This window comes from Oncorhynchus nerka, linkage group LG24 (assembly GCF_034236695.1).
Source record: "Oncorhynchus nerka isolate Pitt River linkage group LG24, Oner_Uvic_2.0, whole genome shotgun sequence".
Lineage (NCBI taxonomy): Eukaryota > Metazoa > Chordata > Actinopteri > Salmoniformes > Salmonidae > Oncorhynchus > Oncorhynchus nerka.
The window spans coordinates 42,698,811-42,750,514 of NC_088419.1; the positions used below are offsets into that span (position 1 = coordinate 42,698,811).

A 51,704-nucleotide genomic window follows, 5' to 3' on the forward strand; every position below is an offset into this window, starting at 1 on the left:
AGTCTGGTATGAACCGTGAGCACTATTGTATTATGCCCAGTAGACTGCAAACATCCAAGGAATTTGGAGGTGCTGGCAGATTCTGTATGGCTTTGATTTTCTTTGGATCTGCCGAAAAGCACATTTTTCTTTGTTCAGTGTGAGATTTTTCTCTCTCAATCTCTGAAACACCGCTTTGAGACCCACCCGTAGACTAGGATGTCATCGCTCATTTTTCTCACATTAGGAATGCCTTGCAGTACTTTCTGCATTGCATTTTGAAACACCTCGGCAGCTGAATTTAGGCCAAAGTTCAGTCTGGTGTACCTCAATTGGCCAGTATGTGTAGTGAAGTTTGTTATATACCTTGAGTCTGGATGTAACTCAAGCTGGGGGTATCCAGCATTAAGATATTTTATTTAAAAATATATATTTTTCACCTTTATTTAACCAGGTAGGCTAGTTGAGAACAAGTTCTCATTTACAACTGCGACCTGGCCAAGATAAAGCATAGCAGTGTGAACAGACAACAACACAGAGTTACACATGGAGTAAACAATAAACAAGTCAATAACACAGTAAAAAAAAGAAAGAGTCTATATACATTGTCTGCAAAAGGCATGAGGAGGTAGGTGAATAATTACAATTTAGCAGATTAACACTGGAGTGATAAATGATCAGATGGTCATGTGCAGGTAGAGATACTGGTGTGCAAAAGAGCAGAAAAGTAAATAAATAAAAACAGCATGGGTATGAGGTAGGTAAATTGGGTGGGCTATTTACCGATGGACTATGTACAGCTGCAGCGATCGGTTAGCTGCTCAGATAGCAGATGTTTAAAGTTGGTGAGGGAGATAAAAGTCTCCAACTTCAGCGATTTTTGCAATTCGTTCCAGTCACAGGCAGCAGAGAACTGGAAGGAAAGGCGGCCAAATGAGGTGTTGGCTTTAGGGATGATCAGTGAGATACACCTGCTGAAGGGAGTGCTACGGGTGGGAGTTGCCATCGTGACCAGTGAACTGAGATACAGGTCGCAGTGGTGGGTGGTATAAGGTGCTTTAGTAACAAAACGGATGGCACTGTGATAAACTGCATCCAGTTTGCTGAGTAGAGTATTGGAAGCTATTTTGTAGATGACATGGCCGAAGTCGAGGATCGGTAGGATAGTCAGTTTTACTAGGGTAAGTTTGGCGGTGTGAGTGAAGGAGGCTTTGTTGCGAAATAGAAAGCCGACTAGATTTGATTTTAGATTGGAGATGTTTGATATGAGTCTGGAAGGAGAGTTTACAGTCTAGCCAGACACCTAGGTACTTATAGATGTCCACATATTCTAGGTCGGAACCATCCAGGGTGGTGATGCTAGTCGGGCGTGCGGGTGCAGGCAGCGAACGGTTGAAAAGCATGCATTTGGTTTTACTAGCGTTTAAGAGCAGTTGGAGGCCACGGAAGGAGTGTTGTATGACATTGAAGCTCGTTTGGAGGTTAGATAGCACAGTGTCCAAGGAAGGGCCAGAAGTATACAGAATGGTGTCGTCTGCGTAGAGGTGGATCAGGGAATCGCCTGCAGCAAGAGCAACATCATTGATATATACAGAGAAAAGAGTCGGCCCGAGAATTGAACCCTGTGGCACCCCCATAGAGACTGCCAGAGGACCGGACAACATGCCCTCCGATTTGACACACTGAACTCTGTCTGCAAAGTAGTTGGTGAACCAAGCAAGGCAGTCATTAGAAAAACCGAGGCTACTGAGTCTGCCGATAAGAATATGATGATTGACAGAGTCGAAAGCTTTGGCCAGGTCGATGAAGACGGCAGCACAGTACTGTCTTTTATCAATGGCGGTTATGATGTCGTTTAGTACCTTGAGGGTGGCTGAGGTGCATCCGTGACCGGCTCGGAAACCAGATTGCACAGCGGAGAAGGTACGGTGGGATTCGAGATGGTCAGTGATCTGTTTGTTGACTACCTTAGATAGGCAGGGCAGGATGGATATAGGTCTGTAACATTTTGGGTCCAGGGTGTCTCCCCTTTGAAGAGGGGGATGACCGCGTCAGCTTTCCAATCCTTCGGGATCTCAGACAATACGAAAGAGAGGTTGAACAGGCTGGTAATAGGGGTTGCGACAATGGCGGCTGATAGTTTCAGAAATAGAGCGTCCAGATTGTCAAGCCCAGCTGATTTGTATGGGTCCAGGTTTTGCAGCTCTTTCAGAACATCTGCTATCTGGATTTGGGTGGGGGGGGGGGGGGTGGAGCTGTTGGTCGAGGTTTGAGTAGCCAGGAGGAAGGCATGGCCAGCCATTGAGAAATGCTTGTTGAAGTTTTCGATTATCATGGATTTATCAGTGGTGACCGTGTTACCTAGCCTCAGTGCAGTGGGCAGCTGGGAGGAGGTGCTCTTGTTCTCCATGTACTTTACAGTGTCCCAGAACTTTTTGGAGTTAGAGCTACAGGATGCAAATTTCTGCTTGAAAAAGCTGGCCTTTGCTTTCCTGACTGACTGTGTGTATTGGTTCCTGACTTCCCTGAACAGTTGCATATCACGGGGACTATTCAATGCTATTGCAGTCTGCCACAGGATGTTTTTGTGCTGATCGAAGGCAGTCAGGTCTGGAGTGAACCAAGGGCTATATCTGTTCTTAGTTCTGAATTTTTTGAATGGAGCATGCTTATCTAAGATGGTGAGGAAGTTCCTTTTAAAGAATGACCAGGAATCCTCAACTGGCGGGATGAGGTCAATATCCTTCCAGGATACCCGGGCCAGGTAGATTAGAAAGGCCTGCTCGCAGAAGTGTTTTAGGGAGCGTTTGACAGTGATGAGGGGTCGTCGTTTGACCGCGGACCTGCAGCGGATACAGGCAATGAGGCAGTGATCCCTGAGATCCTGATTGAAGACAGCAGAGGTGTATTCGGAGGGCCAGTTGGTCAGGATAATGTCTATGAGGGTGCCCATGTTTAGAGATTTAGGGTTCTCCCTGGTGGGTTCCTTGATGATTTGTGTGAGATTGAGGGCATCTAGCTTAGATTGTAGGACTGCCGGGGTGTTAAGCATATCCCAGTTTAGGTCACCTAACAGAACAAACTCTGAAGCTAGATGGGGGGCGATCAATTCACAAATGGTGTCCAGGGCACAGCTGAGGGGGGTCGGTAGCAGGCGGCAACAGTGAGAGACTTATTTCTGGAGAGATTCATTTTTAAAATTAGAAGTTCAAACTTTTGGTATGTACCTGGAAAGTATGACATTACTTTGCAGGCTATCTCTGCAGTAGACTGCAACTCCTCCCCCTTTGGCAGTTCTATCTTGACGGAAAATGTTATAGTTGGGTATAGAAATCTCAGAATTTTTGGTGGCCTTCCTGAGCCAGGATTCAGACACGGCAAGGATATCAGGGTTGGCAGAGTGTGCTAAAGCAGTGAGTAAAACAAACTTAGGGCGGGAGGAGGCTTCTGATGTTGACATGCATGAAACCAAGGCTTTTTCGATCACAGAAGTCAACAAATGAGGGTGCCTGGGGACATGCAGGCCTGGATTTACCTCCACATCACCCGCGGAACAGAGGAGGAGTAGGATGAGGGTGCGGCTAAAGACTATCAAAACTGGTTGCCTAGAGCGTTGGGGACAAAGAATAAAAGGAGCAGATTTCTGGTCGTGGTGGAATATATTCAGGGCATAATGCGCAGACAGGGGTATGGTGGGGTGCGGGTACAGCGGAGGTAAGCCCATGCACTGGGTGATGATAAGAGAGGTTGTATCTCTGGACATGCTGGTTGTCATGGGTGAGGTCACCGCATGTGTGGGAGGTGGGACAAAGGAGGTATTAGAGGTATGAAGAGTGGAACTAGGGGCTCCATTGTAAACTAAAACAATGATAACTAACCTGAACAACAGTATACAAGGCATATTGACATTTGAGAGAGACATACAGCGAGGCATAAAGTAATCGCAGGTGTTGATTGGGAGAGCTAGCTAAAATAACAGGTGAGACAACAACAGCTAATCACCTAACACAACAACAGCAGGTAAAATGGCGATGACTAGGCAGAGAGGGTCGGATTAACTACCCACAGAGCCTGAGTTCGTGGCTGGGGCCGACAGATAAAAAAAATAAATAAACAGAATGGAGTACCGTAATTAATGGACAGTCCAGCAGGCATCAGCTATGTAGTCAAGTGATCATAGTGTCCAGGGGGCAGCAGTAGATGGAACAGGGAAGCCACCACTACGCTAGCACGCGGGTAACACGGCGTTTAAAGTTAGTAGCCCGGTGCTAGTAGGAGCGTCTGCTCCGACGGAGGCCGGTTGAAGGCACAGCGGATGGAGTATTCGTCGGCAGACCAGTCGTGGTGGTGCGGCGTGGCGCAGTGTCGACAGAGAATCCAAGCCAGATGGCGAAAGAGGTATTGTAGAATTTAGTTTTCTAGCCGGGAGATGCGCCTGGCTCATGGCTAACTGGTGCTAGCTTCATGGCAGTGGCGTTAGCCAAGGTCCAGAATTTACAGCAAGGATCCGGTGATTTTCTTTTTCTCATTTTGTCTGTCATAGTTGAAGTGTACCTATGATGAAAATTACAGGCCTCTCTCATCTTTTTAAGTGGGAGAACTTGCACAATTGGTGGCTGACTAAATACTTTTTTGCCCCACTGTAAATTGCAGAAGAATTATACTTTTATGGAAATTTCAAAGTATTGTTTCTCTTTATTCAACCCGCTGGTTATGAGTCAACCTGCGCATCACTAGACTTCCGAGCACTGGGATTGAACCCATAATCCTCAGAGCCTTAGCTCGTGGTTTACTTCCTTGTAGGCTCGGGCCCTAGCAAGCGTGAGCCTACGAGATGGTAATAGGGGCTCACGTTGTATTGAAGGCATCTTCCAACGTCCTGGGGACCTGTACAAACTTCGGATACTGAAGTGTGACCTGGCTGGTTATTTTATAGGAATTCATGCATTCCCCTGGGCGACTTAATGTTTCACTGCTCTTGTACTGTCTTAAAGAATCAGCCAGAAGTATTGATACTGTAGGAAGTGTTGATGAGGGCTTGGTTTGCTAAAATTCAAGAGATTCTGCATTCCCTTTGGCAATTGATCCAATTATAATTGATTAATTGATCCCATATTACAGTATCATTCATTTTTTATTTCACCTTTATTTAACCAGGTAGGCCAGTTGAGAACAAGTTCTCATTTGCAACTGCGACCTGGCCAAGGTAAAGCAAAGCAGTTCGACACATACAACAACACAGAGTTACACATGGAATAAACAAACATACAGTCAATAATACAGTAGAAAAAGTCTATGTACAGCATGTGCAAATGAGGTAGGATAAGGGAGGTAAAGGAAATAAATAGGCCATGGTGGCGAACTAACTACAATATAGCAATTAAACACTGGAATGGTAGATGTGCAGAAGATTAATGTGCAAGTAGAGATACTGGGGTGCAAAGGAGCAAGATAAATAAATACAGTATGGGGATGAGGTAGTTGGATGGGCTATTTACAGATGGGCAATGTACAGGTGCAGTGATCTGTGAGCTGCTCTGACAGCTGGTGCTTAAAGCTAGCGAGGGAGATATGTGTCTCCAGCTTCAGGGATTTTTGCAATCAGTCATAGAGTTCATTCACTTGGTTTCCCAGATCTCCCTGGGTCCAATGGCCCCAGAATAAAAGTCATTTCACAGATGGTATTCCACTGAAGTCCAGTGAACTGTGGTCCAGCGGCCAGTGACTCAAGGGCTAGGGATTTACTGAGTGTGACTGAAACAGGATCAACTAGTTGAATTTGTTACAGGAACACAATACAGGATTATCTCAATCTGAAAATCACCAGACAGGTCACACCACTAACACATCACACCCTGATTGTGATCATTTAAACCACATAATGGAAAAAATGATATCAACTTCAGGTAAGCACAGAATCTAACATCTGCTCCTGCAGTATTTCTAAAGTGTACTTCAATGTATAAATGCTTTAACAGCAGTATTGGAAAGGTTAAAGGATGATCTCTCTTCCTTCCTTCCCTCTCTTACTCTTTCTCTCCCTCCTTCTCCCTTTACCTCTGTCTAGCTCTCCCTCTCTCCATCCCAGACTTGCATCATCTAATGTCATTACCATCCCAAGTCCAATATTCTGCATGTTGCTGGTGAAGCAGTATTGGTTGGGAAAATCAGACACATAGACAGATAAAATAGCTTGCTCTCCTGCATATATTTGGCACTTGAGTGTAGACATCTTGGGGCCACAGTAGCATTTACCATTCCCAACACACACACCCACACACAAGCACACTGTGCTCTTTTGGACAATATTTACCAAGTGAACCACCGTGACATTCACCCCCAGCTGATGTATGAGCTAGTACACTTGAACAAACAGGGTGTCAAGGTGTTCTCTAGGAAACTGAAAGAAACTGCTCTGGGACAAAGCAAAAACTAAAATAAGAGAAACTCTGCCATATATCTTTCAAGATCACGACCACCAGCCCCTACCCAGAGAGGCCAGCTCCACCCTGTACCATCGTGTCCCCTCCAGAGAGGTCAGCTCCACCCTGCACCACAGGGCCACATCCAGAGAAGCCAGCTCCACCCTACACCACAGGGCCACATCCAGAGGCCAGCTCCACCCTACATCAGCAAGCCACATCCAGAGAGACCAGCTCCACCCTACACCACAGGGCCACATCCAGAGAGGCCAGCTCGACTCTACACCACAGGGCCACATCCAGAGAGACCAGCTCCACCCTACACCACAGGGCCACATCCAGAGAGGCCAGCTCGACCCTAAACAACCAGGCCCCATCCAGACATGACGCAGAAAATGGAGCGATTTCTCCTGCACAAATAATCTTTCAGGAAAAACTGAACATTTGCTATCTAACTGAGAGTCTCCTCATTGAAAACATCCGAAGTTCTTCAAAGGTAAATGATTTTATTTGAATGCTTTTCTGGTTTTTGTGAAAATGTTGCCTGCTGAATGCTAACGCTAAATGCTACGCTAGCCTGCAATAGCTATCAATACTGTTACACAAATGCTTGTTTTGCTATGGTTGAGAAGCATATTTTTGAAAATCTGAGATGACAGTGTTGTTAACAAAAGGCGAAGCTTGAGAGCTAGCATATTGATTTCATTTCATTTGCGATTTTCATGAATAGTTAACGTTGTGTTATGCTAATGAGTTTGCGGATAGATTTACACAATCCTGGATACAGGTTTTTTTCGTAGCTAAACGTGATGCAGAAAACGGAGCGATTTGTCCTGCACAAATAATCTTTCAGGAAAAACTGAACATTTGCTATCTACTGAGAGTCTCCTCATTGAAAACATCCGAAGTTCTTCAAAGGTGAATGATTTTATTTGAATGCTTTTCTGTTTTTTGTGAAAATGTTGCCTGCTGAATGTAACGCTAAATGCTACGCTAGCTATCAATACTGTTACACAAATGCTTGTTTTGCTATGGTTGAGAAGCATATTTTGAAAATCTGAGATGACAGTGTTGTTAACAAAAATCTAAGCTTGAGAGCTAGCATATTGATTTCATTTAATTTGCGATTTTCATGAATAGTTAACGTTGCGTTATGGTAATGAGCTTGAGGCTGTATTCACGATCCCGGATCCGGGATGGCTCGTCGCAACAGGTTAATGTGTTAAATTTACTAACATTTCATAGTTAGTAAATGCTTTGCCATCTCTAAATCGATGAATCATTTAACATCTTTACCAGCTGTCTCATTTAATTAATTGATATGTGTTGAGAGTATACATAATATCGCTAAGGGAAGCAAAGTTATCCAAATGTGAGCATTATTTCAACTTTATTCTTACAAATATATGGGGTGATCACATCAGAGCCAAAGCAAAGTAGCAGTTACTGAAATAAAGTTACTGGATTATATTTTTCAACAGAAGTAAAGCATGGAAAATATACAACACATGACATAATACATTTTATTTTATTCATACCAACAGACATAACTGTAACTCTTGTTATTGCCATATCAACAGTTGATTGGAATTTGTTTTAGTGCAGCTCACAAACAAAAACCTAGGGCCATAAAAACAGTAGCACAAAAAAAACATACAAAACATCCATCAAATAATGAATATTTGATGATCGAGGGCCTCTGTACATACTAGTGACAAGTGCTAACCAGAAGAGTATTGTCCTCACTGAAGTGCCAGTGAGAGGAAGCTACTAGACTACTGAGACATGGCCATTGTCTCCTCAAGGTGAGGAGGTGTTGAAGGTGCCCTCCAGGGGTCGGCAGGAGGCAAAGGGAAGAAGTCCTTGCGGGCGAACATGAAGATTTCGCACAGTTTTTCGTAGCAACAGGAAATGCAAGAAGTCGGCCATCATGGGGTGGAGCTCTGGGTGCTGCCACAGGGAGGGGGGGTGTCAATGTAAATTGTCCGGTGGCGATTTAATTAATTGTTCAGCAGTCTTATGGCTTGGGGGTAGAAGCTATTCAGGAGCCTCTTAGTCCTAGACTTGGCGGTACCACTTGCCGTGCGGTAGCAGAGAAAACAGTCTATGACTTGGGTGACACTACCCGTTCACACTACCCTCTGAAGAGCCTTAAGGTCAGATGCCGAGCAGTTGCCATACCATGCGGTGATGCAACCGGTCAGGATGCTCTCGATGGTGCAGCTGTGGAACATTTTGAGGATCTGTGGGCCAATGCCAAATCTTTTCAGTCTCCTGAGGGGGAAAAGGTTTTGTCGTACCCTCTTCACAACTGTCTAGGTATGTTTTGACCATGATAGTTTGTTGGTGATGTGGACACCAAGCATAAAAAGCATTTAGCTCATCTGGTAGGCTCACGTCACTGGGCAGTCCATATTAGTTTCCCGCTCCTTGAAAGCGGAAGCTCTAGCCTTTAGCTCGATGCGGATGTTGCCTGTAATCCATGGCTTCTGGTTGGGAAATGTATGTACAGTCAGTGTGGGGATGACGTTGTCGACACTTATTGATGAAGCCATTGACTGATGTGGTATAGTCCTCAATGCCATTGGATGAATCCTGGAACATATTCCAGTCTGTGCTAACAAAACAGTCCTGTAGTGTAGCATCTGCGTCATCTGACCACTTCCATATTGAGCGAGTCACTGGTACATCCTGCATTAGTTTTTGCTTGCAAGCAGGAATCAGGGGGATAGAATTATGGTCAGATTTGCCAAATAGAGGGTGGGGGAGAGCTTTGTATGCTTCTCTGTGTGTGGCGTAAAGGTAGTCTAGGATTTTTTTTTTCTGGTAGCACATGTGACATGCTGGTAAAAATTTGGTAAAACTGTTTTAACCTGTTGCAACGAGCCATCCCGGATCCGGGATCGTGAATACAGCCTCAAGCTCATTACCATAACGCAACGTTAACTATTCATGAAAATCGCAAATGAAATGAAATCAATATGCCAGCTCTCAAGCTTAGCGTCTTGTTAACAACACTGTCATCTCAGATTTTCAAAATATGCTTCTCAACCATAGCAAAACAAGCATTTGTGTAACAGTATTGATAGCTAGCGTAGCATTTAGCTTAGCATTTAGCGTTAGCATTCAGCAGGCAGGCAACATTTTCACAAAAACCAGAAAAGCATTCAAATAAAATCATTTACCTTTGAAGAACTTCGGATGTTTTCAATGAGGAGACTCTCAGTTAGATAGCAAATGTTCAGTTTGTCCAAAAAGATTCTTTGTGCAGGAGAAATCGCTCTGTTTGTTACATCACGTTTGGCTACCAAAATAAAAACGAAAATTCAGTCATCAAAACGCCTAACTTTTTTCCAAATTAACTCCATAATATCGACTGAAACATGGCAAATGTTGTTTAGAATCAATCCTCAAGGTGTTTTTCACATATCTCTTCGATGATATATCGTTCGTGGAAGTGTGCTTTCCCCTCTGAATCCCATTGGAAAATGCCTGCAGCTGAAGATTACGCACCAATTTAGACAAAGGACACCGGGCGGACACCTGGTAAATGTAGTCTCTTATGGCCAATCTTCCAATGACATGCCTACAAACACGTCACAATGCTGCAGACACCTTGGGGAAACGACAGAAAGGGCAGGCTCATTCCTGGCGCATTCACAGCCATATAAGGAGACAATGGAAAACAGAGCCTCAAAAATTCTGCTCATTTCCTGTTTGAAGTTTCATCTTGGTTTCGCCTGTAGCATCAGTTCTGTGGCACTCACAGATAATATCTTTGCAGTTTTGGAAACGTCAGAGTGTTTTCTTTCCAAAGCTGTCAATTATATGCATAGTCGAGCATCTTTTTGTGACAAAATATTGCGCTTAAAACGGGCACGTTTTTTTTAATCCAATAATGAAATAGCGCCCCCATAGGTTGAAGAGGTTAAGTTTGCCTGCATTATAGTCCCCGGCCACTAAAAGCACCGCTTCTGGGTGAGCATTTTCTTCTTTGCTTATGGCCTTATAGAGTTGGTTGAGAGCGGTCTTAGAGCCAGCTTCGTTTTGTGGTGGTAAATAGACAGCTACGAATAATATTGATGAGAACTCTCTTGGTAGATAGTGTGGTCTACAGCTTATCATAAGGTACTCTACCTCAGGCGAGCAATACCTCAAGACTTCTTTAATATTAGACATCGCGCACCAGCTGTCAATGAACAAGTTCACTACTGACTTTCAGCATGCATATACTGTAGGGAAGGGCACTCAACTTGTACTGCACTGACTCAGATGACTGATGATTGGCTAAAATTGATAATAAGATGATAGCTGGAGCTCTATTGTTAGATTTCAGGGCACGCTTTGATGTTATTTATCATAATTTTTTATTGAAAAATATTAACTTGCCTTACATCACCTGCCATCACATGGTTGGAGAGTTACTTATCCATTAGAAGCTTCTCTAACATCAGATGTGTCCAGTGCGGTATTTCTCAGGGCAGTTGCCTTGGGCTGTTACTCTTCTCTGTTTTTACAAATGATTTGCCACTTGTCTTACAAGAAGCTAAAACGACTATGTGCTGATGACTGCACACTCTGCACATCAGCACTCACAGCCAGTAATCTCACTGAGACTTATTCACAGTCAGTGTCAGAATGGGCAATTGACAATAAAAATGTCTTCAATGCATCTAAAACCAAAATCATTCCATTTGGTTCAAAGTATTCTCTTAGAACAAAACCTCAACTGGAGTGCATAAAGGGTGTGACCATAGAACAAATTGAAGAAGCTGAACTCCTAACATTGGATGGTCAAGTCATATAGACAAAGTTGTGCTAATGGGTGGGCACACATAAAATGATAGTCTGTAATAAAAAGATGTTCTGCATTTTTTGACAAAGATCTACTTTAATCTTGTCCCATCTTGATTACTGTTCTGTAAAATGGTTGGGATGCAGCAAAGAAAGACCTAGCAAAGCTGCAGCTTGCTCAAAACAAAGCAGCACGCCTTGCCCCTAATTGCACACACAAAACTAACATTAACAACATGCACGATAGTCTTTCATGTTTGTGGGTTGAGGAGAAATTAACTACTACTCTTCTAGACCTTTTAAGAAATATTTGTTTGTTGAAAATGCCTAACCACTTGTATAATCTATTTGCATACACCTTTAAGGAACCAAAAGTAATTGGACAATTGGCTGCTCAGCTGTTCCATGGCCAGGTGTGTGTTATTCCTTCATCAGATAATTTACAAGTAAGCAGATAAAAAGTCTAGAGTTGACTTCAAGTGTGGCATTTGCATTTGAAATCTGTTGCTGTTAACCCTCAATATGAAGTGCATAGCTGTCACTGCCAGTGAAGCAAGCCATCATTAGGCTGAAAAATCCAATCAATCCAATCAGAGAGACAGCGAGAATATTAAGTGTGGCCAATTAAACTATTTGGTATATTCTTAAAAATAAAGAACGCACTGGTGAGCTCAGGAACACCAAAAGGCCCGGAAGACCACGGAAAACAACTGTGGTGGATGACAGAATAATTATTTTCCTGGTGAAGAAAAACCCCTTCATAACAGTTGGCCAGATCAAGAACACTCTCCAGGGGGTAGGCATATCTGTGTCAAAGTCAACAATCCAAAATAGACTTCACCAGAGAAAATACTGGGTGACACTACCCGTTCACACTACCACAAGATGTAAACCATTGGTATACAGTTGGAGTCAGAAGTTTACATACACTTGGTTGGAGTCATTAAAAAGGTTGAAACTCGTTTTTCAACCACCCCACAAATTTCTTGTTAACAAACTATAGTTTTGGCAAGTCGGTTAGGACATCTACTTTGTGCATGACACAAGCCATTTTTCCAACAATTGTTAGACAGATTATTTCACTTACAATTCACTGTATCACAATTCCAGTGGGTCAGAAGTTTACATACACAAAGTTGACTGTGGAAAATTCCAGAAAATTATGTCATGGCTTTAGAAGCTTCTGATAGGGTAATTGACAACATTTGAGTCAATTGGAGGTATACCTGTGGATGTATTTCAAGGCCTATCTTCACACTCAGTGCCTCTTTGCTTGACAGCATGGGAAGAAAAAAAATCAAGTCTGATTCATCCTTGGGAGCAATACCCAAACCCCTGAAGGTCCTAGAGATGAACGTACTTTGGTGCAAAAAGTGCAAATCAATCCCAGAACAGCAGCAAAGGACCTTGTGAAGATGCTGGAGGAAACAGGGAGAAAAGTATCTATATCCACAGTAAAACGAGTCCTATATTGACATAACCTGAAAGGCCACTCAGGAAGGAAGAATCCATTGCTTCAAAACCGCCAGACTACATTTTGCAACTGCACATGGGGACACATATCGTACTTTTTGGAGAAATGTCCTCTGGCGTGATGAAACAAAAATAGAACTGTTGGGCCATAATGACCATCGTTATCTTGAGGAAAAATGGGGAGGCTTGAAAGCCGAAGAACACCAACCCAACTGTGAAGCACGGGGGTGGCAGCATCATGTTGTGGGGGTGCTTTGCTGCAGGAGGGACTAGTGCACATCACAAAATAGATGGCATCATGAGGAGGAAAATTATGTGGATATATTGAAGCAACATCAAGTAATCAGTCAGGAAGTTAAAGCTTGGTCGCAAATGGGTCTTCCAAATGGATAATGAAACGAAGCATAAGTTGTGGCAAAAATGGCTTAAGGACCACAAAGTATCGGAGTGGCCATCACAAAGCCCTGACCTAAATCCTATAGAAAACTTGTAGGCAGAACTATAAAAGCGTGTGTGAGCAAGGAGGGCTACAAACCTGACTCAGTTACACCAGCTCTGTCAGGAGGAATGGGCCAAAATTCACCCAGCTTATTGTAGGAAGCTTGTGGAAGGCTACCCAAAACATTTGACCCAAGTTAAACAATTTAAAGGCAATGCTACCAAATACTAATTGAGTGTATGTAATCTTCTGACCCACTGGGAATGTGATGAAAGAAATAATTTCTTTACTATTATTCTGACATTTCACATTCTTAAAATAAAGTGGTGATCCTAACTGACCTAAGACAGGGAATTTTTACTATTAATAAATGTCAGGAATTGTGAAAACTGAGTTTAAATGTATTTGGCTAAGGTGTATGTAAACATCCGACTTCAACTGTATATTCAATTAAATTAAATTGATACGGCATTGTAATATTATTGATGCCTTTCTCTCTCTTTGCAGGGGATTAGACAGATGAACTGCAGCCACTAACACCTAATTAGACTCATTCTGGTCTAAATTGAAGAGCTGCTCACAGTGCAATCCCCTGGGACAGAAAACACGTGGGTATTTCAGAATTTATGCTTTGACAAAACTACATGAAACAATAACATGGGCGAATCTATTTCTATATGAAAAAGTGATGTTGCACACTACTGAACAATATCCTGCGATATGATGATTACCCTGGTGGCTGGGAGGTTCACAACAATCTCTTTACATCTGCAGGGTGTTAGGGTGGAATGTCCTTCAACCTGGGAAGAAATTAACCTCACTGGTCAAATTTCAGTGCTGGTTCAAGTTCCTAAAGCCACAACTACCTTTATTAAATGTGCAATTGTTGTGGTTTGGTCACATTGTTTACAGCAAGAGTAAACGAATCTCCTGTGGCAATTTACCCGACACTTTGTATGAATGGAAACTAATATTGCAGTAGCACACTCACTGTTATTATTTCATTGTTTCATATTTATGTTTTCTAGAAATGTCTGTGGTATGGATTTTTCTTATTAAGGTCAGGGGTAAAATAACCCTGGACTGTCCATATTTGAAAATTGGAACTACATCAAGTCAATCGGGGGATTGAGTTATTTGTTTCAGAGGGGCATTGGCCGGAACCCACACCGACACGGTAGGCCTATATATGTGCGTGCCCTAACTGCTAGACCACCCCAAAGTGTTGAGTTAATTCGTAACCTTACAATGCACTACACTTGCATGTCGTAGCCTAGTGGAGACCAATATAAATATTCTGTTTTTTAGCTATATAAAACAACGTTTGTTGATGTGTATGGCTGCATTTGAAATACACTTTTGTATATTTGAATGTTGCAGTAATAGGACCTAGGCCTAGTGTTTGAGCGAGCGAGAGAGAACATAATAATAGGAAGTCCTGATCCCAATGACTCGACTGCCCTCGCATGGAGAGAAAGAGAACTATTCATGTTCAGCCACTCACCAGGCTCATTTGCATTTCTGGATGCATCAGGAAAATTCAACATCTAACCTCATGCACATACTCCCTGGTTTGGAGATCTGTTAGTAATTACAGTATTTTGATCATTAGAGTTAACAAGGTGATGTAATCCTGATAATTAAGGATGACCCCTAGGAAATCCACAGTGTGTAAGACCAATCAAGGCATCACCAGTGTGTATATGTGTGTGTGTGCGTACATGTGTGTGTGTGTGTGTATATGTGTGCGTGAGTACATGCTTGTGCATGTCTGCATGTGTGTGTTTTCCCCAACTTCCATTTCATGGTTCCGTAAGCGTGGAACTGTTATGTGTTTGGGTCTTGTCCCCTGGGGAGAAGTGTGGCTGCCGTACCCTGGTTGTTAAAACGCAGCCATGTGTGTACGGCTGAGGTCATCCACGTGCTGTCATTTAGAATTAGAATGATAGGGTATGGACGCACATGCCGAGCAAGCCATAAGTTTCCTCACCGGTAACTGAGAACTGAAGTCAAAATTTTACCTGTTCTGGGAATGTTCAATTTTGGGTTTTAAAACCCATGAGGAAACCTGCAGAAAACATAATGCTGAAATTCCCACAGAAGAGCATAGTTTCTTAATGTTCTCTGAGAACGTGACCGAAAATACACTGAACAAAAATATAAAGCGCAACATGCAGCAATTTAAGATTTTACTAAGTTATAGTTCTTATAAGGAAATTTGTCAAACTGAAATAAATGCATTATGCTCTAATCACACGACTGGGAATACAGATATGCATCTGTTGGTCACAGATACAAAGCATGGATCAGAAAACCAGTCGGTATCTGGTGTGACCACCATTTGCCTCATGCATGCAGTGCGACACATCTGCATCGCAAAGTTGATAAGGCTGTTGTTGTGGCCTTTGGAATGTTATATTAAAGTTCAATTTAAACTCCAACCAGTATACAAGTTTTATGGACAAACTTCAACATCAAAAGGTATCTATTCAAATAAGCCCCTAAATCGTATGTCATTTTCTTAAATTAACTTCAACTTGATGGGTAGGGCTTGGTAAGGCTTGCTTCCACCTCCCTCCCCGATTTGGTCCTGCCGTACACACCTACGGTCACAAGACGCAGGCCTCCTTATTGTCCCTAGAATGTATAAAAATATTTGATTGATTGATGTACCTGGTCCATTACATCAAGTTTAAGTTAATTTAAGAGAATTACATACAATTTAGGGGGTAGGTAGTAGGCTAACGTTGGGGTACTTTAACTTCCAGTTTATGCTCTCGGATGCTGAAATTCTAATTTCTAGCTTTCGACAGCTATCCGCTATCATACTGAACAAGCTTACAGTGGCTAGCACTGGAGTAATATGATCAAATGTTTGGGTTCTAGTCATGATTCTAGTTTAAACTGAGGTTTATTTATTGCTTAATCCACCTAGCCGGAGAGTACCACATTTCACTGGTCTAATCTAGAAGTGACAAAAGCATGGATTAGTTTTTGTGCATAATTTTTGGACAAAGAGTTAGATTTTTGCAATGTTACAAAGATAGAAAAGAAAAAAACTGTCCTTGAAATGTTCTTCAAATGAGAGATCAAGGTCCAGAGTAACACTGAGGTCCTTCACAGTTTTATTTGAGACAACTGTACAACCGTCAAGATTAACGTCAGATCCAACAGCAGATCTATAGTTTCTTGGGACCTAGAACAAGAATCTCTGTTTTGTCAGAGTTTAAAGGTAAAACATTTGACACCGTCAACTTCCTTATGTCTGAAACACAGGCTTCCAGGATAGACAATTTTGGGGCGTCACCATGTTTCATTGAAATGTACAGCTGTGTGTTGTCCGCATAGCAGTGAAAGTTCACACTGTTTCCGAATGACATCACGAAGAGGAAAAATGTATAGAGAAAACAATTGTGGTCCTAAAACCGAACCTTGAGGAACACCGAAACTTTCAATTGTTTTATCAGAGGACAAACCATCCAAAAGAACGTGGTGAATGATGGTGTCAACAGCAGCACTAAGGTCTAGGAGCACGAGGACAGTCGCAGAGCCTTGGTCTGATGCCATTGAAAGGTCATTTACCACCTTCATGAGTGCAGTCGATGCTACGATGGGGTCTAAACCAGACAAGCATTTCATATACAGTTGAAGTTGGAAACTTACATACACCTTAGCCAAATATAATTAACTCAGTTTCACAATTCCTGACATTTAATCCTAGTAAAAAATTCCCTGTTTTAGGTCAATTAGGATCACCACTTTATTTTAAGAATGTAAAATGTTAGAATAATAGTAGAGTGATTTTTTCCCAGCTTTTATTGCTTTCATCAGATTCCCAGTGGGTCAGAAGTTTACATACCAAATACTAATTGAGTGTCTCATTCCCTTAAAATTTAAAGCTTCCCACAATAAGTTGGGTGAATTTTGGCCCATTCCTCCTGACAGAGCTGGTGTAACTGAGTCAGGTTTGGAGGCCTCCTTGCTCACACACGCTTTTTCAATTCTGCCTACAAAGTTTCTGTAGAGTTGAGGTCAGGGCTTTGTGATGGCCACTCCAATACCTTGACATTGTTGTCCTTATGCCATTTTGCCACAACTTTGGAAGTATGCTTGGGGTCATTGTCCATTTTGAAGACCAATTTGCGACCAAGCTTTAACTGATGTCTTGAGATGTTGCTTCAATATATCCGCAAAATGTTCCTCCTCATGATGCCATCTATTTTGTGATGCGTACCAGTCTCTCCTGCAGCAAAGCACCCCCACAACATGATGCTGCCACCCCGTGCTTCACGGTTGGGATGGTGTTCTTCAGCTTGCAAGCCTCCCCCTTTTTCCTCCTCACAGAACGATGGTCATTATGTTTCATCAGACCAGAGCACATGTCTCCAAAAAGTACAAGCGATCTTTGTCCCCAACCTGTAGTCTTGTTTTTTTTAAATGGCGGTTTAGGAGCAGTGACCTCTTCCTTTGCTGAGCGGCCTTTCAGGTTGTGTTGATATAGGACTCGTTTTACTGTGGATATAAATACTTTTTGTACAGAGTTTCTTTTTGGACAATTGCAGGTAGTTTCTCCCTGTTTCAGTCCTTTTCTTCCATCTTGTGAATACACCCCAGTGAAATCATGTGGTGAGAGATCCAACACTCAGTTCTGGTTTGAAAAAAACTGATAGCATGGGTTTTAAACACCATTATTTTACTTGCAAGGGTATATTAAATACAAATGGTATAGAGAGAAATGTTCCTGTAATAACTACAACCTAAAACTTCTTACCTGGGAATATTGAAGACTCATGTTAAAGCTGGTGGTTCCTTTTCATATGTTCTCATGTTCTAAGCAAGGAACTTAAAAGTTAGCTTTTTTTACATGGCACATATTGCACATTTACTTTCTTCTCCAACACTTTGTTTTTGCATTATTTTAACCATGAACATGTTTCATATGTTTTTTAAATCAAATATATATTTATATATATTTTTAAACGTTTTATTTTTTCCATTGGCCGATTACATTACATTACATTTAAGTCATTTAGCAGACGCTCTTATCCAGAGCGACTTAATTGGTATCGGCGTTGAAAAATCATAATCGGGGGACCTCTAGTTAGGACATATCCTTTGTGCGTAACAAATTATTTTTCCAACAATTGTTTACAGACAGATTATTTCACTGTATCACAATTCCAGTGGGTCAGAAGTTTACATACACTAAGTTGACTGTGCCTTTAAACAGCTTGGAAAATTCCAGACAATTGTCACCTCCAAATCAGCCAAGACCTCAGATAAAAAAAATGTGCAGACCTCCACAAGTCTGGTTCATCCTTGGGAGCAATTTCCAAACGCCTGAAAGTCTGGTTCATCCTTGGGAGCAATTTCCAAACGCCTGAAAGTCCCACTTTCATCTATACACACAATAGTACGCAAGTATAAACACCATGGGACCACGCAGCTGTCATACCGCTCAGGAAGGAGACGCGTTCTGTCTCCTAGAGATGAACGTACTTGGGTGAAAAGTGCAAATCAATCCTAGAACAGCAGCAAAGGACCTTGTGAAGATGCTGGAGGTAACAGGTACAAAAGTACTGTATGTCACAATGGGTAGATAAAAATAAATAAAAATAAAAATAATAAAAGGTTTTAAAAAAGCAACTCAATCCAGACTGGTCTTCATGTTAAAGTTTGAACGGCGTTTCTAGCTTAAACGGTGTAAGAGTTGAGTACTAAATATTAACTATAAGAAGTATGTCGAAGCTATAAAGTGGGGACATTTGCTTCAAAAGCCCTATTAATAATAAGATAAGAATACCAACATAATCGGTAGTGAGCTAGCAGTGAGCATGGGATGACGATCACCACATGACAATACCAAGGAGTAAGAAGGGGCCTCCATTGTGTGGGCAGCGCTCTTGGAGCTGACGTCGATTGGCCAGCTGGGTCCGAATCGTTATCAGAGAGGATTGGCTGACTGTGTCAAAACAGCTGGGAGAAATTTGGTCAGACACTAAACTTGTCCTTAGATTTATTTCCCCTCGAATCAGAAATGTTTTCCTTCTTGAATGCACGCACACTAGCGATATTACCAGATAGATACTTTGCTAAGCTCCTTGTATATGGAAACCACTGTGCTCTGATGGAATGTATGGTTACTAGAGATCGACCGATTATGATTTTTCAACGCCGATACCGATTATTGGAGGACCAAAAAAGCCGATATTGATTAAATCGGTCGATTTTTTTATTTTTATTTGTAATAATGAGAATTACAATACTGAATGAACACTTATTTTAACTTAATATAATACATCAATAAAATCAATTTAGCCTCAAATAAATAATGAAACATGTTCAATTTGGTTTACATAATGCAAAAACAAAGTGTTGGAGAAGAAAGTAAAAGTGCAATATGTGCCATGTAAGAAAGCTAACATTTAAGTTCCTTGCTCAGAACATGAGAACATATGAAAGCTGGGGGTTCCTTTTAACATGAGTCTTCAATATTCCTAGGTAAGAAATTTTAGGTTGTAGTTATTATAGGACTATTTCTCTCTATACCATTTGTATTTCATTAACCTTTGATTATTGGATGTTCTTATAGGCACTTTAGTATTGCCAGTGCAACAGTATAGCTTCCATCCCTCTTCTCGCTCCTCCCTGGGCTCGAAGCAGCGTTACCCATGCAGAGCTAGGGCAACAACCACTCCCAGGCTCAGAGCGAGTGACGTTTGAAACGCTATTAGCGCGCACCCCGCTAACTAGCTAGCGATTTCACATCGTTTACACCAGCCTAATATCGGAAGTTGAAAGGCTTGAAGTCATAAACAGCTGCTGGCAAACGCACAAAAGTGCTGTTTGAATGAATGCTTACGAGCCTGCTGGTGCCTACCATCACTCAGTCAGACTGCTCTATCAAATCATAGACTTAGTTATAACATAACACAGAAATACGAGCCTTAGGTCATTAATATGGTCGAATCCGGAAACGATCATCTCGAAAACAAGACGTTTATTCTTTCAGTGAAATACGGAACCGTTCCGTATTTTATCTAACGGGTGGCATCCATAAGTCTAAATATTCCTGTTACATTGCACAACCTTCAATGTTATGTCATAATTACGTAAAATTCTGGCAAATTAGGCAGCCCAAACTGTTGCATATACACTGACTCTGCGTGCAAAGAATGCAAGAAAAGTGACACAATTTCACCTGGTTAATATTGCCTGCTAACCTGGATTTCTTTTAGCTAAATATGCAGGTTTAAAAATATATACTTCAGTGTATTGATTTTAAGAAAGGCATTGATGTTCATGGTTAGGTACACATTGGAGCAACGATACGCACTGCATCGATTATCTGCAACGGAGGACACACTAGATAAACTAGTAATAATCATCAACCATGTGTAGTTAACTAGTGATTATGATGGATTGATTTTTAGAAGATAAGTTTAATGCTAGCTAGCAACTTACATTGGCTTACTGCATTCGCGTAACAGGCAGGCTCCTCGTGGAGTGCAATGAGAGGCAGATGGTTAGAGCGTTGGACTAGTTAACTAAGGTTGCAAGATTAAATCCCTGAGCTAACGAGGTAAAAATCTGTTGTTCTGCCCCTGAACAAGGCAGTTAACCCAGTTAACTGACTTGCCTAGTTAAATAAAGGTTAAATAAAAGGTGTAAAAAAAATATAAAAAAAATATTTATTTTTAAATCGGACAAATCGGTGTCCAAAAATACAGATTTCCAATTGTCATGAAAACTTTCAAAATCGGCCCTAATTAATCGGCCATTCCGATTAATCGGTCGACCTCTTATGGTTACGGTGCAGAAGCTAGGCAAGGTAAAGCTAGGTAAAACAAAGGCTGCTAACCCATGCAGAAAATGGCTCTAAGAAATCTGCACAGAGATGGGAGCCACTCAAAAGGGCAGCATGGAGTTTCCTACTGCACAGATGTCAAGAAGAGAAGCATCTTCTGGAGTCGAGCTCAAGAGGCATTGTCAGAGCAAAGGGAGGAAAATAAGGGTAACATAAAAGTGAGTGTAGTAGAGTTGAAGTCAAATCAAAGCTAAAGCAAAGATATGCAGACAGCTCAGCCCAACTTCATAAGTCATGATGGGTGACGACAATAACCTTTCAAGAACCAAGCCTCTAATCTCCAATTAATTGACAATACACTTTAGTTCTCAGATTCCTTAGAAAGTCAATATAAAAAGAGAGGAAACAGAGCTATAGTTTGTTGGAGTAAGATGCCATTGTAAAATTAAAATAAAAATACAACTTAACTGACAAGTAGCACCCCCTCTTGGAGAACATTTTAAATGACAGTGATCATGAGTCTCATGATCATATAGTGATCTTGTTAAGTTAGTAAAGAATGACAAGTTCAGACAAACTGTCCTTTCAAAACAAGCCGGTTCTCTCTCTATATATGACATCTTCTAGGTCACCTTTTCAAAGTATAGCACTGACTATACTGGCGAATTTAGCTGACTGCTGTTATGGTGACAGATTAGATAGCAAATAGAGTAATTATGGATTCAATATTTTAAGATTAATAAAAAGTTAAAATTGCTTGAATAGTCTCTCCTTCAGTATAATATGAAAACAGTTTTCCAGCATTCTTTCTTGCCAATTATTATAAATCACTGAAGGAATTTTCAGAAGAGGCGTTTCCACAGACCTGCTGTATGTGGATGTCAGTTTAAATTAAAACAATAAGCATCTCCACTACACTGACGATTAGTTGTACTCTTACAGCGCTCCGTATTCTTTTGCGGCTCTTTAACTTCTCTCTCACGCCTTTGAACCTCAGGACAGCGTATCCATCTTGTGAAATATGTGTATACAGACATACAAACAGCTTGTTAGTATGATATTGTGCATGCTGATTAATTACGTTGCTATTACAATCCATGTACATGAATGACACTGACCTTTAACCATCAGAGTCTAAGCTGGTGGGGGGACTACTAAGTTATAGAATTGTTTTAAGAAGGTCATAGCAAAGATCATTTAGCTCTTTGATATTTTAAGACCCCTTGAAGTATAAAAGAATATTACAAAAAGTTGCAGAACATTTCAGGGCCTTACAAACGCATTGAATAACAGATTCACTACATGGAACAGAGATTCTCCCTTAAAATAGGAAGTTTGTTTTGAAGTGGTTGTACTCAGAGATGCAAGAAAGGTCAGGAAACACTTTTTTTTTTAAAAACACCATATATTTTTTAAACAGTCTCCATATAAACTTCGATTCATTTTTTCAACTGGTACCGAGGGACCTTCAGACGAGTTTGTATGGCAAACCGTTCTGACGCTACAGATGATTTTGTGAGAAGACTGATTTTTCGGGATGTCTCATGATCTGACAAACGCAGCTCTAGCACCGCAGATGTGGCTGATTTTTTTTAATGGAGATTTTTGTATTATGCTAATTAAAACCACAAAGCAGATACAATTCAAACTAAATATTTTATTATATCACATCAAAAACATTTGCCTCAATCACATTTACCTGATATCTGTGCAACACTGACCAGGTTTCCATCCAACCTTTTTATGTGAGTTAAGTACAGGTCTGATAATAAAAAATAAGTAATGACAGGCCTGATAGAAACAGAAAATCGTAATTAAAATGACTTAAGCGAGAAATATCAGTGGAAATGCTTTTATGAGCAAATATTGATAAAACAACAATCATATTGAAGTCAACTGAATGACACAATGATATGTGCGGTTATCCCACTGCAACTCATCGGGAAAGCATGCAGTTTATTAGTCTACAGATTAAGTAAGTTAAGACTTCACAGGGAGGTGAAAGTGCATCGTGATGAGCTTGACGCTTGTCTGCCGTTTGACAAATAAAAATTCTCGCTCTTTTGTTTATAATATTCTTATCATGTAAGCTATACGTGCACTAGAGGACACGTGACAATACAAGACTGGACACACTCTGTATATAACTCAATTAATTTTTTATTTTTAGAACCATCAGATTTAAATGCGATAGAAACACATTTAACTTGCTTTTTTATTTGGTACTTGGGAATTTAACCACAAGGTATTTTCATGTGCACTGTCATCACGCACAGCATTTGCAACAAGTCATTCTGATGGAAACATCTCGTGGGAAAATGCACATTGTTCTAATGCCGATTTTATAATACTCGCATGAAAATCTGTCGCCAATTGGATGGAAACCTAGCTATAGTCGGACAAACAAACAGCTTTACAGACTGAATATTCTCTCTGGTACAGTATACAGCAGCTATCTTCATTTGGGTTAAGAGGGTATTTTGTGCTCTCTTAAGGTAGTAAGGTCTGCGGGGGTAAGGTTTGGGGCAGGAAGGAAGAGCCAGTGTGTGTTCTGAGGGGGAAAAGGTCTACTTTTTGGCGGCCTGGAGGCGCTCGCTCACGTTCTCCCAGTTGATGACATTCCAGATGGCTTTGACATAGTCGGGTCGGACATTCTTGTACTGTAAATAGTAGGCATGCTCCCACACATCAATACCCAGCAGGGGGACCAGACCTGGGGAGAAAAAAATAAGATTAAGTAAAATCATTCAACAGTAACTTAACTAGGCATACAGTGCCTTCAGAAAGTGTTCATACCCTTTGACTTATTCCACATTTTGTAGTGTTACAGACTGAATTCAAAATGGATTAAACTGCTTTGTATTATCACCCATCTACACACACACACAGTAAAATCATGCAAATGTATTGAAAATTAAAAACATAATTTACATAGAGTACCAATCAAAAGTTGACACACCTACTCATTCAAGGGTTAATTATTTTTACTTTTTCTACACTGTAGAATAGTGAAGACATAACATTATGAAACCCCAAAAAGTGTTCAATCAAAATACATTTTAGATTCTTCAAAGTAGCCACCCTTGCACTCTCTTGGCATTCTCTCAACCAGCTTCACCTGGAAGGTTTTTCCAACAGTCATGAAGGAGTTCCTACATATGCTGAGCACTTGTTGGCTGCCTTTTCTTCGCTCTGCAGTCCAACTCATCCCAAACCATCTCAATTGGGTTGAGATCGTGTGATTGTGGAGGCCAGACCTTCTGATGTAGCACTCCATCACTCGTCTTGGTGAAATAGCCCTTACACAGCTTGGAGGTGTGTTGGGTCATTGTCCAGCTGAAAAACAAATGATAGTGGGACTAAGCGCAAACCATCTCTGTGCTTCACGGTGTGAACCGCACATGCGGAGATCATCCATTCACCTATTCAGCGTCTCACATGGCAGTTGGAACCAAAAATCTGAAAATCTGTCCTTTTGGTCACTCCAACAGTAATGTCCATTGCTCGTGTTTCTTGGCCCAAGCAAGTCTCTTCTTATTGGTGTCCTTAAGTAGTGGTTTCTTTGCAGCAATTCAACCATGAAGATCTGATTCACGCAGTCTCTGAACAGTTGATGTTGAGATGTGTCTGTTACTTGAACTCTGAAGCATTTCTTTGGACTGCAATTTCTGAGGCTGATAACTCTAATGAACGTATCCTCCACCGCAGAGGTAACTGCGTCGTCCTTGTCTGGGACGGTCCTCATGAGAGACAGTATTATAGTGCTTGATGGTTTTTGCGACTGCACTTCATGAAACTTTCAAAGTTCTTAACATTTTCCGGATTGACTGACATTCATGTCTTAAAGTAATGGACTGTCGTTTCTCTTTGCTTATTTGAGCTGTTCTTGCCATAATATGGACTTGGTATTTTAACAAATAGGGCTATCTTCTGTACACCACCCCTACCTTGTCACAACAACTGATTGGCATAAAAGAATTAAGGAAAGAAATTCCACAAATTAACAATGCACTAAAGTTTTTTTGTTGTTGTCCTGAATACAAAGTGTTATGTTTTGGGCAAATCCAACGCATTACTGAGTACCACTCTCCATATTTTTAAGCATAGTGGCGGCTGCATAATGTTACGGGTATGCTTGTAATTGTTAAGGACTGGGGACTTTTTCAGGATATAAAGAAAAAAAATATGAAATATGGCTTGGGTCAAGAAACACGAGCAATGGACATTACTGTTGGAGAGACCAAAAGGACAGATTTCCAAATTTCAGATTTTTGGTTCCAACTGCCATGTCTTTGTGAGACGCTGAGTAGGTGAATGCATGTGCGGTTCCCACCGTGAAGCACAGAGGAGGTTTGATGGTTTGCGCTTAGTCCCACTATCATTTGTTTTTCAACTGTACAGAGCACAGTAAATATTCTAGAGGAAAACCTGGTTGTCTGCTTCCCACTAGACACTGGGAAATTAATTCACCTTTCAGCAGGAATATAACCTAAAACACAAGGCCAAATCTACACTGGAGTTGCTTACCAAAAAGACATTGAATGTTCCTGAGTGGCTGAGTTTTTACTCGTATTTAAATCTATGGCATGACCTGAAAATCGTTGTCTAGCAATGATCAACAACCAATTTTACAGAGCTTGAAGAACTTTGAAAATAATAAATGGGCAAATGTTGCACAATCCAGGTGTGGAAAGCTCTTAGAAACTTACCCAGAAAGACTCACAGCTGTAATCTCTTCTACAAAGTATTGACTTGGTTGTGAATACTTAAAGTACCAGTCAAAAGTTAACTCCTGAATGAGTAGGTGAGTTTCTGTATTTTTTATATTTTCTACATTGTAGAAAAATAGTGAAGACATCAAACTATGAAATACTACATGATTCCATATGTGTTAACTAAAAACAGTGTTAAACAAATCAAAATATATTTTATATTTGAGTTTCTTCAAAGTAGCCACCCTTTGCATTGACAGCTTTGCACACTCTTAGCATTTTCTCAACGAACTTCATGAGGTAGTCACATGGAATGCATTTCCATTAACAGGTGTGCCTTGTTGCAAACAGGATGCAGGTTTTGGAATATTTTTATTTTGTAAAGGCTTCCTTTTCACTCTGTCAATTAGGTTAGTTTTGTGAAGTAACTAGAATGTTGTTGATCCATCTTCAGTTCTCCAATCACAGCCATTAAACCCTGTAACTGTTTTAAAGTCACTATTGGCCTCATGGTGAAATCCCTGAGCGGTTTCCTTCCTCTCCGGCTTCTGAGCTAGTTAGGATGCCTATATCTTTGTCGTGGCTGGGTGTATTGATACACCATCCAAAGTGTAATTAATATGCTCAAAGGGATATTAAAATGTCAGCTTTTCTTTTTACCCATCTACTAGAGGTCTAGCGATTATGATTTTTCAACGCTGATACCGATTATTGGAGGACCAAAAAAAGCCGATACCGATTAAATCTGACTATTTTTTAAATTTAAAAATTTGTAATCATGACAATTACAACAATACTGAATGATCACTTATTTTAACTTAATATAATAAATCAATTTAGCCTCAAATAAATAATGAAATGTTCAATTTGGTTTAAATAATGCAAAAACAAAGTGTTGGAGAAGAAAGTAAAAGTGCAATATGTGCCATGTAAGAAAGCTAACGTTTAAGTTCCTTGCTCAGAACATGAGAACATATGAAAGCTGGTGGTTCCTTTTAAGATGAGTCTTCAATATTCCCAGGTAAGAAGTTTTAGGTTGTAGGTATTATAGGACTATTTCTCTCTATACCATTTGTATTTCATTAACCTTTGACTATTTGATGTTCTTATAGGCACTTTAGTATTGCCAGTGTAACAGTATAGCTTCTCGCCCCTCTCCTCGCTCCTGAGCCCCTGGGCTCGAACCAGGAACACAATGACAACAGCCACCCTCGAAGCAGCGTTACCCATGCAGAGCAAGGGAACAACCACTCCAAGTATCAGAGCGAGGGCCTCCCGGGTGGCGCAGTGGTTAAGGGCGCTGTACTGCAGCGCCAGCTGTGCCATCAGAGACTCTGGGTTCGCGCCCAGGCTCTGTCGTAACCGGCCAGACGCACAATTGGCCTAGCGTCGTCCGGGTTAGGGAGGGCTTGGTCGGTAGGGATGTCCTTGTCTCATCTCGCACCAGCGACTCCTGTGGCGGGACAGGCGCAGTGCGCGCTAACATTGGTGCGGCTGGCTTCCGGGTTGGATGTGCGCTGTGTTAAGAAGCAGTGCGGCTGGTTGGGTTGTGTATCAGAGGACGCATGACTTTCAACCTTCGTCTCTCCCGAGCCCGTACGGGAGTTGTAGTGATGAGACAAGATAGTAGCTACTACAACAATTGGATACCACGAAATTGGGGAGAAGGGGTAAAAAAAATTAAAAAATTAAAATAATAATAAAGTCTCCGAGCGAGTGACATTTGAAACGCTAATTAGCGCACACCCCGCTAACTAGCAAGCCATTTCACATCGGTTACACAAGCCTAATCTCGGGAGTTGATAGGCTTGAAGTCATAAACAGCGCAATGCTTGACGGACAACAAAGAGCTGCTGGCAAAACGCACAAAGTGCTATTTGAAAGAATGCTTACGAGCCTGCAGCTGCCTACCACCGTTCAGTCAGACTGGTCTATCGAATCATAGACTTAATTATAACATAATTATACACAGAAATACGAGCCTTAGGTCATTAATATGGTCGAATCCGGAAACGATCATCTCGAAAACAAGACGTTTATTCTTTCAGTGAAATACGGAACCGTTCCGTATTTTATCTAAAGGGTGGCATCCATTAGTCTAAATATTGCTGTTACATTGCACAACATTCAATGTTATGTCACAATTACGTAAAATTCTGGCAAATTAGGCGGCCCAAACTGTTGCATATATACTGACTCTGCGTGCAATGAACGCAAGAGAAGTGACAAGTTCACCTGGTTAATATTGCCTGCTAACCTGGATTTATTTTAGCTAAATATCCAGGCTTAAAAATATATACTTCTGTGTATTGATTTTAAGAACGGCATTGATGTTCATGGTTAGGTACACATTGGCGCAACGATACGCACCATATCGATTATATGCAACGCAGGAAATGCTAGATAAACTAGTAATATCATCAACCATGTGTAGTTAACTAGTGATTATGATGGATTGATTTTTAGAAGATAAGTTTAATGCTAGCTAGCAACTTACATTGGCTTACTGCATTCGCGTAACAGGCAGGCTCCTCGTGGAGTGCAATGAGAGGCAGGTGGTTAGAGCGCTGGACTAGTTAACCAAGGTTGCAAGATTGAATCGCCCGAGCTGACAAGGTGCAAATCTGTTGTTCTGCCCCTGAACGAGGCAGTTAACCCACCGTTCCTAGGGAGTCATTGAAAAAAAGAATGTGTTAACTGACTTGCCTAGTTAAATAAAGATTAAATAAAAAGGTGTAAAAATAAATAAATACAAATAGGCCAAATCGGTGTCCAAAAATACATATTTCCGATTGTTATGAAAACTTGAAATCGGCCCTAATTAATCTGCCATTCCGGTTAATCGGTCGACCTCTACCATCTACCAATAGGTACCCTTCTTTGCCAGGCATTGGAAAACCTCCCTGGTCTTTGTGGTTGAATGTGTTTAAAATTCACTGCTCAACTGAGGGGACCTTACAGACAGAGACATACACACAGACATAAGAGAGAGAGAGAGACATACACACACACAATTGAATACGGAAGTTCACATACACTTAGGTTGGAGTCATTAAAACTCGTTTTTCAACCACTCCGCACATTTCTTGTTAACAAGCTATAGTTTTGGCAAATCAGTTAGGACATTAGTTTGTGCATGACAAGTCATTTTTCCAACAATTGTTTACAGACAGATTATTCCATTGTATCACAATTCCAGTGGGTCAGACGTTTACATACTCTAAGTTGACTGTGCCTTTAAAAAGATTGGAAAATTCCAGAAAATGATCTCATGGCTTTAGAAGCTTCTGATAGGCTAATTGACATCATTGAGTCAATTGGAGGTGTACCTGTGGATGCATTAAGGCCTACCTTCAAATTCAGACCTCAGAAAAAAAAATGCAGACCTCCACAAGTCTGGTTCATCCTTGGGAGCAATTTCCAAATGCCTAAAAGTACCACGCTCATCTGTACAAACAATAGTACGCAAGTATAAACACCATGGGACCACGCAGCCATCATGCCGCTCAGGAAGGAGACATGTTCTGTCTCCTAGAGATGAACGTACTAGGACCTTGAAGATGCTGGAGGAAACAGGTACAAAAGTATCTATACCCACAGTAAAACGAGTCCTATATCGACATAACCTGAAAGGCCACTCAGCAAGGAAGAAGCCACTGCTCCAAAACCACCATAAAAAAGCCAGACTACGGTTTGCAACTGCACATGGGGACGAAGATTGTACTTGGAGAAATGTCCTCTGGTCTGATGAAACAAAAATAGAACTGTTTGGCCATAATGATCATTGTTATGTTTGGAAGAAAAAGGGGGACGCTTGCAAGCTGAAGAACACCATCCTGTCCGTGAAGCACGGGGGTGGCAGCATCATGTTGTGGGGATGCTTTGCTGCAGGAGGGACTGGTGCACTTCAAAATAGATGGCATCATAAGGAGAAATATTATGTGGACATATTGAAGCAACATTTCAAGACATCAGTCTTGAAGTTAAAGCTTGGTCGCAAATGGGTCTTCCAAATGGACAATGACCCCAAGCATACTTCCAAAGTTGTGGCAAAATCGCTTAAGGACAACAAAGTCAAGGTATTGGAGTGGCCATCACAATGCCCTGACCTCAATCCTATAGAAAATGTGTAGGAAGAACTGAAAAAGCATGTGCGAGCACGGAAGCCTACAAACCTGACTCATTTACACCAGCTCCGCCAGGAGGAATGGGCCAAAATTCACCCAACTTATTGTGGGAAGCTTGTGGAAGTTTGACCCAAGTTAAACAATTTAAATGTATTTGGCTAAGGTGTATGCAAACCTCCGACTTCAACTGTATGTGTGAGGCACAGAGAAGGTAGTCATTCCAAAATCATGTTAAACACTATTACTGCACACAGTGAGTCCAAGCTACTTATGTGACTTGTTAAGTACATTTTTAGTCCTGAACTTCATGACATTTCAGCTTTTAATGTTTATTTAATTTGTCAACATTTCTCAAAACATAATGCCACTTTGACAGTATGGAGCATTGTGTGTAGACCAGTGTCAAAAACATCTCAATTTAAGGTCTGAATTTATATGTAGAAAAAAAAATGTAGAAAAAGTCAAGGGGTGTTAATACTTTCTGAAGGCACTGTATGTTAGGGATGCACGATATCGGTGAACATAGAGTCGGACGATATTAGCTAAAAATGTCAACATCGGTATCGGCCCGATGTCTAGTTTAACACCAATGTTAACAACCGATGTCAGAGCTACCGTGCATACGTATATAACGTAGGTACATGGCGTAATGACGCCACGTAACATTTTGCGGTACACCTGCAACACAGCATTCCTAACCTAGCCCACAATGTCTGCTGTGTGGATCGAGCAGTCAACAAGTCGAGCAGTCATTTCAAAGTGTAAGAACATTTCAGCGAGACAACTCAAAAGGTGAAAAGCATTAAAGCCAAGACAATAGAATTCATTGCCCTTGACAATCAAACACTCTGTCGTGGGCGCTGTTGGCTTTCGCCGACTGGTCAGGCACCGGTACACACTACCAAGTACGCTATTTTTCAGATGTTGCCCAACCCGAGGTATACAGTAACTATTAGCTTCACAACATACATACTATGGAACACCATTTGGTTCTTTGCGTGTCAAAAAAGACACATTAGCACTGTCAAAGCTGTACAAAAAGTCTGCAAACAAGCAAACACCGGCCACGAACGATGTGTTTACAATACCGCGTTGGTAAGAAAGCATCATTTCATGAAAATAAATAGTGAGCCAGCCCCTTAACCCTGTTGCCCAAAGATAATGTTATTAGCAGCCAGCTTGCTTCATCTGGCTAATGAGGCTCGACCGGACCGGGTTATGTGTTGTGAAGCTAGCCACAATAAGGATTAGGAATAAGTGGAATTTGCAGTTTGCCTTTAAAATAAATGTCATTGACAGTGATGCAAATTAATACAAATAGTAGAATTATGCCATACTTTTATTTTAAAAGCTTACCACAAAGTCCACTATTGTGGCTAATTCTTATTGTGGCTAGCTTCACATAGATGGGTCCGACCAGCATTAATCAAATAAGAACTTTTATAAATAGGGTTATTTAGATGACCCCTAGATTGTTGTTTTTGGGGAAGAACATTGTTTGCATCCATGAGCTAGCTATCTTTATGACCATCTGTTCCACAATAACATCAGTCTAGTTAGGAAATTAATTGCAATCTAACAAATGAACGCATATGCTTAACATATTTTTAGTTTTGGCATTCAAAAATCTGTTTTGAATGCGCGAGACAACTTTACCAGCATCATAGCACACGTATCGATGTGACATATGAAATACGAGTGATAGTGTAATAACTACGTAACAAATGTATGAACACGTTAAATTGTGACGTGCAGTCATATTCAGGTCTTGATTGGTCAAATAGTGTTATTTGACACGACAAAGTGTTATTTTACATGTATCTTTTTTGACACGCAAAGACCCAAACGGCGTTCCATAGAAATCCTGGTTGAGAATGGAATGACTGAACAAAACAGCACAGCAAGTAAGTGAAAGAAATAGGTTTTGATTATGTTTTACTGGTAATGGGAACATATGTAAATGCCTGCAAAATAACTTTTTGGTCAGTGTGGTGCGTGTGACCTTTATTTAACTAGCCACGTCTGTTAAGAACAAATTCTTATTTACAATGTCGGCCCGAACAACGCTGGGCCAATAGGGACTCCCAATCAGGGCCAGATGTGCTACAGCCTGGATTCGAACCAGGGACTGTAGTGACACCTCTTGCAATGAGATGCAGTGCCTTAGACCGCTGCGTCCATGTGTGTGTTAACTATACTAGAATGCTTAAAAGGAGGCAAAAAATGTTAAATATCGGTATCAGGTTTTTTGGCAGGGAAAATATTGGATATCGGTATCCGCCAAAAATGTAATAGGTGCATCACTACTGTATGTCATTCACTGGCACTATACCCTTGTTTGAGCCCCAGACAGACATGAACAATAACATATAACAATACTGGGACCTGGCCAATAGCCACTGACCTGTGGTTCCCTGCAGTGGGTCTTGATTAGGGCAGGCTGTGATACGGAGCTTCCCGCTCTCCTTGTCAAAGCCCAGCCATCCCCAGCCTGAGCCCTGGACCGCCACAGTGGCGGCAGACATCTTGTCCTTCAATGCCTGGAAGGAGCCAAAGTCACGGTTGATGGCCGCTGCCAGCTCACCTGTGACAGGATGGACAAACAAAGAATGATCAGACTGATGAATTACATACAAGTTTCCAATGGGTTTCCCATAACAACAATTTAGCAAATTCAGGAAAGAGTCTAAATTGAAAATGCAAGTGGAACATATCGGCCATTGTTGCTACTTTCCCACAAATTGTATAAACCGTGATAGTTGAAAATTATAATATACAACAACTTGTGAAGAATAGTTCAAGTAAAAGATTAGGGGAAAGAAGTTTCTCAAACTTCTGCTTCAAACTCCCAATAGTGCTGCTCAACATGTAGTCTTGAGAGGCCTTCTAAATCTGGAAGTCTGGAGAACTTGAGTATTGGATGTTACGTTTTAATGGGCACAGTGGCTGTTAACACTTAGATTTGATTGGCTCTGCATACATCTGACGTTTCCCCTCAGAAGAGGCATGTCCTATTTGTTTTGTCCAAGTCTCTTTTCTTACCGGGTCAGATTTTTTTTTGTAGCCTATGCTGCATTATTTTGGGGATCTTATGCTAGCTAGCTTGATGCAAGTCAGAAAAAAAATCTTAAATACCACCTCTGTTCGGAGCTCCACCCACACAAAATAGTGGATTGGTTTGTGGCAACGAGTCACTAGTTTCCATCTAGACTCCACCCCTATTTAAATTCTTCCTACCAAAAACTACCCCAGGCTTTGAACATCGTGAGAGAAGCCTGATGTTCCGAGGCTACTCACCCTGTGGTTCTCCACCGCCATTTGGAGAGAGGTTTGTCCAGAAGATGGTGTGGTTGATGTGGCCTCCTCCATTAAACCTCAGAGCAGGCTGGAGAGAAACCTGTGCTGTCACATCACCTGAAATACATCACATGTACACATGCAGGTAACGGATTGGCTACACACTATAAGTGTAAATACAGGACAGGTATACATTTATGGCTCAATTAAATGTTCAAAAAGGAACCTCATCCAGGAACTACAAAATCCCTAATATCACCACTTTCTAAATCACTAATGTCTTAAGCAGCAGGCTTTCCTCTCACCTTTGGCCAGTGCCTCCTGGTACTTCTCCTCTGTGACGTTGAGGTTGTTAACATAGGTGGCGTGGTGCTTGCTGTGGTGGAGCTGCATGATCTCTGCGTTGATGTGGGGCTCCAGGGCTCCATAGTCGTAGGTCAGGTCAGGGAGCGAGTGCTTCCATCTGGCTGCCACCGTGCCCAGGACTGGGGTCACGGTGGCAGCACACCTAAAACCACCAGGAAATAGAGATGTCAATGTCATGTCATTCCCATCCGTGGGAAATGTAATCAAGCATAAGCAGTAAAACTGTTTTCATCTCAACCAGTAATGGTTGCTGCAAGCCAGCTTCCATTTAGAAGCAGCTCGTGGCCCCAGCCGACAGCCTGGGAAGAGGTTAGATTACATTTGTCTAAGATTAACAAACTACTTGTGTTGAGAATAGATAGCAACTTGCTCAAGTCCTGGCAGATGAGATAAAAAAAGAACATTAGCTATAGTATATAATGAAGTTGCCTGTTGCGGCCTGAGCAAGGTGTTGAGTTGTCAAGTCAAGGGGGCAAGGCCTGACTCATGATGCTGTCTATTACAAACAAGGCAATAAACACAAGTGTCAAAATAATGCCGGGGTATATAGCTAATATTGACAACTTTTTCGCATACTTGTTGGCCGACCACATACACATAAGACCATTTCTGCTTACCAACTTGTTGAAACGGTTTGATAAACGAAGAGATTACTGTCAGTCATTTCTGAATTGCCAGTAACACGCTGGGTAATGCTTATCGTTATATGGGAGTAGCTAACGTTACCTCACTAGCTAGCTACTAGTAACTATTAAAAGGTGACTACTAGCTAAACAGCTATAACTAACAATCATCACGTAAAACAAACAACTTAACAATAGCAACGTTCGTCTGTTATCGCCCTTCATCGTGTATAAATCATGGCTTGTTACCGAATGGATAACTTCATTGCATTTTGTAGTTTTACCTGCGGACTTGACCCACTCTGCTTAACATGCTCATGTTTCTTCACACCGTTCACCGTTCAGAATAGAAGTAGAACTGCCCTTGAAATTCAACATCACTGTTAGAAGATACCATATCAGTACGTGGGGGTGGCATCGGATACGTATTTATTTATACACACACATTTTACTAGAAAACCGTATACAATCAAACATTATTTGTACTGTATACTTACGATAACGTTTAGTGCAAAAGTGATTAGCTACATTGTGCAGAATAAAAACATTTCGAGCGTTAGAACGCCATTCCATATCATAGTTCCACCCATCCCATTTTTGCTTCCGGATGGCCTTGACTTTTTTTTTTTACCCAAGCTGCATTTCTCACGTTTAGCAAAACTTGACAGGTGAACTCTTGTATTAATGACTGGTTTACATTTTAAAACAATATTGTTGAATGTTACATTAAAACACTTCAACATATTAACTTTCCAGCTAGCCAACTAATGACAGGAACCTACAGCAATGCATGTTGTGAGTCCCATTTTTTTTTTTATAGCATTTTTTGAAGATGTTGAAAAACTATTTATCTGGCAAATTCAAAAGTAAATGGTTTGGATGGATAGTAATTGAAATTGATGTTATTCTGTAGTGACAAAGTTAGCTAGCCTAACATGTCTGATAGCATCATGATAACTCAGCCCGCCCCTTCAGCACTGTAGCAACTAGAGAGCTTTGATGCGCTGCTGTGGTTGCCATCGTCTCTCGGATGATGGCGGCGACACCGAATCCCTACCGTGGCGAATTCGAATAACAATAATTAAGTTAGAAACCAATTTAAATCGGATTGTAACGTTGCATATTAGTGCTAAGGCGGTCAACACATACTGGTTTCGAATATTGAAGGAAACGGGTCCGGTAAGTGTTCATTTGCGGCAGGGTTTTGCGAACACGAGTCCGCGAAAGGAAGAGGAACGCTAATTTTGCAGGGGGAGAGTCTGGCGTCTCTGCTTTCTCCGCCATTTTGTGACAACAAGAAGCAGAACACGATAACCGACAGGTAGCTAACGTTAGCTGAACATTTTTGGTTAAACAGTTTAAGGCGATGCACATTTTATACATTTACTTGAGATCATCCTTAAAAGTAGGTAACATCGTTAGACTGAATTCCAAGGTAGCTCATAAGTCTGACGTGGGCCAAATGTGAGGTGTTAGTTATTTTGTTTTCTTGTCGAGACATGCGAACGTTAGCTAATGTAACAGTTGGCTGGCCATTGCGTATTATCCTGCTAATAAATGTTTTAATATAAAACAAACACATATGAATGGAATTGCTATCACGTTTATCGATTATAACAAAGAATCAGAGTTGTAATAGAAGTCCGGTTTTAACTAGCTAACGTTAGGTGTCTAAACGTAACGTTAGCCAGTTAAGCTAGAACAGTAGCAAACTAGCTAATGTTACGTGTTGTGGATTTGCACTGTTAACGTGGGAGATGCATGAGGACTAGCTAGCTAACGTTAGAACTAAAGCAAACAAAGAGAATGGATGAGACTGACACACGCACATTCAAATATTTGAATACTTCAAGCTTACTATCAACTGCAGATAGTTGGTTTATTATGGTAACAATAGCAATTTCGCTAGCTAGCATAATCCTTTTAGAGAGAACCTATAAACATGCCACTTTTTATACAGCACAGACCGGACTTGACTTTTTCGCAGTAGTTTAGAATAACTAGCTTAATATCATGGTTAGCGAAAATGGTCTCTAACCCATTATTTTATACCTTAATGCCCATAGCTTGTTACGAAAAGTAACTTCCATAATATTTGCTTGATCTGCTGTAGCAGCTCATGTATCATTTTTGAATGGCTTGCTCTTGAAACTTCAACTCAATTAATTGGTACTTTTACTTCCCTTTCAGAACTCAGAATGACAAATGAGGAACCTCTTCCAAAGAAGGTGAGAGGGTGCCTCTATATGTTAACCAAGATTCCAGTATTGACAAGTTATATGCAGCTAAAGCCAATAACTTGCTGGCTCTTTCCCATCTTCATTCAGGTTCGCCTCAGTGAATCTGACATGAAGACCCTGACCAGAGAGGAACTGTGTGTGAGGTAAATAGATAACACTATTGTTAGATGGGGGAGGGTGGGATGATTGTTTCTGTTTGGATGTGATAACAAGTGTGTTCACTATTGGTTCTTTAGGTGGAACCAACATGAAGCCTACGTCCAGATCCTGGAGGCAAAATATGCTGATCTGAATTGTAAGTGCCCCAAACAATGTAGGCCTACTCCAACATTTTACCAAGTCATCATTCAATGCAATAAGAGTGTCAGCTCTTATGTTTTTAGTGGTAGGCCTTGGGTATCAGTTTTGCATTTTAGAAGAACACATACCCACACTTAACACCTTTTTTAAGTTTGTTTTTGTTTAGGTGTTGATGGCTCCTTTTCAGTTGACACAGGTTAACTGTGCGTTGTTTCTCTCCACTCACTGTCTCAGCGAACGATGTGACTGGGCTGAAGGAGTCTGAGGAGAAGCTGAAGCAGCAGCAGCAGGAGGCGTCACGCAGGGAGAACATCCTAGTCATGCGGCTCGCAACCAAGGAGCAGGAAATGCAAGAGTGTACAGTAAGTATCCCACTGCAATACTTCCTGCTGTTTTTCTAAATGAGGGGACTAGGGGATATGTAGGCCTATTTTAGTAACAAAATGTTTGTCACGCAGTAGACCTCAACCTTTTGGATATAAGTGTAGGTATTGACCTTAGTCTAAGTCCTATTCCCAAGCTGTGCTGGGAATCGGGGGTGCAGTATAGCAGAGTTTCCACCTTATCAATCGTTTGTCAATAGTTTACTCCTCCCTGCTCGCCCCAAGTCTTTAGTGTCATACTCCTGATGGAAACAAAATAACACTAGCGTTTACATTAACATAAAACACTGGCCACTAGGGCTGGGAATTGCCAGGGACCTCACAATACAATATTATTGCGATACTTGGGTGCGGATACAATTTGTATTGCGATTCTATTATTTTTTTTATTGCGATTCGATGTTCGAAACATATTGCTTACCATATGTCTGCTGCAGAGGGACAAGAGTCTTAAACTAGTTTTGATCAGTCATGGAAATAATTGCTGAAAACATATTGACTCCTATTTAAAAAGATGATGGGAGAACAAGCTTTGAAGTAACTACTTTTAGGTCCGTTTACAGCCAAGGTGCGCAAAATAATATTACGATATTGTCAAAATGATACAATATATCGTAAAATAATGTTTTTTTTAAATGATATCCCTAATATGTAACTGTATCGATTCCCCCCCCCCCCCTATCACTAAGGCTCCTGAAGTCTTGCTTGTCAGACCTCTCACTCTCTGAATGACTGCATAGCGGCTCACTCAACAGAAAATGCCATTCCTTCTGTCGGGCAACTGAGTTCAATCAAACTGACTTGGCCAGTTTGGTGCATAAAATGTTACGCAGAGTTATAGTGTACAAGATGAGTCCAGTCCCACACTTAGGCTAATCATCCCAAAGCTGTCTTTCACCCTGTAGTTTAACAGGAAGGTGTCTTTTGAAAGCAACCTATTTTCAATAATGATTTACAAAGTTGAATAAATAGCGTGTAAGCATGACTTTGTTCAGCTACAGTAATAGGGACTGTGCTTTTATAGCTCAATTATTAGCCACATCCATTGCCTCTTGTGTAAATTAAGTCAATGTATTTTTAACTTTCAGAAGCTTAAGGAGGGATTTTCTAAATTGAGTTTGTGCTTGTGCCTTTATTGACACTTATCTCTTTCAACCTGCAGACCCAGATCCAGTACCTCAAGCAAGTCCAGCAACCCAGTGCCGCCCAACTGCGCTCATCAATGGTAGACCCGGCCATCAACTTATTTTTCCTCAAAATGAAGGGAGAACTGGAACAGACTAAAGACAAACTGGAGCAGGCCCAAAATGAACTGAGTGCCTGGAAATTTACACCAGATAGGTAAAGACAATCAAAATAACTCCCCCTCCTCCTCCCACCCCCACAAAAAAGTCAAGACCTCCTCACACCCCCTCTGCAGGCATGCAGGAATCATGGTGGGGGGGATGGCTGAGAAATGCTGTACTCACCACAAGACTCAGACTTTACCAAATACACAAAAAACAAACTGCCATCCATGTTTTGTGTACTCTTTTACTGTCCCCCAGCTACATATCACATAATCTAAACTGAATGAAAAAAACAGTATGGTCAGGTGACACTTGTGTTTCAGCTCTCTCACCCCACCTCACCGTCCAGGGGCCCTGAAGGAGTCGGGACTGTTCCTGAAGAGGTGGTCACGTCCGACACGGATATGCCTCCCACCGCCCCTCTCTCAGCCCAAGCCAGACAGTTGCCTTATTAAATGAGGGGGGGGGGTTGTTATGGTGGAGATTGAGGCAGTCTTGGGCAAACTGCCGGAGCAGGGAGAGCACTCTTAGCCTAAATAACCAATTGAACATTTAAAGACAATGCCCCGCTAGCTAAAGACATTTAAGTGGAAAACGCCACACCCATACCCACTAGTGCTCCTGAGACTCTAAGACTCTTGGACAGATTGTAGAATACAATGAAAATACTGTGGGAAAGGTTCTAGGATAAACTGTAAGACTTTCTAGGGAGGAGCCAGTAGAATGTTTAAGACTCTGGGGGAGGAGCCAGACCCTCAGTCCAGAATTGACTATGGTTGAGGCGTGCGTGAGCGAGGGTCTGATTGCCTGTGTCTTTGAGCATGGGCCCACATACGGGTAGAGTGTATTTACATGTTTTATTTTGTGAGTTGCCTCTTATGTTTCTGTTTCATTTACTTTCCTCTTTTTGATTCTCTTAAATACTCTTGCACTGCAGTGTGTCAGACATTTGCTCTGTTCGATTTGGTGACCTTGAAAAAAAAGAATATTCAGTAGGCTACATTATTTTGACGCTTGATGTTTCCAAATTGATCATTGTAAAATGTACACACTGCAGTTGGTGCTTGAGTGATATTTTCTCATAATGATTACAAATGTGTGAAACAAGTAATGTTACCACTTCATGAGAATGTATTTATTCAGTCCAATATGATATTGTTCTTTATGTATTTATGTTGTTGACCTCACACTACCTCCCCCCTAGCAACCGTAAACCTTTTTTTGGTTCGGGGGGTTTCAATTCCAGTTGACATTTCACGGATATCATTAATTGGAAAAATTGTAATTTATCTGCAATATGCAATTCATTGATTGGTTTTTCAATTCCAAACAGAGCAATAAACAGCCTTGGATATCTGGCCATCAATATAGTTACAACACTCGTGGTGGGAACAACCCGTAAAATTACTATTATGCTGTATTCACCACAAGACTCCCCAACAATGATGGGTATGATCCATTGGAAGTAGTTTTCTTAAAAGAAGCAACATTTTACGTGTTTGATGGCAAGCAAGAAGAATTGATAGCCCTTGACCTTTTCAGGTAGCATCCAGAGTAACACGATTGTGTGTTTTCTAATCGTTTAGACTTCAAATCCACTATCAGCTGCTCATCCAGTTTCTCCTAAGAATGTCTGGTTTTTATTTTTCCAATACCTGGCTAATTGTCATTCTATTGATGGTCAAAAATACTTGTTCGAAGTGGTACAGCTGAATGCGACATCCTTTTCAGACAATGCATTGTCAAGTATTACGAAATGTAATCTCAAATCTCATCGGTTGCCTCTCACAGTTCATTTTCAATAGTATGATTTTCACACATGCTTCTGGAACCAGTGTCCAAGCTGCTGTGTTTTTAGGAAGTATCTATAGTCTGTTGCGACATGCAGTTGTTCCTAGGTTTTAAATGACGTGGTGACTTCTGAAGTTGATTTCTCTGGCTGCCATGGTTCCTCTGAAATGTCAATGCAATTTAAGCATGTGTTTTCCTTGTTTAAAAGAGTCAGCAGAGGATGCTTTGCAGTGGTTAGTGCATTATTACCTCAGGTGATCTTGTCCAAGTTGCTGACTGAGTAATACTCACACCATTAGAAGCTGGTCGGTTGTGACAGACTAGGATTTCTTTGGGTCTAATTTGCTGTTGAAAGTACAATTTGGGTGTGTAGAAACCAAATGTACGGTTGCTGTAATTGGGTACTTTAACTTGGTTCTCATCCTGCTGACTGTAGGCGCCCACCTGTAGTAGTAAAATGTGCATGGGGTACTCAAAAGGTAAAGGTACTGCTGCTGCATAAGAATGTTGTTTTATCGGAATGTGCATCTATGCTATCGTTGCTAGTATCCTTTGCCAAGTCCAAACGGTCTCCGGTATCTGTAACTGTACTACTTTGGAAAATGGAAACTTGCTGTATGGATAGGCAAGATTCATAGTGTTAGTGGATGGGTGGGTACGTTGGTGTTCCATGTCCTATTTTTTTATATATTTTTTTGCAGTCGTTCTGCACATCGGAAGATCTCAATGTGGTACCTGCAATGTTAAACACCTCTTCAAGCAATGTGAGGTGATCTGATAATCTACAGAGCTTGACTGCATAAATTATAACCTGGAACACCACCATAGTGACCACCTAGTTAGGTCACTGGACTGATTGGGCTGTCCTTGCCTGAGGGTGGCATTTGGCTGTGCCCTGGGTCATTGTGTGATGTGAGGCCTGTCTCCCTTGCAGCCAGACGGGGAAGAAGCTAATGGCCAAGTGCCGGATGCTGATCCAGGAGAACCAGGAGCTGGGGAGGCAGCTGTCCCAGGGACGTATCGCCCAGTTGGAGGCAGAGCTGGCCCTGCAGAAGAAGTACAGCGAGGAGCTCAAGAGCAGCCAAGACGGTGAGAACACAACAGCCCACCTCCATCTACTCAGACCTGGGTTCAAATAGTATCCATAAAAAATGTAAGCTTTAAATGTTAACTTTCAGCACAGTGAGGGCCCATGTGTGCTTTGTAGCTCCCCAGGTTATTAATCTGTGCTACAGTAAAGTGTGGTCTGTAACCTCTGCATTGGAGGAGCTATATGCTCCTCTGCGTGCAGGAGCTTTTGTTAAGGCATTTGTTAGCCCCAGGTAAATGAAGGCAGTCTTTCTTTCTTGAACCTGACTGCGTCCGATCTCCCTATATTCTGACTTGTGTCTTTGTCTGTTTTCATCCCTCCCAGAGTTGAACGATTTCATCATCCAGCTGGATGAGGAAGTAGAGGGCATGCAGAGCACCATCCTGGTCCTCCAGCAGCAGCTCAGGGAGACCCGTCAGCAGCTCTCCCAGAACCCAGCTCAGGCTGCCTCTGCCGGGGCAGGCCCCAGCAGGACTTCACCCTCCGCCGAGCCCCCCAGCCAGCCCGAGCAGCCCTCCGCCCAAGCCGGGAAAGACTGCGGAAGGGTCTCCAACGGCCCAAGCAACGGCAGCTCGTCCTCCCAGAGGGGTGCGGCGACCACCCCCAGCCTGTACCGCGAGGTCAGCAGCACAGAGGAAGACTTTCCCCCGTCCCCCATGGTCTCCAGCCCCGGTGAGGGCGAGACGAAACTCTCCAACCACTCAGAGGAGGCAGCGGGGGGCCAGACTGGTGGCAGTGCAGGGGGTACAGCAGCAGGGGGGTTCGGGAGCCAGCTGAGCACAGGGTATGAGAGCGTGGACTCCCCGACGGGCAGCGAAACGTCCCTGACGCAGCACTCGAACGACACAGACTCCAACACCGACCCCCACGAAGACAAGTCTGCCCTGGTCGTCAAGGGGAACAGGACTGCGGGGTCGCGGCAGGCTCAGAACGGCCTGAGCGCGAGCAGTGGCACAGTTTTGTAATGTACTTTATAATAACACGTCATTTGTCTTTTTCTTTTTATACGAGACACAAACGCATAGTTGGTAAAACAGAACTGCTGTCCAGAACTTTTTCTCCTCTCCTTTGCCTATCGTGATACCTCTTCCACAATTTAAAGAAAATAATTGCATTGCTAAACAGGAACATTACGTGAAATGAATTAATGTATGCGCATATGACTTGAGTTTTGTATGATTCAAGCTAGATCTTTTTTTCTTTGGTCTCTTGGTTATTTGAACATGTTGCTTAACGTTCTTGTTTGAACTCTTGACAAACTCAAATGATCAAGCATCTGGTGTTGTAGTCATGCTCAATAAAAGTCAAACCACAGTTCACTTTAGTAGCTTTGCAATGTTAAATGATATCTTTTAGATGTTGACTTTTATTTTTTTTAATCCTTGGCAAATACATTTCTGTTTGACAATGTGTGTAGTTTCTACGCGATGTACCTTGAATTCATTATTCTGACTTCCATCCTTCTCATGTACTGACCAAATATCAATAAAGACTTTTAATATGGTATTGAAATGGATTTTTCTTCTCCCTCTGAACATATGTAAAACCTTTCTTGAATTAAATTGAAATATATTTCCTATATTCTAGTGAAGCAGATGGTTATCAAGTTCAATTTGGTTTATTAGTTAAGTATAGTGCCTTCGGCAAGTATTCCGACCCGTTAACTTTCTCCACATTTTGTTACATTACAGCCTTATTTTAAAATGGATGAAATAAAACATTTAAATAATCCACACAATACCCCTTAATGACAAAGTGGAAACAAGTTGGTTGAAATTTTTGCAAATGTATAAATAAAATCTGGTACCTTATTTACATAAATATTCACACCGTTGGCCATGAGACAAAGTTGAGCGCAGGTGCATCCTGTTTCGTTTGATCATTCTTGAGATGTTCCTACAACTTGTTTGGAATCCACCTGTGGTAAATTCAATTGATTGGACAAGCGCACACCCCGTCTATATAAGGTCCCACAGTTGACAGTGCACGTCAGTGCAAAAACCAAGCCATGAGGTCAAAGGAATTGTCCGTAGAGCTCTGAGACAGGATTGTGTATTTTTGCAGCATTGAAGGTCCCCAATAACACAGTGGCCTCCATCATTCTTAAATGGAATAAATTTGGGACTACCAAGGGAGGTGACCAAGAACCCGATGGAAACTCTGACAGAGTTCTAGAGTTCCTCTGTGGAGATGGGAGAACCTTCCAGAAGGACAACCATCTCTGCAGCACTCCACCAATGAGGCCTTTATGTTAGAGTGGCCAGATGGAAGCCACTCCTCAGTAAAAGGCACATGACAGCCCACTTGGTGTTTGCCAAAAGGCACATAAAGACTCTCAGACAGTGGAGTCTCCTCAGAGGAGGAAGGGGAGGACCATCCTCCTCAGTGAATTTCATAAAAATGGTAAAACATTAAAAAAGTGATCATTTTTAGAGAAAACTATACTAAATATAGTCACATCACCAACTAATTGATTAAAACACTATTTTGTGGGTCCACCAGAGTGGAGCAGTGGTCTAAGGCACTGCATCCCAGTGCTTGAGGTGTTACTACAAACCCGAGTTTGACACAGGGAGACCCATCAGGCAGCTGTACAATTGGACCAGCGTTGTGAGGGTTTGGCCAGTCGGAATGTCCTACTCCCATAACGCGCTAGCGACTCGTGTGAAGGGCTGGGCGCATGCGCACTGACAAGGTTGCCAGTATGGTGTTTCCTCCAACACATTGGTGCAACTGGCTTCCGGGTTAAGCGAGCAGTGTGTCAAGAAGCAGTGTGGCTTGGCAGGGTTGTGTTTTGGAGGACGCAAGGATCTTGACCTTCGCCTCTCCTGAGTCTGTACAGGAGTTGTAGCAATGGGAAAAGACTGTAATTGGATATCACAAAGAACAAATATACATATTTTGCAAAGGTCTTACAGTAGCCTCAACAGCACTCTGTAGGGTAGCACTATGGTGTAGCCAGAGGACAGCTAGCTTCCATCCTCTTCTGGGTACATTGACTTCAATACACAACCTAGGAGGCTCATTGTTCACACCCCCTTCCATAGACTTAGACAGTAATTATGACAACTTCCTGAGGACGTCCTCCAACCTATCAGAGCTCTTGCAGCATGAACTGGCATGTTGTCCACTCAATCAAAGTATCAGATAATGTATCTAGCATTGAAAGCATAAGCTACAGCTAGCTAGCACTGCAGTGCATAGCATGTGGTCAGTAGTTGACTCAAAGAGAGAGAAAGACAGTAGTTGAGCAGTTTAACAAATTCATTTCTTCCAAAAAAAGGAGAAGCAAGAGAGAAATAGAGTCATTGTTTTCAGTTTCACTTAGCTAGCAAATGCAGCTAGCTAGTTTAGCCTACTGAAACACCCTGCTCAAACAGAGGTGTGTTATGTTAGCTAGCTGGCTATGACTTTCCAACACAACACTGGAACTCTTCCAAGTCTAGGTAAGCTTTTGGTTTTACTAATTTATTGCCACCGGGGCCCCCCGGTGTAACAGCTTACTGACTGTACACTGTAATGTTACTGCAGGATTGTAGCGTTAGTTTTATTAGCTATGCTGACGATGACGTTATTTTACTAATGTGCACCTAAGTCGTTAAACGGCACTGACCGCCACTGCTCTCAGACCATAAGAAACAAGATTCTCTGTTCTGGTGAAACCAAGATTGAACTCTTTGGCCTGAATGCCAAGCGTCATGCCTGGAGGAAACATGGCACCATCCCTACGGTGAAGTATGGTGGTGGCAGCATCATGCTGTGGGGATGTTTTTCCGCTGCAATACTGGGAGACTAGTCAGGATCGAGGCAAAGATGAACTGAGCAAAGTACAGAGAGATCCTTGATGAAAACCTGCTCCAGAGCGCTCAGGACCTCAGACTGAGGTGAAGGTTCACTTTCCAACAGGACAACGACCCTAAGCACACAGCCAAGACAACACTGGAGTGGCTCCGGGACAAGTCTCTGCATGTCCGGACTTGAACATCTCTGGAGAGACATGAAAATAGCCATGCAGCAATACTCCCCAGCCAACCTGACAGACCTTGAGAGGATCTACAGAGAAGAATGGGAGAAACTCCCCAAATACTGGTGTGCCAAGCTTGTAGCGTCATACCCAAGAAGACTCGAGGCTGTAATCGCTGCCTAAGGTGCTTCAACAAAGTACTGAGTGAAGGGTCTGAATGCTTATGTAAATGTGATATTTCGGTTTGATATTTTATTCAAGTTAGCAAACATTTCTAAAAACCTGTTTTTGCTTTATCATTACAGGGTATTGTGTGTAGATTGATGAGGGGGGAAAAAACGTTTTAATACATTTTAGAATACGGCTGTATCCAAACAAAATGTGGAAAAAGTCAGACTTTCCGAAGACACTGAACATGTAATAATGAATAAAAGGGTACTAAAAAATAAAAGCTGAATTCATTTTTGCAAAACATTTAATACAAGAAGGCACTTGAATGAATTAAAGTGGGATATTTACACATGCTGTTGAATTGTGCGATAGAACAATAAGAAATAGGCATTGTGCAATTATATAAAGTCCAGTAGCATCAGTCATGGAGTGTGTGTAGCGTGTGAGTGTTTGTGTACATGTGTGGCAAGGTGCAGGGAGCCAGCGCAAGAGACTTGTGCCGGCGGTCAGTCCTGGTTCAAGAGTTCAGTGGCGTGTGCAAGAGACCTGTCCCAGTTCAAGAGTTCAGTGGTCTGTGCAAGAGACCTGTCCCAGTTCAAGAGTTCAGTGGTCTGGTGGCTTGCGGGTATGCCTCGATGTCTCTGAGCCTGGATGTCTGGGACCTGATGCTCCGGTACCGTCTGTCAGATGGAAGGAGCAGTTACCGTACTAGGCTGTGATGCAACTGATCGGGGCGCTCTCAATGGTGCTGCAGTAGAATTTGAAGAGGACCCAGGGAGGCATGCCAAATGTATTCAGCCGCCTGAGAAAGTGGGGGTGCCGTTGTGCTTTCTTGACCAGACCAGTGGTGTTGTCTGTCTATGTGAGGTTCTCGGTGATGGGGACGCTGAGGAACCTGAAGCTGCTGACTCTTTCCACTGCACTCTCGTTGATGTGGATTAGGGCGTGTCCTCCTCACTGCTTCCTGAAGACGACAATCAATTCCTTTGTTTTGCTGACGTTGAGGGAAGGGTTGTTGTCTTGCCACAACACTGCCAGATCTCTGACCTCCTCCCTGTAGGCTGACTCTTCGTTGTCAGTTATCAGGCCTACAACAGTAGTGTACTGTCGTCAGCATCTTGATGTCTGGTCTGATCTGGTCTTGTCTGAGACGCCGAAGCTTCCCACCATTAGCTCTGACAAATTGAAAACTCTAGTCATTGGCGACTCCATTACCCGCAGTATTAGACTTAAAACGAATCATCCAGCGATCATACACTGTTTACCAGGGGGCAGGGCTACCGACGTTAAGGCTAATCTGAAGATGGTGCTGGCTAAAGCTAAAACTGGCGAGTGTAGAGAGTATAGAGATATTGTTATCCACGTCGGCACCAACGATGTTAGGATGAAACAGTCAGAGATCACCAAGCGCAACATAGCTTCAGCGTGTAAATCAGCTAGAAAGATGTGTTGGCATCAAATAATTGTCTCTGGCCCCCTCCCAGTTAGGGGGAGTGATGAGCTCTACAGCAGAGTCTCACAACTCAATCGCTGGTTGAAAACTGTTTTCTGCCCCTCCCAAAAGATACAATTTGTAGATAATGGGACTCACCCACAAACAGGACCAAGCCTGACCTGCTGAGGAGTGACGGACTCCATCCTAGCTGGAGGGGTGCTCTCATCTTATCTACCAACATAGACAGGGCTCTAACTCCTCTAGCTCCACAATGAAATAGGGTGCAGGCCAGGCAGCAGGCTGTTAGCCAGCCTGCCAGCATAGTGGAGTCTGCCACTAGCACAGTCAGTGTAGTCAGCTCAGCTATCCCCATTGAGACCGTGTCTGTGCCTCGACCTAGGTTGGGCAAAACTAAACATGGCGGTGTTCGCCTTAGCAATCTCACTAGGATTAAAGACCTCCTCCATTCCTGTCATTATTGAAAGATATCATGATACCTCACATCTCAAAATGGGGCTATGTTAGATCCCTTACTTCAAAGGCAATTATAGTCAATGAACTAATCACTGATCATAATCTTGATGTGATTGGCCTGACTGAAACATGGCTTAAGCCTGATGAATTTACTGTATTAAATGAGGCCTCACCTCATGGCCTCCTGGGCCATATACAGCGTTCCTCATTGAGTTCCCTGAATTCCTATCGGACCTTGTAGTCATAGCAGATAATATTCTAATCTTTGGTGACTTTAATATTCACATGGAAAAGTCCACAGACCCACTCCAAAAGGCTTTCGGAGCCATCATCGACTCAGTGGGTTTTGTCCAACATGTCTCTGGACCTACTCACTGTCACAGTCATACTCTTGACCTAGTTTTGTCCCATGGAATAAATGTTGTGGATCTTAAGATTTTTCCTCATAATCCTGGACTATCGGACCACCATTTTATTACATTTGCAATTACAACAAATAATCTGCTCAGACCCCAACCAAGGAACATCAAAAGTCGTGCTATAAATTCACAGACAACACAAAGATTCCTTGATGTCCTTCCAGACTCCCTCTGTCTACCCAAGGATGCCAGAGGACAAAAATCATTTAACCACCTAACCGAGGAACTCAATTTAACCTTGCGCAATACCCTAGATGCAGTTGCACCCCTAAAAACTAAAAACATTTCTCATAAGAAACTAGCTCCCTGGTATACAGAAAATACCCGAGCTCTGAAGCAAGCTTCCAGAGAATTGGACCGGAAATGGTGCCACACCAAACTGGAAGTCTTCCGACTAGCTGAAAGACAGTACCGTGCAGTATCGAAGAGCCCTTACTGCTGCTCGATCATCCTATTTTTCCAACTTAATTGAGGAAAATAAGAACAATCCGAAATTCATTTTTTATACTGTCGCAAAGCTAACTAAAAAGCAGCATTCCCCAAGAGAGGATGTCTTTCACTTCAGCAGTGCTAGCCTCCCTACACTGGCTTCCTGTCAAGGCAAGGGCTGATTTCAAGGTTTTACTGCTAACCTACAAAGCATTACATGGGCTTGTTCCTACCTATCTCTCGGATTTGGTCCTGCCGTACATACCTACACGTACGCTATTGGTCACAAGACGCAGGCCTCCTAATTGTCCCTAGAATTTCTAAGCAAACAGCTGGAGGCAGGGCTTTCTCCTATATAGCTCCATTTTTATGGAATGGTCTGCCTACCCATGTGAGAAACGCAGACTCGGTCTCAACCTTTAAGTCTTTACTGAAGACTCATCTCTTCAGTGGGTCATATGATTGAGTGTAGTCTGGCCCAGGAGTGTGAAGGTGAACGGAAAGTCTCTGGAGCAAAGAACCGCCCTTGCTGTCTCTGCCTGGCCGGTTCCCCTCTTTCCACTGGGATTCTCTGCCTCTAACCCTATTACAGGGGCTGAGTCACTGGCTTACTAGGGCTCTTTCATACCGTCCCTAGGAGGGGTGCGTCACTTGAGTGGGTTGAGTCACTGATGTGATCTTCCTGTCTGGGTTGGCGCCCCCCCTTGGGTTGTGCCGTGGCGGAGATCTTTGTGGGCTATACTCGGCCTTGTCTCAGGATGGTAAGTTGGTGGTTGAAGATATCCCTCTAGTGGTATGGGGGCTGTGCTTTGGCAAAGTGGGTGGGGATATATTCTTCCTGTTTGGCCCTGTCCGGGGGTGTCATCGGATGGGGCCACAGTGTCTCCTGACCCCTCCTGTCTCAGCCTCCAGTATCTATGCTGCAGTAGTTTATGTGTTGGGGGGCTAGGGTCAGTTTGTTATATCTGGAGTACTTCTCCTGTCCTATCCGGTGACCTGTGTGAATTTAAGTATGCTCTCTCTAATTCTCTCTTTCTCTCTTTCTTTCTCTCTCTCGGAGGACCTGAGCCCTAGGACCATGCCTCAGGACTACCTGACATGATGACTCCTTGCTGTCCCCAGTCCACCTGGCTGTGCTGCTGCTCCAGTTTCAACTGTTCTGCCTGTGATTATTATTATTTGACCATGCTGGTAATTTATGAACATTTTGAACATCTTGGCCATGTACTGTCATAATCTCCACCTGGCACAGCCAGAAGAGGACTGGCCACCCCACATAGCCTGGTTCCTCTCTAGGTTTCTTCCTAGGTTTTGGCCTTTTTATGGAGTTTTTCCTAGCCGCCGTGCTTCTACACCTGCATTGCTTGCTGTTTGGGGTTTTAGGCTGGGTTTCTGTACAGCACTTTGAGATATCAGCTGATGTACGAAGGGCTATATAAATAAATATGATTTGATGGAGTTGGTGTCATGCTTCACCACGCAGTCATGGGTGAACATAGAGTACAGCAGTGGGCTGAGGACACATCCCTGGGGGGGCCCAGTGTTGAGTCAGAGTGGGGGTGCCAATCCTCACAGCCTGTGGTAAGCCCGTCAGGAAGTCCAGGATCCAGTTGCAGAGGGTGGTTTCGAGACTCAGTGACAAGCTTGGAGGGAACAATGGTGTTGAATGCTGAACTTTAGTCAATAAACAGCATTCTTACATAGGTGTGATAGGGCCGTGTGGATAGCAATGGAGATGGAAGCTTCCGTAGATCTGTTGGAAAGGTAGGTCAATTGGAATGGGTTCATTGTGTCTGGCATGCTGGCTTTGATGTGTTCCATGACCAGCCTCTCGCACCACTTCATGATGACGGGGGAGACTGCAACGGGGCAATAGTCAATTAGGCATGCCACTGTGGTGTTCTTGGGCACTGGAACGATGGGTGTGGTCTTGAAGCATGTGGGGACTACAGCCTGTCCCAGAATGCGCCTGCCAGCTGGTCGGTGTACACTCTGAGGACGCGGCCAGGGACGCCATCTGGGCCGGCGACTTTGTGAGTATTCAGTCTCTTGAGAGTTTTCCTCATGTCAGCCTCAGAGATCAGAAGCAACTGGTCTTCCGAACCAGCAAGAGTCTTCCAGGGTTGCTCGATGTTGGTGGCCTCAAAACGAGCATAGAATGTTTTGTAACCTTGTCTGGGATGGGCAGACATCACACAGCTGGATTTGCCTTTGTAGTCCGTAATAGCATGTAGTCCTTGCCAGGTATTGTGTGTCTAAGCTGTCGTATTGTGATTCCAGTTTGAGTCTGTTATCTTTTTGAATCCCTAATGGATTCCCGGAGCTTGTACCTGCTCGCCTTGTATGCATCGTGTCATCAGAGTTTGCTTTGATGACATTGAATGCTGCAGTACGAGCTGTCAACATGACACAGATTTCTCTGTTCACCCAGATTTGTTGGTTTGGGTATATCCAGATTATTTCTGTGGGTACAACATCATCAATTTTTTTTTAAATACTTGTGACTGATGTGTATTCCTCAAATGTAGTGGATGAATAGTGGGTAAATAAATCCTTGAACATATTCCTATCAGTATTCTCAAAACAGTCCAGGAGCATTGAATCCCCTTCACTCCGTCCAGTGTCTCTCTGTTGGATATTTAATTTTATAGATAATGTATGGTCATTAAACAAATTAATTATACATTTCCATATGTCTAAAGTTTGAATGTACAGACTAAGCTACAGACAGTGAAGTTACGGCCTTGTTTGCTGCCAAGTGTCTGAAGTCATCCTAGTCATTCGGTGGTGCTGTCTACAAATATCTGTCTCACTGCTACTGCCAAGGCTCTTCTTGCTCGTTGCCAAAAAAAAGGATCTCTTTAGTCATTCAAATCGATCAACATGCATAGACTTGGGAATCTCAGGCTGGAATCTTGAAAGTTGGATGATGAGATGGAGTTATGTTGGAATGCCACCGGGCTGCTAGTGAAGCCAGGGGAGGAGGAATATTGAGACAGGGTCAAGGAAATGTGGATTTGGAGGAGGAATGGAGGAGGAATAAGAGGAAGAAGAGGTTGTAGAGAATGAGGAAAGCAGAGGTTGAATCTAAGTTTGATGAAGATGGTGATAAAACGGGGCGGCAGGGTAGCCTAGTGGTTAGTGTTGGACTAGTAACCGAAAGGTTGCAAGTTCAAATCCCTGACAAGGTACAAATATGTCGTTCTGCCCCTGAACAGGCAGTTAACCCACTGTTCCTAGGCCGTCATTGAAAATAAGAATTTGTTCTTAACTGACTTGCATAGTAAAATAAAGGTAAAAAAATAAAAAAATAAAAAGAAGACTGGGGTCAAGTTCAAACAGAGTAAAACATCAGCTAGACCGAGCTCTGGAGGTCAAATGGAAGTGAATGAGGGAGATTTAACCTGTTGCGACGAGCAATCCCGTATCCGGGATCGTAATTATAGCCTCAAGCTCATTACCATAACGCAACGTTAACTATTCATGAAAATCGCAAATGAAATGAAATAAATATATTGGCTCTCAAGCTTAGCCTTTTGTTAACAACACTGTCATCTCAGATTTTCAAAATATGCTTTTCAACCATAGCAAAACAAGCATTTGTGTAAGAGTATTGATAGCTAGCATAGCATTAAGCCTAGCATTCAGCAGGCAACATTTTCACAAAAACAAGAAAAGCA

General features: G+C 42.2%; 2 protein-coding genes across 5 annotated transcripts; one reads left to right on the top strand and one right to left on the bottom strand.

Moving 5' to 3' along the window:
• Positions 1-22,551: 22,551 nt before the first annotated feature.
• sod2 (superoxide dismutase 2, mitochondrial) lies at positions 22,552-34,419 on the bottom strand. The gene is made up of 5 exons (XM_029631883.2): positions 34,324-34,419; positions 33,356-33,558; positions 33,051-33,167; positions 32,158-32,337; positions 22,552-23,627 (listed from the first exon to the last, which is right to left on the bottom strand). Exons 1-5 carry the CDS (start codon positions 34,356-34,358, stop codon positions 23,482-23,484), a joined length of 681 nt encoding a protein of 226 aa, XP_029487743.2. The 5' UTR covers positions 34,359-34,419; the 3' UTR covers positions 22,552-23,481.
• A 305-nt stretch (positions 34,420-34,724) lies between these two features.
• LOC115108018 (pre-mRNA-splicing regulator WTAP) lies at positions 34,725-42,638 on the top strand. Of its 4 annotated transcripts, none has more exons than XM_029631881.2 (8): positions 34,725-34,834; positions 36,230-36,267; positions 36,367-36,422; positions 36,516-36,574; positions 36,814-36,941; positions 38,125-38,303; positions 40,977-41,131; positions 41,457-42,638. In XM_029631881.2, the coding sequence occupies exons 2-8, from the start codon at positions 36,238-36,240 to the stop codon at positions 42,095-42,097; spliced, it is 1,248 nt and encodes a 415-aa protein (XP_029487741.1). In that variant the 5' UTR covers positions 34,725-34,834; positions 36,230-36,237; the 3' UTR covers positions 42,098-42,638. The 4 variants fall into 4 exon arrangements, with proteins under 4 accessions (XP_029487741.1, XP_029487739.1, XP_029487740.1 ...); XM_029631879.2 differs by lacking the exon at positions 34,725-34,834 and adding an exon at positions 35,029-35,360; XM_029631880.2 differs by lacking the exon at positions 34,725-34,834 and adding an exon at positions 35,029-35,218.
• The last annotated feature ends 9,066 nt before the right edge of the window (positions 42,639-51,704 follow it).

Bases quoted from the DNA above. Each gene is read 5' to 3' on its own strand.
- sod2 (XM_029631883.2), bottom strand. From the start codon at position 34,358: ATGAGCATGTTAAGCAGAGTGGGTCAAGTCCGCAG. The intron at 33,559-34,323 runs GTAAAACTACAA...TGGTGGTTTTAG, and splicing joins AGAGTGGGTCAAGTCCGCAG to GTGTGCTGCCACCGTGACCC. The intron at 23,628-32,157 runs GTCAGTGGCTAT...TTTTCTCCCCAG, and splicing joins CCCACTGCAGGGAACCACAG to GTCTGGTCCCCCTGCTGGGT.
- LOC115108018 (XM_029631881.2), top strand. From the start codon at position 36,238: ATGACAAATGAGGAACCTCTTCCAAAGAAG. The intron at 36,575-36,813 runs GTAAGTGCCCCA...TCACTGTCTCAG, and splicing joins AAAATATGCTGATCTGAATT to CGAACGATGTGACTGGGCTG. The intron at 36,942-38,124 runs GTAAGTATCCCA...TTCAACCTGCAG, and splicing joins AGGAAATGCAAGAGTGTACA to ACCCAGATCCAGTACCTCAA.